The sequence below is a fragment of the Glossina fuscipes genome, unplaced genomic scaffold (assembly GCF_014805625.2).
Source record: "Glossina fuscipes isolate IAEA_lab_2018 unplaced genomic scaffold, Yale_Gfus_2 62, whole genome shotgun sequence".
Classification (NCBI taxonomy): Eukaryota; Metazoa; Arthropoda; class Insecta; order Diptera; family Glossinidae; genus Glossina; species Glossina fuscipes.
Genome location: NW_023998434.1, coordinates 1,000,351 through 1,072,216, shown reverse-complemented (window position 1 = coordinate 1,072,216; position 71,866 = coordinate 1,000,351). Strand labels below are relative to the sequence as shown.

The window sequence follows — 71,866 nt, the reverse complement described above, 5'->3', positions numbered from 1 at the left end:
TAAACTAGGATTAAAAATTTCAGAAAATAATAATTTATTTTTCTCCTAAATGCAGGCAATTAAAAATTTTTATACGCTGTTCCTTAAAAGGGGGCAATAGTTTTCATACATACTTTACGCTATAAATCGAAAAATTTTTAACATTTATTACTTCGCAACTATAGCATATCTAGCGAAATACATAATTTATACAGTAAAAGTTCCTTATTCGCGCTTCCTTCATTCGCGGTTTACTTATTTGCGGGTTAAAAAAATGCGGTACAATTCCTCTATTCGCGGCTATAAATTTCTTTATTCGCGGATTCTAATAAATACATACATAAGAATAAAAGGATTCTAATAGGTATCCAACCAAAATTCCATATTCGCGATCTCTTCGGGAACTTTTACTGTATAATAAATGCAAATAAATGCCGCCATACATTAATTATTAAATATAATGTTTTTCTATTTATTGCAGGTAATGTTGGTAAACAAATCAAAGGAGGCTATCTATTGCGTTATAAAAGTGAGTGAAAGATAACCCAAAATCTTTAGTGTATTTTAATAAGTGAAAGAATTTAATGAAAACATCTTGTTCTTATGCCTAGCACAGTACGATGGGGGGGGATATATTCATTTTGTCATAATATTTGCTTTAGAGTTCCTACAAAATATCCATATTCTGGATCAGCATGAAATTCTGAATTGGTAAAGCCATGTCTGTCCGTGTTTATGCGTTATCCTCACTCTGCTGGTCACAAAAATTAAAACTTTGATCTTCAATGTGATACGAGGGCATTGCAAGTATTTGCACGCAGGTTACTATTGAAAATGGGCCAAATTGTTCAGCGCACAAGTCCGCAATGGAGTGTAAAGTGAATACAACATCTGTTTTCTAAGCAAAAATTTGTAGGCTTTTGCTGATGCAAATTATGAAAGATAGAAGATTGAAATTTTTCCCATTTACTTTACGAAACACTCTACTCTTTACGCCCATATCCATATAAAATTATAAGTAATTAAATTTTCTTTTTTTCACTCTTTTGAGATCTTATGCTTATTGATTATATAAGAAAAACAAAAAAGAATGTGCATAACTATATAATATGTTGCTTAAATGAAGATCTATTATCTGCCTAAAAATAGGTTGTTTCTAAAATAAATGTGCTGGACACCAGGACTTACCTATACCAGTGATACGTCCATAAAATAAAAGGACTTGGAGGGTAGAAGGCAGGTGTATTCATTCTGAATGACATGATCGATACATGTTTTCTTAAAAATGCCGCTCATATGGATGTCATATATAAGAGAGAGAGAGTCCGAGAGTTAGGCGAGAAGTGTTAATTCTAAATTGATTATGGTTGGCGTCACAATACCTTGTAATGAACTAAAAGGTGATAGATAATTTTTTAATCTTATTCACCCTTTATGACAATAAATAAATATATGGGGAGTCAAAGATTTTAGTGGGTTTACGAGATTCGGTCCGAGCTGAACATAACTTTCTTAATTCTCGTTTTATTTCTTTTTTAAGTAAATGTTGAACTTTTTTGCTTTCGCTATCAGTTACTTGAAAAATATTAGATTTAATGGATAAGTGTTGCATTAACTTTTGATGATTGTTGTTTAAAAATGAAAGCAACCAACATTTTTATATAAATTATGCAAAACAAGCTAAATCAGCATTCTGTGCAATTCATACTGTTTTGACGCAGCAAGTTACTGATGATGGGGCATGGGGCAAAACAGAAATATCTTTCGAAAAATGATGAAAAAAAAAAAAAAAAACAAATACATAAGCAAAAGCAAAAGAAAATATGAAATTCTCAACAACATGATTGCACACTTGACTGGAAGACAGTCAAGCAGTCGGTGTTTGTGAATGTGCCGTCTAATGCGTTTCATTTTCAAGTCTCATGAATAACTATAAGGCCCAGTGGGTAAGCTTAGACAGAAGAAGCGAGCATGAAGGATAGAATAAAACTTTTACAAAATAATGAACACGATTATAATATGTTGAGAGTCATCATAATGAAAACTAAAGCGTTGACGTCGGATGTCGCAAGCGACAGCGTACGACCACAACAGGCAACTGTTAATATTTGTCTTAATGTTGATAATGTTGATAGAAATGGTAGCAGGGACAATGGCGATGATGATAATTACGATGATGATAATGATGATGATTACGATGATGTATTTTAACACTTGTCACATTAAAATTTCATAAATTATTCGAATTTTTTGACAGAATTCTCTTGCTTTAGTGTTGTTGCCGTTTTTTTTTTCTCTTTTTAAACGATTTTAAATCCTTATTTTTCTCGTACGATGATTTAAGTAATTAGTTGAAAATTAACTTAAGCGTTAATTTACTTTGAATTCGTTCTTTTCGTTTCTTTCTTTTCAATTAGAACAATTGTTGTGGAAGAAATGGACTGAAGAATGGGTGGTTTTGTATGACGATTCAACTATGGCTTGGTTTACGGTAAATTAAATGTTTTCCCCATGTCACGCTATAATGAAATAAAATATATGAAATATTTTTTAGGAACCTGGCCGATCATCGCCAGCTGGTAAAATTCTTGTTAAAGAGGCGCCAGAAATGTTGGCCATAGCTCATTGGACTGGGCAAATACCGCGTAGACCACCTCTACCCGAAGGTTGCAGTGTTTCGCAATTGATTGCTTTGGGTTCGCGTCGAAAACGTTCGAAAGTATATTGGATGCTAGCAAAATCCGAACAGGAAGTCAGGTCAGTCTCTAAGCCTTCATATATAGTGCATATAAACTACGCATATATTACATAGACATATGTACATATATACATATATATATATATATATATATATATATATATATATTCTATTGTGTAAGATTTCATTCATGTAAAATGTTTAAAACAACGGAAACATTTTTCTCCTTTTTATTATAAAATTGTTTTGTTCGTTAAGTGAATGGATTGATGCTATTACGAAAACCGTAAGTATATAATATACATATATATACATACATACATACATACATATATACCATGCTTAAGCTTGCGAATGTATTCTTCTCTCTCTAAGGAGAAATACAGTAGCGCTTTATAAGCAGAATGATAGAAATTCCGAAGAGAAAAAGTAAAATTAAAAGAAAAGGAAAAAAGGAAAAAAGGAAAAAAAAGAAGAAAGCAATGAAATTGTGTAAAAATGAAAATGAAAAAACAATCTAATTATCTTGACTACTTATCATTGTTGTTGTTCATGTTGTTGTTGTTGTTGTTGTTTTATTATTATTATTGTATTGTTTTTCTTTTATTCTTAATACTTTCCGCAGTTGCCACCACCGCCACAAATTGAATTGGTTGTAGATAAGCCACATCTAATGAATGTTTTACGTAGACCTTTGGTACGCATAAGACGTAAGTGGGAAAAATTGACTTTTTCTTTTTGTTTTTTTTTTTGTTGCTTTTCCTTTTTCTCTCTCTTTTTAATTTTTTCCGTTTCATTTTTCAATTGCAACTAAATAATAGTTACCGAACACAACAAAAAAAGGTCGTTGAAAGTCAATTCAGAAAAAATAAATAAAAAAATAATAACAAAATTTACTTACTACAAGCACTGTTTGCGATATGAACTCAAAAGAGTCCTCTCCAATTACTTTTTATATGATCAGCAAAATTGTCAAGTTTTTTACATTCACAACAAAGGTCATCATAAATACTTTATTGCCCAATACTATATTTATATTGATAAGCATGAACGACAGAATCGGTTTTAAATGTCTGCATGTTAAATGAAATCATGCTTAACGTGATGTTTAAAAAGCAGCAAACTAGTTATCCCTTACGTCGTCTTAAGCATAAAAATCGATTTAGTGGATTTGCTTATGTTTTAACGAAGAATTCTGAAAATGTATATTTTAGTTGCCGTACCCTGCCCAAATTGTAACGAATTACAATCTAAAGTGTCTACTGTATAGGTGAGATGGGGAAATACGAAACCAAAATTTGCCCATATATGGCTATAAGTGCGGCCAAATTGCGTCATTGGCGCCAGTTTTGTTGTTGTCATTTAATAAAAGTTTTACAACTTCTAACATTACATATATATATATACGACAGCAGACAACGCAATAGCGTTAACGGTATAGAGTCGCGTGCGCAAAAAAGTAACATCCGTTGAAAACACTTCGTCTTTGGTCGAACGGTCTTGTCATCATCCTATGATTACTTTATCTTTTTTTTTAAAAGAATTTCCATTCATAAAATAAATTTACTTTGAGAGTCCGAGACGCATGATTTCCATCGACCACAAGACTGAATCGTTACAGTAAGCAGGCGATAGTCTATAAAGTCCGATACCAAATACTATTACAACAGTTGATCACTTTGAACGATTTGTTGTTGAAAAACCCAGGAAAGGCAAAATAAAAAGACAAGTGCATGCAATCCATGCGTATTACAAAACCGATTCCTTGCACGCTGAAAGCACTAACATAGGAAAAGCTAATCCATACGGCTTAGTCGACAGATTCGTAACACCACTGTAACACTCCCAAAAAAAAAAAAAGAAGACATTTTTGAAAATTTCTTCGGTATGGAAGAAAAGTCAATAATAGCATTCGACGATGCTATCGAGCGTATATTTAAATACTGAGCAAAAAAATGATGTTTGAAAAAGTATTAAAAATTAAAATATTTCAATACCTGAGTTATACCGATTCATGGTGTGACTGGTGCAAATTTATATCTAGAAAAAAAAAGGAAAAAAAAAAAAACAAATAACATTAGAATTATTTGTGTGATAGACAATCGTAGCATAAGTTATTAGTGTTTGTGTGATAGGTTAACATTTGAGTGAAACGATTTAATTTTCGAGAAAAACCAAAAAAAAAATTTTATTTAAGAGTTTCAAGTGTTGAAAAAAAATCGAACGAAAATAACTAAATAAAAAAAATTCTGGAAATCGTTTTATAGAATGCTCTGAAGCGTCGTGTTTTGAGAAAGTTTTAAAATTTTTTTATTAATATTTTTATTATGTTAAATTTTTTGTTATATTTTTTTCTTTTTCTTACATCTGGATCGAAAACTCGCCCTTTTTTGTTTAAATACTCTGCCCGATTCTCTTTCCTCGATGAGTTTTCACTAAGAGTTCATTTTTTTTTGTTTTTTTTTTTTTTTTTTTTTTGGGTCTTTTAAAGACAGAATTGCACCTTTTTGCGCCTCACGTGTGCCGAAACGAAAAAAAAAAATTCAATTTTTAGAGGCGAATAGCAAAATTTCACTTTCTTATTATGAAGTAATGAAAGCTTTCAAATTGCTCTCGTCTTCATCTAGCTACTATCAATTATCACCTTTAACAAAGCTACACATATGCATATATTTATTTAGGAATAATTTCATATAAATGCAAATTATTTATTTACACACAACAACGAATCGATAGTAAATTCTATTAATCACATTTGTAATATCAATTTATTAAATTTATTGATTTTGAAAAGTTTTACGATTCAGATACGAGTTTAATTTAATTTTAAACAAAACTGATAAAAAAGTTGTTTTATTATTTATTATTGGTTATCAAGGCTGTTAATTTTATAAATTTTTACAGCGGCAACGTCGACGGAGGTCAAGCAAAGGAAAGCTTTGGCAAATAGTAAAATATCAGTTAGTCAAAGGACATTTTATAATCAGAATCCTTTAATTAAAAGTGACGCTGCCGTAGCAATATTGAGTAAAAAACCGGATTCGAAAGCTTCATTGGCCTGCCCATTGCCATGGGGTCATGGTTGGGGTTGGGCTACTTTACCGAACGGTGTATGGAGTGGAGGTAAATTATAAAAAAAAAAAATATAAATAGAGTATGTCACTCTTCTTTAATTCTTTCATTATACGACAACAGGCTTAACTTGGTCACAATGTGAGGATACTTTTACATTGCATGCACTGCCAACAACGCACTGCACCAATTTAATAGATACGACATGCAGTGGCGCCATTTATCATACCGATATTGGAGGGTTCGATTTTCATTCTACCGGCGTTGAGGATTTAGGCGGTGAGGACTTTGACTATGCCATGGATTGCGGTGATTTTATATTTTAAGTAAATTAAGGGAAACAATTTTTTTATTTTATTTAATTTTATTCTTTTATTTTTTATTTTTTTCAAAAACAAAACAAAACAAAAGAAACGAAAGAAAGAAAAGAAAAAACAAGGAAGAAGAAAAAACTAACCCCACCCTAAAAATGCAGGCGTTTTTTTCTGCAGAAATTTGAAAAAGAAAAACAAAAAAAAAAAAAACAAACAAATGAGGAAAAAGAGAAAAACGCTAAGCTTGCCTTTTGCGCCAGATCAGATTATAACTTGAAACCTCAAGTTGCGTTTAATTTTTAAGTGAAAGAAACTCTTGAAAGCGAAGTAATAAAAAGAATAAAAACAACATTTAAAAAAAAAAACTTCAGACAATAGTTGTAGTAGTGGTTTAAACGACATATAAAACAAAAGCTAACACAAACCCAAGAATTAGAACTAAAAAAACCTTTTAACAAAAAAAGAAAAAAAAAACAAAATAATTAAATAAATAAATAATAATAAATAAAACACCTCAAAAATGAAAAAATTAAGAAAAAAGAAAAAAACCAGCAGTAAAATAACGTAATTACGGGTATTTGTTGTAATAGTATTTATAATTGAGAAAAATTTAAAAAAAAAAAAATTAAAGCAAAATAGTTCGTCTCCTAAAAGCATTTCATAATAAAACATGTTAAGAAATATAAAAAATAAAAAAAATAATTTAAAAAAAAAGGGACAGACATGTTTGAAGCAAACACTAACCGCGCAAAATGTTTATAGGAATATGAGAAAAGATATGAATATAATAATTGAATTAATCAATAAATAAGTAAAAAGCCTTTCCAGTATAATTCCGAGCGATTTTATGCTTGATTGCGACAGTTGGTCGTTCCGTCCATGGGATACGCGCAAAAAATACCTTAAAACCAATAGATATTCTTGATTAATGAAAGATCATAAGCCGATCCAATTATGGCCGTTTCTCTACTCGCTTCTCTGTCGTGCGGAATGCCAGGTGACGCAAAAAATTCAAAAAGCTAAACACAATCCCCAATAAGTCCATAAGATGATATAGAAGACGAATCGATGTTGTTCTTAGTATATAAAATAAAAATTTCATTGATGGCCGTAGATCATGTTTTAAAATGGATTTTATCCGCAAGCAGACAAATATAATCTACTATCACTATCACTCAATTATTGATCTGATATGTAATGGATATATTTACGAGATTTCTTTAAAAATCATAAACCCGTGCGGTATATACCCATATAAAGCCAGATATTTACCGCCTATCCGTCGTGCGTCTGTTGTTGGTCACCAATAATCACAAGAGCTGAAGTATAGCAATACTGGACTGACTTTAAATAAATAAGAGGAACTGTTTTGTTCTCAACACCTCCCCTAAGAGTAATAAAAATAACAGATCACATTATTATACAAAAAAAAAAAGAACAAAAATGAATAAATAAATGTACAATAAAATGTTTGCTAAAAATTCGTTTAAAAGCGAAAAAAAACAGAAATGAATATGAAAATTAAAAGAAAGTAGTCTGCCATCAGGTAGGGGCCCCCCCCCCCCCCCTCCCTCCCTCACCATTTTCAAATTACCAAGTAACAACTGTACGCCAAAAGTCAACCATAGAAAAAAAATTAACATTTTTATATAAAAATATATATATAAAAATATAACAAGAAATTTAATTTTCCTAGTTAAATTTTTTATAAAAAAAAAAATCGTAGACGAAAAAAAAAAAGAAAACAAAAATAAAGAACATATAAGTTTTGATATAAAATAATTTTTAGAAATATTTTCGTTAAATTTTTTTTTTTTTTTTTTTTTTGTAGATTTTATACAATCAGATATAATATATTTTTGTCGTCTAAATTTTCAATAGCGCGTAAATAATGATGTAAATATATATGTATATATATATATATGTATATGTATATGTATACATATACCTATACCTATACCTATATATCATATATATATATCTATATATATCATATACCTATATATATATATATATATATATATATATGTTTATATATATATATGTATATGTATACAGGTAAATATATAGATATATAAATATATTCTTTTTGTACAATTTTTACTAAAACGAAATTCACAAATATTTTATACACAAAACAACCGAACGAATGATCTTTTAGAACATGCTGGATATGTTCATAAATTGCAAACAAAATATTTATAATAGTAATAAATATTAATTTTAATTAAAGTTTATATAGCAAAAAATTAAAACCAACTCCGAACAATATGCATTTCCTCAATTTCAAGCACATAGCATATTTGCCTAGAAGTGTTGCAACATAAATTAATTGTTTTTTTTCTTTTTGTTTTTTGCCATTCAAAAATATCAATTCGTTCATTGCAAAATTTTTAAAAACTCAATTACTCGATACAGCACACGAAACAGCACTTTTATTTATAAATAAACACACAAAAAAAAAAAAAAATGAAAATATGAAAAAAAATTAAACATTTAAAAATTTTCATATATATGCGCTTCGTTAATAAACATATTCACTGCGTTTAAAATTTTTTGCTATAAAGATCGGGCCATACCAAGTTTCAACGGTTTAGTTCAGTTTCAAATCGTTTGATTTTAATAGCAAATGAGCCTCGAATTAGGTAATGATTATTTTGAAACTAATTTACCTAAAAGTAGGCAATCAATCAATGCTTTAAATTTATTTCAAAATTGCACGACATGCAGTCGCAAAAATTTTCATTCACTATCTAATTATATCGAAATTGCTCTGAAATTGATCATCAATAAATGTCTGTCGGGTTTTTTTTTTTTTTTGCACCCACCACTGTAAGATGGAGGTACATTCACTTTTTTTTTTCGATAATACCAAAGACCCTATGAAGTATATATATTCTTGATCAGTGTGAAATTCTGAGTTGATTTAGCCATATTTGTGCGTCTGGGCAGTGTGTTTTGTTGGCCTACTCCAGGTCGCAAAAATGAAGATCTTAACTTCAAATTTGATAGAAACATTGGTAGTTTATGCACATAGGTTGGTATTGAAAATGAGCCAAATTGGTTAGCGCAGAAGCGGGCAGTGACGCGTAAACTGAACTCAATTCAGTTTTTTCGAACAAAAAGTTTTGGATTTTTACTCGTTAGAAGGCTGACGCTTTGCACATTTGCTTTGCGAGACACTCTAGTCGCTAGGTCCAAAAAGTAAACCAATCGGCCATGTCCACACAAAGTTACATGTAATTAAATTTAATTTTTTTCTTCTGTGAGGTTTAATGCTTAAGGCAAACAAGAAAAAAAGTTTAAAACTATTTTGTACACTCCTCCATCCGTTTAAGAACGGGTTAATTCTAAAGTGAATATTAATTTTTCCTTAATAATACCAGCGATATGGGAATCAAATAAAAGGACCTGGAGAGTAGAATGTGAAAAGTATAGCGAAGGATATGCGAGATTCGGCCCCCGCCGACTACAACTTTCTTACTTGATTTTAAGATAGAGCCCAGATTTATTTACTTACCCCGCAGCGTACATCTTATCATTCGTAACATATATCATTCGTTTTTCAATTCATATTTTTATCCAATTTGAGAATATTTCATAGGCGACCTTGTAATCTACAAGGTATGTCAACAAACTAACATGCTATACATAATGTATTATGTTTTATTATAGATGCCTTTACAAGTTTTTTTCTTTTGAAAAACTGCGGACTTCAAGTGAAAGTTAATATCAGAGACAAGTTAGCTGATGTTGCGTATTCCGCGAAGTGAAAAGCTTTTTTCCCTAAGGCAATTATTAGATTATGAATGTCTTCTAAAGCCGCGTGCCAATAAACGAACATTTGCTACGTTTGTCTCTGCTCTACACTAAAAAGCATAAAAAAAGTGAATAAAAATTTTATTTTATTTTTTATTATGACTAACCATGTAACACAATGAAGGCCAGAAAGAAATGGGACACAATTTAAGAGAAATAAAACAATTACAACAATTTTTCTGATAACTATGAAGCGAGTGTATGCTGCGCCTATGCGAATTTTCGCATCTAATCTGAGCTAAGGTAATAAGGAATAATTGGAGACTAAATTAGTTTTTTGAGAAGTAAGTAAGTGAATGTGTAAGTTAATGTTTCCAATATACTCAGCAAACAGGTGGACATAAAAATCGAAAGTGTAGCAATTTGATGGCACATGCTTAGGCGTACTCTCGAATAAAAAAGGCAAAACAACTATCGTTGTCGTCCTTTTTTTTTTCTTTTTGGTGTAATTCTACGAAATTTTAGTTCTCCATTAAAATTTCCTTTAAGTTTTGCCAGTTGCCCTCTATTTACTATGATAATAAAAAAATTAATATCTTGCTTGGTATAATTTTCCTTTCAAAGAATACGTGTTCCGTTCCTTTTATTTTATGGGCTTAAGCCGACTTAAAAGGCGATAGAAAGGAATAATAATATTATTATTATTATTATTATTATAAATTTAGCCAGAGAATAAATTCTAAGACTAAAGTCTTAAAGCACTAGCATTTAAGGCTTTCGGTTTTATTAAAAACTCTACCGCACTTGAGATTTGAAACCACGACCATTGAGTTGCTCGTCGAGACTCTTGCTACTTGGCCACTCAGGCGGAAGAATAATATTAAAAACGACTTTTCTTTGCAACTGGAAAACATCGATAGCATGAGTACTAAGGCGCGACTATCATGTCAGAATTTGCGGTACTTGGTACTTGGTTGTAGATATTAGAATCTATTTAGGGATTGCATTTGCACCCATTACTTTCTACTTCTTTCTCTTTCAACTGGACTTTCTGGCCGCTCCAATGTTACACGTATAGGCGAAGTCAACTGAAAAGTTTTAAGTCAGGTCCATCTTTTCAAAACAGAAAAATTTTTTGAATTGATATAAGCATATATCTCTATGTCTGATGTCTTTCCAGATATTATTATGTTCAAACTACAGATCTCACACAATTTTCGAGGCATTGTGATGGAATGTGGCATATCGACCTGTGGCCATTTATACATTCTTTCCCACTACAACGATCAGTTCTGAAAGTGTGTCGTCCCGACTCAAAAAAAAAAAAAAAACTAAGAGAAATAAATAATATTTTCATGTTCGTCATCAGAGCAACTTACAAAGTGAGATCTTTTGCGTTAACCACGCGCACTCAAGGATAGGCAAGATTTTTTAAAATATAGATTTTTTATTTATTTCTTCTATTATTTTTAATTCATGTACGGAAATTTTGAAAAACCATGCATGTCGAATATGATTATCATTCAAGATTAATTTCGCCAATTTTTTGTTTTTTTTTCTTTGCAATTTTCATATAACAAAAATTTCTGTTTTATTTTTTTGTTTTTTATTTAATTTTTGCTAAATTTTACGGTTTCATGGAAATTCACAATAAAAGTTAAAAAAATAAATTAAGTATAAATATGTAAGAAATAAAAGCGCCCATAAAAAACAAACAATTCCGTAGAATTGAGTTTTTAACAAAAACAGACAAAAAATAAATTAAAAAAAATTTAAAAAAAGAAGAAGAGAATAACTAAATAAAATAATTGTTTTGTATTGATGTTCAATAGTCATAACTTTACGTTTAGCGAGAAACAAAAAAAAAAAAAAAAAGAAAAAGAAAAAAACCGCAAAGACAAACTGCTTAAGGAAACGAAAGAAATAAAAAATAGAAATACAAATGTTAAAAGCTAGAATATTTTGGATTCTTTTGCGTAGATAAGCAAAACACAAAAATATTTGTGTACATTTTTGTAGACTAACAAGACTTAAGCAATTGTCACGAAGACGTTAAAACGCAACACTCGAGGAAAAAATAATAATAATTCCAGAAAAAAATAAATAAATAAAAATTATTACTTAAAAAAATTTTTAATTAGAGCAGTAAATGTTGGGCTTAAGAAACGTTATTTAAATTGAAGTAAAACAAAATTTCAATGTGAGTGTGAAACAAATACGAAAACAATGTAAAACAAAATAATAATTAAATGCTAAAACAACATTAGACGTAGGCCCCACAAAATAGAATTAAAAAAAAAAAAAAAAAAAAATATTTAAAAATTTAGAATAAAAAAAATATTTTATATGTTTTCACGGAAAATGTAGAAAATCAGATAAAAACCAAAGACAAAATAATAAATTAACAAATTAATAAAAATAAATATTTCAGAAAAAATTAAAAAAAAAAAATTGTAAACAAAGGCAGAAGAAAACCTCAATTTAAGACGAAATAAAAAACAAGCACAACAAAAAGCTAAATGCCACAAAATATACTATGATGACGCAAGCAACCTCCGACAATCACTGTCTTAGAAAAGTTCTAATATCCCTTTTTTTTTTTTGCTGCTCGTTTATATTTATTTTCTATTTGTTTTGTTTTGGTTTTCAATTTTATTTCTATCCACCATCACAGGACGAACACATACTAGAGCTGTTTTTCCCCTTCCAAAAGTCAGCGACATTCAGTAGAGATCTCAAGAAAGCACAAAGTCTGACGTAGCCGTGAGTGTCCTTACATATATCCGTCTATCCGTCCTGCTGTCTGTCATATTTTATTAAAAAGATAGAGAGCAAAAGAAGAAGAAGAATAATTTTGGTGTAAATAAGGTGAATCTTGACTGTCGCCTACAGGTCATGCTTGACAATAAGTGCGATTAGCTGGACCCTGCCGTATTATCTTGTGTTTAGGACATATCCGGCACTGGAACGAAAAATTCAAGTTCGTGTCCTGATGCTGTTATTGGTCATATCTTAAAATATGCGAAATGGGAATCATTTTTGTGCTCCGATTGACACTTCCGCACGTACACTACACTATGTAGCAGCAGGTGTATCAACTTTTATATTTATTGCGAACAATCGCCGTTATTCACATTGTGCGGAAAAATTTCATTGTGAAAATATTTGCCTATGGTATGCGATGGTGGATATTTAAACGATACGCCCCAAGGCGATCTGAGAATTTCTTATTTATTAATTTATTAATTTGCTTATATTAATTTTATATACCTACATAAACATATACAAATTGGTCTTATTTTTTTTTTTTAATAAAATTCGAGTACTCTAAGGCGTAGGGACCAACTACTGTGGAATGGTATAATTTGAATTAATAAATAAAATCTTGATTAAAACAACAACAACAACAACAACCACAACAACTACAAAGATCAATTATTAACCACGCCTATTATTGTAATTTTAAAACCCTGCCTTTGTAAAATGTGTTCAATGTTGGTCGAAAACAACAACACCACCAACAACAACAACAAATAAACAAACAAACAAACAAAAAAACAAAATTAAAAATGAGACAAAAAAATGTAAGAAAATCAATCAATTATCGTCATTTGCTAACAATAAAGGCACAACGTATTCGAATTATTATTATATTCACCACCATTTGGAATGGAATTAGAACTGTTCAGCCCGTAATTATGGAAGACTTCCAGTCAATTTGATTATTGTCTTGTTTTGTTGTTTCGAATCGATATAGAAAAGGGAAACGAAACAATTATTTATCTATCAAGACCGTTTAAGGATTTGGGTCGAAATGAGTCTTGCTCCGGACAAGTTTGTTAGATTGAATTCTCTTCTTCAATATTTCAATAAGAAAACATAAAAAACGAACATTAAAACTTGGAAACTTTAGGTGACATTAATCCACGCTTAAATAGTAAGAATGGTCTTGATTGACTAACCGATATGCCCACAGAATAATTTATATTATAATTTGCGATTGTGGTGGTGGTGGATATTAAAGGTTCGCTCTTTAAGGCGAATACAATATTTTTACCGATTTAAACCGATTACTCTTATCTTTTCTTTTTTTTTTTTAAATAATTTAAAAAATTTATTAATTTAAGCGATTTACAGTAAAATAATCTGATGAAATCAGGTAACAAGTGCCAAGTGCCCAAGTAAAATTGAAAAAAATTTCCGAATCAAGGGAAATGGGGAAAAGAATTGTTATCGATTAAGGCCGACAATCGTATACCTTGTGTCATTTTACCCAAAAAATTATTCATTGCTTTTTGTGATAATGCGCAGAAAATTACCCTTTGCTTCCCTGCGTAGTAGCCATGAACACTCTCATATTGGAAAGCGAAGGAGAACATCATCCAAATTTTTAAAAAGATTTTATTATTATTGTTTATCTAATTGAATATATGGCTGCATGGCTATGTCGTACAAAGGCTTACTTTTCCGGATCACCCTTCTATATGATGGCAACTAAGAAGATTCAAACGTCCTGCGCTCATTTTCTATGCAAATTGCTGTTGTGAACCAAATTTGTCGCTTACGTTCGGCAAATAATTCAGGATACCAGCATGGCAGATGAGTCCATAATTTGTCCTACAATAACCGCCGTAGATCCGTGCCAAAGCGCGATCAGAATCAATTCTAGTAACGAGAAAACTCTATGCCGCAGCTATATGAGAAAATGCTTATAAACTATCCGTAATTCTTTAAATGAATATAATTTCATACCTAAGTATAAAAAAAAACCGGTACTTTTTTGACAGCCCCTATAATACTCCAAACGATAAATATTCAATTTTATTACCGAATTTTAGGGAATTTAAAGGATCAGAGTCTTGCAAGTGTTATCAAAGAATAATAAGATTCTTTTACCCTTTGCAAACGTACCTACGTCCTACATCAACTCGTACCTCGGCCTAACATTGGAGTTAAAATTATTTATTAACGGATCTATAGGCAAAGCAATAGATTAGCAGTTAGTTTCGAAAGACTTTTGCGATTTCGATTAAAAACTTTTGATTGCGTATACCATTATAAGTTAAAATGTCGTCTTAGAAACTTGCAAGCACATGAGCGAAAACGGTAAACATGAACTTATACAAATATAAAAAGGTGACTAACCCCAGTAAAAAACTGTCCGCTTTCATCAGCAGAACATCATTGCGTTAGAGAGAAATCGTGCATCTATTTACTATTGAAGCAGATGAAAGAAGATCCGTCATATATGGCAGTCCATTAAGGTTAGGTTTATTTAGTTAACATGTATGTGTTAAAAAGTCAAACCGCCATTCACTGTTGGCGATACCATGATTCACAGGGCGCATGATAACTACGATTTTCCTTTGATTCTTTGATAAAAAAAGTCTTTAAATTACTTTAAAATTTTTCATGACCAGATAACGTGTGGCTTGATTGACAATTGAAAGCCTTCAATAGCATTTATATATTAATGTTTGATATTATTTTTCCGGAAATTAATATTAAAAATTAATTGATTTTTAATTTTTATCCATTGAAGTGAACTCGAAGAGTCGACATATATTGCATGAAAAGACAGGTAGGACAGACGGACAAACACACGCCTTTGCGGAGTAATTATCATTACAAGCGAGATGATCCTTTACCAAAGGATAGCAAAGAAAAAAATAAAAAATAAATAATTAAATAAATAAATAAAGAAAAGTAAAATTTCGTAAATACATAAAACGTAGTTAAATGTAATTCGTAAACGTAATACGTTTTTAATATTAGATTTAATTAGTGATTAAAATGAAATCTAAAACGGAAAATATGTTTAGTTCTTTTTTTTTTTTTATTATTAAAAAACGAAATTTATATAAAAACGATAATTGCTACACACACACACACACAAACACAAGTACGTGTATATGTAAAAACCGAAAATATCACTTGAGATAAACCGCAAAAATAACAAAACCAAAAATTGAAAACTAAAAACACATACACGCAAAGGCATTGCAATGTAAAAATATATATGTAAAAATAAAAATCATAATAATAATAATAATACGAAATAAATAAATAAAACGAAAAAAGTTAACAAGCCATACAACAATCATAATGTAATTAAATGAGAGAACACCAGAAATCAAGTATACTTAGTGGTTGGCTTGAGGATCATGAAAGAATATATAAAAACATATATATTTATTTTTATTTATTTATTTTTTTTTTTTTTTGAATGTGTAAATGATCTGAAATATTATAATTGCGGTTTACAGCACATACATACACACACTTATACACACATTATGCACATAGCATTCATACTACTTTTGTTATAACTAATAGAAGAAAAGAAAGAGAAAGAGAGAGAGCGAGAGAGAGAGAGAGAGAGAGAGAGAGCGAGAGATATGTATATAAAATATAAGAATAAAAATCTTAAAATTCATTAAATAAGTTATAAAAGCAAATAAATGCAAGAAAATAAGATAAACCAAACCAAACCAAACCAAAGCAAAGCAAACCAAAGCAAACCAAACTAAACCAAACAATAATAATAATGTATTTTTGTGAGTTAATTACATATTATCATCATCGATATGTGTGTATGTATATGATTGTTAATAATGTATTTTATATATGTGTATGTACACCACCTTAGAAACTCTCAGTGAAATGTATTGTGTAACATGTAGATGTTAATAACAAAACAAACAAACAAACAAACAAAAAAAAAAAAAACAGAAAACAAAAAACCAAATAAACAAAAAGTTATAAAGAGTAAAGAAACAACAAAAAAAAAAAAAATACGCTTAAATGATTAAAAAGACAAAGAAAAACAAAACCATAACTAAAATAAAAAAAAAAGGCAAAACAAAAATTTGTGAAATGGTATATGAAACGAAAAGCTAGCCAAAGCAGAATCTTATAATAGAAGAAATTATACATATATACTTAAGTATATATGTATAAAACTTAAGAAGCTTATTCACTTTAGGACGAAGCTTTGATACCCACCGCTTAAAGTTTACAACTGAACCTAAGTTAAACGTATAGCGTATCTTGTAGGGCTGCGTAGACGTGAAATTGACTTACAAAGGCTTGCCGAAGAATCCCAACACAAACTGTTGATTACTTTAATAGCCCTTCTCTCTGCCTCTTCATCGATCCCATTAACCACTTGTGACTGTGTTGAAGAGACAGGAAGAAAGAGAATATGAGGGAGAGAGAGAGAAAGAGAGAAAGAGAGAGAGAGAGAGAATCAACTCAATATACCAATGGACAATTTGCAAAATTCTTGACATTTCTAAATTAAATCACACATAAAACAGTATATAGATATGAAGGGCAAGGAGAAGAGACTTTTGCGTTTTTCAGTCCTGAGTCTTGCAAACACCTTCGATCAATGAAATCATGGTGCAATGAATGAATGATATCCTAGCTTTTTCTTATATACGCTGAGAGCATCTCCCCTATAAGCGCTTGTCAGAAAGGGTTGTAAGGAACAAAGGAGGCAAAAAGCAAGTAGTATTTATGAACGTTCATGTTGAAGGTGGAAGCATTTGGAAAGTCAGCAATTGCTATAGGGAATTGTTTGATTTGTTACTGTTGCATTAATGTTAAATGGGCAAACCATCCATGTAACATGTTCGCAAAACCTATAGCCTGTAGAGTTACTTGCTATTGCTCGGCTATAGTTTTAGCTTTTTTTTAATTTCCATCCTTCAATTTTTCGACAACGTTTATAATTGGTCTGGTACAGATTGCTTTTAATCTTTGCATTGTCGTTTTACTAGCTCTATTAGTACTGTATTTACATTTGCCCCCAATCCCAGATTTTTTAATATTAAAGCAGAATACTGATATACTCGGTAAAACTTCGTAAAACTCATTATATGCAAAAGTTATTCTATAAATCGACTTGCATTTTTAGAAATTTCGAAAGGAAAAATTTCATGAATAATCATAGTTTGCCCAATGCACGTAGTCGCTCCCAATCAACAATTGTTTGAGCAAAATCGAACCCATAATATATTTGAACAGGAATCTGAATGGAAAGTCCGGACTGAAAAAATGTTCAAATTTGCAAGAGATTCAATTTTATCGACCATTAACAAGATAAGCTAATTAGCGTTGGGTATTCAAGATTTCATCTAAAGCGAATATATTTTTCCTATTTTTTTTCTACTCTATTCTTTTGTTATTGTATTTTACTTTTCCATCCGCAAGCGTGAAAAACAACAATGTAACCACACAATAATTGTCTTAGAAATGTCTGAGAGATATTATGTTAAATTGAGAAAAATATTTTTCTATTTACATAAAAAATTTGAAAGAACTTAAAATGCGAAAATTAATTTACAAAAAAAGTAAAAATAAAAAAAAAAATCAATAACAAAAATGATAAAATAATAATAGATGCTAAATGTTTGTGAAACGAATTAACAAAAAAAAATATTGTTTTTTTTTTTTCATTATCTGATAGTGTAACGATTTTCAATCAACTCTTTTCCCTTTCCTTATTTCAAGCACTCACAAAAATCAATGAACAACTTCTTTGAGGAACTCTGTCTACTAAATACCTTAGTTGCTGTCGTGTATAAACTAACTTTTCTTCAGCGACTTTATTTTTATGGCGGCGACCAAAAAATGTACGAATGTGATCGAAAGTCATTGCCATACGAAGTCACTACTTTGCATCGTTTTGCATCATAGAATACGACCAACCAATGTTATATACCCATATAACGGTCCTTGCAAAGCCTGTTCTTTATAGGAATTGATTTCAAAAATCCTTCGTTCCTGTCGAAATGTTCGACAATTATTTAATATGACAAAAATATTTTTTTCGCTAATTTTTTTGAATTTTTTTATAACCATACGACGGCGTTTTCAAAATTTTTTGATTATTTTAGAAATCCGATGCCCGAAGTCGGTGTGCCAAATTCCATTAATATATCCTGAAAATTATGACTAGTCATGGCAGACCTGGCACATAGAAACTAGCGGACAGGCTTACTTACAATTCAGAAAATTATTCCGATTTCAGTGTTAGAATAAGGAATGAATCTGGCGGAAGCATGCTCGGATGCTGCATACCTGCGGAAAAACTTTATTTGCTCTTTTTACCAGTGGTGCAGGATATAAAAACTAGCATTCAAGAATTATTCTCCTTAAAGCCAATCTTAAATCTTTACTTAACCTAAGGTAAATAAGGTAATAAAAACGCTGGGATTTTGCTCATGTGCAGAAAAAAAAACAAAAGGAAATACAAGTTTACAACTATAGCTGTGTTGATCTTAGCCGCAGTATATTTGATTTATGGGGGCTTTACAATACCTGTTAACATACTATGACATGGTCGTTTAATCATTTAAAATCGTAATAAACAAGTACTTTTATCGAAGGATGAAGAGTGAGAGTTTTTTATTTTTATATTCCATTTATATTATATACCACTTGTGGTATAGAGTATATTAAACTAGAGTGAACGTATGCGCACCGACATGCTTAAGATAGACTCACCTTTTATTATACAGATCGATTCAGAGTCGGGTTCTGAATTTATCTAAGCTTGTCTGTCCCTCCGTCCGTCTGAGATCTGTCCATGTAAATTTAATTTCCGGCTATAGGTCACAATTTTTGAGATATTCTGATGAAATTTGGGAGAGTGATCAGTTCTGACCAAAAGACGGTCGCTCCACTCAACGCCCTACTCTAAAATGTCATTGTATGGAAAAAAATTTGCAATTTTAAAATTTCTCGTCAAAAGTGGGTAAGTAGTAGTAGTAGTATTTCGACATTCTAAATTGGTACGAAAACTCTGCACCGGCGGTGAAAATTTTTGAACCCCCCTCTCATATAATAAAAACTAAAGTTTGTACGACAAAAAGGTATAATTTTCAATGCTTCATGACGAAAATTATATCATAATAGTTATTTAACTTAGAAAAATTATTTGTAGTAAATATGGTTTATCTCGACCTATTTTTTGGATCCTACCCTAATAAGGATTTTCTTGAAAATTGATCCTTTGTGGAGTAGCAAAGTCTAAGTTTTAATTGGTGCCGATGAAAATTGACCCACAATAATAATTTCATACACAAAACGAGCGAATACTACGCGAAGTGATAGAGGGTGTTTAATGGTCGGTGTTGGCCGACTATAATGATCTTATTGGTTTAAAAACAATTCAAGATTCATTATACGCAAGAAGCTACATATCTGTGCACCATAGCTCTTCACTTCTCTTAAAATCATCTTGTAAGCGTAAAAGTGGATTCGACAAATTCAATATTCAATGGCAGATTATCGTAACCAAACTTTTAAAGTTTAGCTTTTCTTTAATTTCTTCAATTTTTCAATACCTCTCTGTTCGCAATTCTAGATCGATTGCAAGTTTTTTTTCGAAATTTTCTCTTGGACTTTCGCTTAAGAACACGTATACTCAGAGTTGAGATTCAGATTTCTATATAAATTTTTGCATCTTTAATGATCGTCGATAGCCTCATATAATAGACAGACTGGATATGGCTAAATTGTCTCGGATTCCTAACCTAATCGAGATTATATCCACTATCTTTATGTGAAAGATGTGACAAAAAGAAATTCAAAGCTCAAGTAATGGATCCTAATCGATCTTAACTTAAATCATGGCATTTATTAATAAATTTTATTTTTTTTTTTAATTTTTAAATTTTCTTCTTTACGTCTGCACGATCTATTCCGGTTCCGAGCTCGTGCGTAATAGTGAACCAATTAAAGAGAAAGGACTGTTTATCTGTGTAAGGTAAAGTTAATAATTATTAATCGTATGAAAATTATTGCTTTGCAGTCATATTAATGATTGAAAATAAATCTAAATCTATACGATATACGAGTACACTGAGTACCGGATGACATTCTCTTTTACAAAATGAGCAAACTATACTCAAGTTTGAGTTAAGTTAAAGTCTCTTAAAATGAAAACTTTATGTGCGTATGCTTTTTTTTTTCGCGAGCTGTTGCTGATGTGTTCTGTTTGTGTTGCTGCTGGCCGTTAATGTTAGTTAGCTGGTCCGTTTGTTTGTTTAGTCAGTTTATAGAGAAACTTGCAAGAAAACGGCTGTTTGGAAAAAAAAAGACAAAAAAAAAAAAGCAGAAAAACAGAAATTCGTGCCAAAACATTGTTGTTGTTGTTGCGCATAATAAAATTTAATATAAAAAAATAAATAAATGGAAATCATTTGAAAACCGGTGGTAGGTACGTACAGCTGTTAATGTGAGTAATTCTTAAAGCAAATAAAAATAAGAATTATTTACATATGCGTCAACTTGGTTGAGGTTCAATAGTGAATATAAAAAAAAAAGAATTTTTTCTTTTATATCTTGTAATAAAAAAGTTAATGGTTGAAAGCGAGACGAATGAAAAGTGAAAGAAAGATTAAAAAAAAATGTAAATTCCAAGTCATTAAACCTGTAAAACAAAACTATTTTTTTATTATTATTATTATTTTTTTTTTGTTACTTAGATAAGTAAACGCATTAAATTATTTACGCGTTTTCATTTAATATAACGAAATTTCCCTATAGGGTTATGGACTAGCCTTACTTGAAATGTTTGCCCTTATCTTCGTGTTGTTCTAACAAGTCATCAGACATGCAATTATATCCACTGGCGCTGTTTGTGTGTGTGTGTCCGTGTGTGTGTGTGTATATATATATTTAAGAATACATGCGAAAATTTGTCGACTTTTGTGTCGATTTCTTTGTGTCTTCGTTGTCTTTTGTTTTTAACTGTCGAGAATTGAAGCAATGGAATGGAATGCACTTCATTTGACACACTCCATATAATTTTATAAAATCAGGCAGACCCCGTTTGTAAATTTGTGCTGCTTTTCTTCTTATTTCTGTTTTCTCCAACAAACATTACATTAGCACTTGACTATTAGCAAAGATCTATAAGCTAAACAAATAAATGCATTCACATCATGATTTTTACTCACGCATCTGTACACATAAGACATGCATTCAGACATTCCAATTAAACGATCGAGTATATAAAATTAGATTAGATTTAAAAGGGAAAATGCATTTTTGTTCTCTCAATCAATTCAAAATTATTATATACTTCAATACTGAATAAACGAATGTATCCCGTACTGTAATATATCACTCAATAAGTTTGTAGGATAACGTAAAGATGTAGAATAAGTACTATATGGTTTTTTTAGATAGTACCTAACCATGATGACATCCTGACAATTAGTATACAAGTTACAAATAGTCGTCTGAAAATTGGTACTATCTGCCATTCATATGGATCCGTCAAGCTATTTAGTGATACACGCTGAAAAGAAATCATCTTAAGATGGCTAATATGTGTGTATGTAATTTTCTTTCCTAGTAGAAATAGTCATGAATATAATCGCTTTGGGGCGAATCTTAGTGGATAACTAGCTTAGGAATCCATAAACCTACAATAGCAACGTAGTCTAATCTATAACAAATAAGAGAAGGACCGGGATTTTGCTTTTGTAGAGGGCACCAGAGAGTGTTTCCGACAATTATTTCTGAAGGCCATCTCACTATAAAACTGTGGATCTCTCCCAAAATGATCTAAGCGGAAAATGCCAGAATGGAATCGTTTCTCATGTCCGGTTACTGTTCTGTCCCTACTGCTCGTAGGGACGCAAATTCCAGGGTAAAACTTTTCTCAGAGACAATTCGCATACAACGCTTGCGCTGACAACGTGCACCAAAGCGAATTCCTCAAGAAGAATGGATGAGTAATATAATTGCATCCGTCTCCAGATTTGCAAAGCTACGTTTTTATGTAGTACAATAAACAAACGAACCTATTTTTGACAAGTCAAACTTTAAGTGGGCTTTCATCTATTGTAACTATGTCAATGGATCCTTTTAGCAGCGATATTATGGGCAGTATCTCGTCAGCATAACCACTTATGTTGGTTTCAAATCTATATCGGTATTGGTTGCGAACACTTTCAAAGTAATACATGAGTTGTTGAAAGTAAGACGAGGCTTTTGTTAATCATAAGGATCTATAAAAGTGTTCTCCATTGAACCAGATATTACCTGAAACACTCTACGCCCACCACTAATGTTATCATCAAAGTGTTTTTTATTAATGCTTAAATTGTGTCTTTTTTCGGGTCATCAAAAGACGCAGCTGTTGGGGGAGTACACCTACTTCTTTTTTTACACGATGGCTACATTCCCAAAAATTTCGTTTAAAGAAAGATATTGGCTGAAAGGGAACATAGTAAATTGATTCCGATCCTAAAAAAGCGAGTGACAACAATCATAATTACAAAATTCGTGTTAGAGTTCACTTAAGAATTTGTTTCGCGTTTACACACTTTGATTTCAATATCAAACGCTCATCTCGACTTGAGTATAAGTCAAAGCTGACCATTTATGGTTAATATGCTTTTATCGATATCTGGAGTAATTGAATTAATTTATGCTTTAAAACCTCTTTATTTAAGTAGCTCTACGGCAATATCAGAATAAAAGTTATGTCCGTTCTAATGTATTTCGAAAGGTAACTGTACAGAGCCAAGTTTCTTCAAAAGTTCTGGGATATATTTCGACAGGTTTCTGATATCGTAAATCGCATGTCTGCTACGAGCAAATAAAGAAAGACTATACAAAACAAGCAAGAAAGTTATATTCGACTGAAACCGAATCTCACATACCCACCAATGTTAAAGTCTTTGGCGCCCCATGCTGTGAACGCCAAGTGCCATGCTAAGTGAACGAGATAAAATTTATCTTTCATCTTTGACTTCCCTAAATGACACTGCTGAGAAATATTACTCGACCACGCCGTGACGTCCATCATAACCAATTTAGTATGGGCTCACTTAACTATTCGGATTCCAAACTTCAAACCCTTTTATTTGATACCCATATTAACGGTATTTTTAAGAAAACATGTATTCACCATGTCGTCACGTCCACTATAATTAACTTAGAATTAACACACTTACCTTGTCGTCTTTTACTCTCCAAGTTCTTTTATTTGATACCCATATCGCTGTTATTATTTAGAATTAATCCACCAGGTCGCGGTGTCTCCTATATCCATTTTTGAATTAACCCATCTTTAGGCAGACAATATATCTTCATTTGGGGAATGTACAAAATAGTTTTAAATATTCTGTCTTCTTTGCCTTATGATAAATAAGCATAAAGACTCAATGAAAGTGAAAAAAAATTTAATTTAATTACTCGTAACTTTGTGCGGACAAGGCCGATTGCTTTCATTTTTGAACCTAGAGAGTAAAGTGTCTTGCAAAGCAAATGTGGAAAATTTCAGCTTTCTAACTTTAATAATTTCCGAATAACCCATAAATTTTTGTTAAGAAGAACAGAGTTGCATTCTACACATTCTACACACTACTCCGGGCCTTTGCTCTGAGTAATTAGCCCGATTTTCAATACCAACCTGCGTGCAAAAACTTTCAATATTTCTACCAAATCTGAAGCCGATAGCTTCATTTTTGCTACCAGGAGAGAGTCAAAAACACACACCACACGGAAGAACAGATGGACAGACATGGATTAATCAATTTCACGCTAATCAAGAATACGTATACTCTGAAGTTCCGTTTTTGGAAAAAAAGGAAGATGAGTATACCCCCATCCGTTAGGGGTCGGCACAGAAATTAGTCTTTAAGGAGAGAAAATGTATACCAAGCATCGCTTGGCAATAAATCAAGTTCGAGCGAATCTATTGAGGTTGTTTTTTTTCTGCCGGTTCTTACATAGGGCTTGTTGACGCTGGTCTCCATTACGACGCATAATAATTTCTCTCAGAAAAATATTACGAAAAAGAAAAAATGATTTAGAAATAAACATAAACGCAACGAAGTGACTCACATCACTTAAAAGCGTTGCTTAATTATTTTAAAGTTCATTTTCAAAACCTTTTCGTAAATTCATAAAAGCAAAAACCTTTTATTAATTAACATAATTAAATGAAAATTAAATTTTTGATTTTCCTACTTTTGTACATAACGTGGCGTAGGGTAATGAAAGGTTGTTTTTTAAATAGCTTTTAACTATTGTTATATACATATATGTGTAAATGTATGTATATATTTTATTTGACAAATTTTTGATTTATCTTTCATAAAAATCTTTCATTATTGAATACTTTCAAATTTACATAAATTGATTTCTATCAAATTTGTTTTTTTCACTCGATTATTTTGCGAAAAGAGAGCAAATGACAAAAAATTGTTTTTTAAATTAAATGAAAAAATATGAAAAAAAATTCGCCGTGTCTATCAATAAATCGATACATGTTTTTTTTTTTTAATTTCATATAAAGCAATGTAAGTATGGCATAAGAGTGTGTTTGTGTTAGCGTCTTTTTTTCTTTCGTTTTTTTTTTTTTTTTTTTTTTTTTTAGGTATATATATATATATATGTATATATATATATATATATATATAGCTGTGTGTGCGCGTATTTGTATACATTCGCATGTATATGTGTTCAGTATTTTACGTTGGCCTTATATAGAAAAGATCAATGCCATCTCACAGGTCTCTCTGTTATGGTCTCTCGCCAATGACAACTTCTCCAAATTAGTAAAATAAATCGGCCCACACTAATCTAGCACAAGAGCTTTGGCGTGTATATATATCTATATATATGCAACACCAACAGCAAATCGTATATTGCTAAGAAAACTTAATTGGGAATTATAATCGCCTCCACAACTTTTTCTTATTCGCTTGCAATAATAAGTTACTTGATAGGTTTATATGAGCATTTGTGTGTGTGTGTGTGTGTGTGCAAATAATTAAAATTAAACTGAGGCTTTACTTTCCCAAGGACACTATTATTTTATATATTCTAAGGAAATGAAAAAAAATGATAGTTACTTTCCTTGGTTAATCACTCGAGTCACATTTGGAGGTCTTTTTCTTTTCCATCTTTTTAATGCATGTCTCTTCGACACGTTACTACCCACCAGGATGAAAGAAGGTTTAAAATTTTTCTCAATTTTTTTTTTTTAGCGGAATTGACATCGCATCCAAATTTTCTGAATAGATTTTATATTCCAAGTCGAGTTATGATCACATACATACGATTTTTTTTTCCTTTAGAGGTCACCAAGCGAACAAACGAATTCTCTAGTATTGCAACTCTTTATATACGACGTGATTATGTTCTTCAACAAGATTCTAACTAAGATTCGTTTGCTAGACCGCGAACAACTTGGATTGTATTTCAACAAGTGAAATGTTTCTTCAATAATTTATTTACGAAATTTCAGGACACAGATTTGAACTTCAGTTAGACCTCGCTTCCCAACAAACGTGGACTTAGAAGCGAATATATTTTCTTTATTGCGGGCGTGTCAAATAGTTTACCAACAAGCTTAATCAGATTTAAAAATAGCTTTATATGTATGTATGTATGGTTTATGTTAGTAGGGGGTAGATCGATTACACCTCTAGGACGGCAGATGTATGCAAGGTCCAGAAGACCTAACTTGGATGCACGTTTTATTATACCGATTAAGCTTGTCCGTCCATCTGTCCGTGTTGCTTTCTTACTTTCATACTCCAGGCTTCACAGGATATTTTGATACACTGGCATCTTTTCGGATCGGACCATCGATCGCTTCTTATACATCGCCTCATTTTAACAATATGCCTAACTGATGTGTGATGGTATCGCGTATTTAACGTTAGTCTTCTTAGTTGTTTTCATATGCATGTCTTCTATATCTGTGACCGTATGTTATCATAATAATAATAATAATCATAAAATTTTGATTCTTAATTGGTGAAAGTGTTGTTGGTCTCCGCATTTGGGTTCTTGTTTGATATCAATTTGCATTTTTTTGATTTTTATTTCTTTTATTTATTCATACATTTTTCCTTTCTTTTCTTTTATTTCTAGGAGTGGAAACTATTATTAACTACTATTAACTCTTTAACTATTAACTATTGGCAATAAAGAGCCAGAGAATACTACGTAAAGAAGAAGAAGAAGATTTTATCTTCGAACTAACATCATAAAATTAACTGCAACTAAAATATAAACAATAAAACATTTCTGACTGGGGGGGTCAAATGCACTTTATGTAAATAGACAGAGAGAAAGAGAGATAGAGAGAGAGGGAGTGCGGTCAAAACTGCGAGAACAGAGAAATTTAATGAAAAAATACATTACAATATTTTGTGTTTGTGTTTGAGTGCGTAAGCCTATGTGCTGTAGAGTGGAACGTAAAGCAAGTTTTGTTATGTTCCGTAAATATCCAAAATATCGTTAAAGAAAAAAAAAAAAAAAACTGATTCTGATTCATCATCAAGAGTTAACGACAACGCCTGTTGTTGTCATGAGTAGAGAAGACAATAAGAAAAATAATTTCAATTTTTCTTAAACACGAACAAGCAAAGCAAGACGTGTCTGTCTGTCTTGATCTTGAAATTCGTTTTAAAAATAATTTTACAAACTATCTTTCGATTGCTTGCATGTAAAAAGCTTTTGCTTTTGCTTTTGCTCCACACGAAACCCCCGCACACACATCTTAACTTTTATTATTATTTATCTTTTCTTTCATCTTTGTTTTTTTTTTTTTTTTTTTTTTTTTTTTTTTTTAACTTAAATGAATTAAAGCAAAACAAAATTTTACATACTACCGCTACCTACATTAAAACGCTATTGTTAGATTGGTTATGCGCGCATGTGTGTGTGTGTGTGTGTGTGTGTGTATGTGTGTGATTATACACGACACAATATTACAAAATATTTTTCTTCTCATTATTATTAAAAATTTATTTACTTATTATTAGTAATTTGTGAACATAAGTGTGTATATACATGTGTATAGTATATAGTTTGTGGCTTTGTCATTATAAATCAGTAAGAGGTTGTATTACCAAAGCTTCGATTGCTGTAATTCGACGAATAAACAATTGATAGACAACATTGTATACACATTTACAAATTTGGCGATGGCGTCACAAGGTGTCGCAGCCAATTCAAAGTTGGCACAAATGCAGGTGAGTGTGCGCTTTTTTTTTTTTTTTTTTTTTTTGCTTTTTATTTTAAACAACAGTTAACGTATTTCTCTATAAAATCTATTAATATTGCATTTGCATATGCAATCAACTAAAGCACGATTATACACCATAAACAAGGTTGTTTGAACTAAGAACAACTAATATTGAATATTATCTATGAACACTATATGCATTGCCTAGATCCTAGATCAAGATCGTGGATCCAATATTATTCACACTTTTGGAAATGCAGTTTATAATCGGACAGGACGCAAACGCAAAGCCTTTCGGCTTAGTACGCCATGTTTGATCTGCTCCTCGAGAAATTATGCCTTTGAAGTTGCCCTTGAATTTAGAAAATACCCCAAGAGATTTCGTCTAAAATATGGTCTGATTACAGCCTTGTGGCATTCCTCTTGCGATTGCTGGAAAACTCAACAGTACTCCAGCGAACTTTACTATCACTTGATTCACAAAAATCATTTTCGATCCATATAAAAATTCTTTTCCCTACGAGGAACTCTCTTTAATCAATTTTATAACTGACACCGTTTCTTTCTTTCATAATTAAATTTTCTACCTAATCGATGATGATTTTTTGAAACATTCTACACTAGATCTCTATTCAGATATTAAATCACAGATATGAAAGTATGTTGTACATCCATTCCATATTATATGGAGAGATAAAGGATATATTGTATTTGAAAAATATTGCCTACTCGATGCCTAGGGAATGCCCGGTCAATTGGTAAATGTGACTAAATTAAACTCTAATGGACTTTAGATTTGAACTATGCGATTTTTCGGACGCGATGACGCTGACATGATGATATAAAGATTCTAATAAATCCACTTATACCACTCTTCTCTCTTCTCTCTTATTAGCTATGCAAATTTATATTGGGAAAATGATGAAAATCTTAAAGGATTTTCCCTTGGACCTTGCGTTCATAAATAAGAAACTCTTAGGAGATTTTATTCATTGTCACCATTAAACAAATTTTTGTGAAAACTGCACTTACACCATTTTCAACACACTTTCAACAACACATTGTTCTTAGGTTTAAGGCTCTTTCTTTTACAATCAGTATAAATGCCTGATATTTCTTTCAAATGAAAAACCAAACACCTTTTAGACGAGATTTTGAAAAGCGCTTTAACTCAACTTTTTTTCTTAAAATTCCTTCTTTTTTTTTTTAATACGTAACTAACAATATCGTATCATATCTTCACTCTCTACTTTTGCATTTGATTTAGTAAAAACAGATACAAAAGCAAGTAAAGTAAAGTATAGTGGGCCACGACCCATCCTTAAATGCCCTATAGCGTACAGTTATTCATATACAAAAGTTTTGTAATAACAACCGTATCTGGCAAGTGACCATAAAACTGGTACGACCCGGTACACCACTCTCAATGGTGTTCGTCGTTGAGTCAAAGTCATGTCACTTTTCCCAATTTTGACGGGAATATTTCAAAAATTACGAATTGCAGATTAAGCATGAGAAAACCAGACAGAAAGATGGCCGGACGGACAAACTTAAATCGAATCAGAATAAATTGTGGTGGATCTATCGCGAATTCTTCTAAGTGACGCATACATCAGCACAAAGTTAATATATTCTTGTACCGCAATCGAAATTATTCTCTCCTTCATTTTAGAAGCGGTATAACAAACCGTTTAATTTACTTAACAAACAAATGGTCTTTTAGTTAATTGTTGTTGCAACGCACTAATAGCCATGGTAACATTTTGCATGATACTTAAAGGTGAATGGTTAAGAATATCAAAGGAAGTAAAACGTGAATGAATGCTGAAAAGGATTTTTATTCATTGCAGTAAAGCAATAATAACAGTACTTTGTTTTTTTTTTTTTTGTTTTTTTTGAATAAGTTACAAGTGAAGTAAAAATTCTTAAAACAAAAAAAAAAAAAAAGAAAAGAAAAAGTAATGAGAAATAGACAAAAACGGAAAATTTAAAAAGACAAATTTAAAAGAATTGAATAAATAATAAGTAGCAGCAGAAAAGAAAAGGCAGGAAAAGCAACATTTTATGCACCTGAACTCTTTTTGCGAAGGTTAATTCTTAAAGCATATCTAAACACCAGTTAGTTAAAGAAATGTATTTTTTTTTTTTTTGCATTTCTAAAAAAGTGTGACTAGCTTAAAAAAGCAGTAAATGTCATTATTCATGGCTTTTGCTCAGACAGTGCAATGATATGCGAGTGTATATAGAAATCCACGCATGCATGCACACTGTATAAAAAATATTTATTCATGCATTAACCTTTCAAGCAATGCAATGTTAAGGCAGAAATGTCAAGTGATGGTGCAACGTTAACGACTAAAATTATCCTTTCTTTTTTCTTTTCCCACCCATCATCGAAGGATAAGAGGTATATTCATTTTGTCATAACGTTTGCAACGCCCAGAAGGAAGCATCAAAAGTATAAATGTTCCTGATCAGCATCAAGTTCTATATTGTTTTAAGCATGTCCGTCTGGGTGTCTGTCCGCGTGTATAATGTGTATTGTAAACATTTTCCTAGCAGCAAACAAGAAGCTATCGGCTACATTTTTGACAGAAATATAAGAAATTCTTGCACGCAAGTCGGTATTGAACATGGACCAAAGCAGTCGAAGAGCGCTCAGACAGCGCCACGTAAACTGAGAACACCTTTATTTCTCAAAAGGAATGAAACATTGTTTTTTTTTTTATAAACCACAGCAAATAACTGTACAAAAACTTGATGCCGTAGTATTCGTGAACCAAAAGTGGGAAAAAATAGGCTACGCCTACCCAATGTTACAGTATATCAAATTTTAATTGTGTTTTCAATTTGTTTGTAACGGACGGAAACAGTCTCCAAAAACCCCACGAAGTACTCAAATTCTTGGCCAGTTTCATATTTGGAATACACCTAAGCATATCCGCCTATTCGTCTGTCCATCCGTCTGGTTGCGCAACTTTGTAGTATTAGTGGTAAACGTTCTCCCGTTAGCGGAATTGAAGATGTTGCCTAAAAATTTGCAAAAGACTTTGGAACTGAGCTAAACTTTTTAAAGGACATGCCTACGACGTCTACATGCCTATGCGACAAAAAGTTTTATTTTGAAAATGGAAGAAATCAGCTGCGCCCATGAAAATTTTTTCCTTTTACTTCTTCGGTCTTTTCTAGGATAATGGTGAGGGGCATAAAAAATTCGGTCTCGACCGAATTTGACTTTCTTACCTGTTTAATCTTTGAACCGGTAAAAAAAATGTACTTGCGTTAATAAACTTAGCAGATACACAAGTGAATATGTCAGGCTGAGAGATGGACAAACATGAATGCAATGCATTTTCATGCAGATATGCAGTCACGTCGACAGAATTATAGAATTTGAGCCGAATTTGTTGACACCCGATTAGTTAAGCTATCGTTGAGCAGAAAATGGAGCGAAGCTTTTTTTCATCCATCAGCAGGAATGACACGAAACTTATTCTCCATCGAAACAATAACTGTAGAATACTAACGAATAGTTTTAGAATCCCTTTTGATTATACAGCGATAAAGGCTTGCACCAAACTCTTTGCGCTGGTGCATTATAAGCTTCAACACTTGGCATGAAACTGTGGAGCTGTGTAAGAGCTGTCTGTCTCTTTTTAAACAATTTTCCGGCTTGTTTTGCGGACTGTAATGACGAACTTCAAAGCTGCTTTTCACTTTAGATTTCCGTTTCTTGCACAGGGAACATGTTCGAATACTTAAATGACCAGTGATCTTGATTAAACGCATCTCACATTTCCATTCAGTCAATGTAATACAAGTTTTATTTTATGCAGTAACAAACATCTTAACAGATGGAATTGGGGGACTTGTCGAGATATCAATTAAACAAACTTAACAAAAATGGCTTGCCTTTGAGCTGCCAAACATAACCTCTCCAGAGACATCCTTGCAAATGTCATCTGCTAAAGCTCGCAAATATTGGACTTACTTGACTTACTTCCAAAGTTCTACATCAAAAATCATTGCACTTGATCTTACCTAAACGAGTTTTAGACGAGTTATCAATCTAAAGTGCTACATACATATATACATATATATATATATATATATATATATATATATATATGCTTATATGATTGAATATAAAGTTAAAAGAATGTCCAACATTCGCCCAGAGACAAGTTTTAACATTCATTTTCATAGACTTTATTTCAGTTTGTCATGGCAAACCCAAAACGAATCGGACGAGATGTTCCCCTTTGTAAAATGAGAACGCACCTGCAATTTAAAATGATAATCTTTTAATACCATATGCAAGGGTAGTTTGCTACCAGTGTTAAGGTGACGAACTAATCCTAGACATATAGACACACACATATCGAGACATATGTATAAACGGCAAACATGCCAGCTTGCCGAGCACAAAACATGCTTGAGATTTCACGAGTTTTGCAATTATGCCCTCTCTCGTTCTCCTTTGTCCTCCGAAGATTATATATGTTGGCATTTGTGTTTTACATTCTTTTGATATTTTATTTTGTAAATGCAAACTATTCAAGTTTTTTTTTTTCACTTTCCGTTACGCCAACTTTATAATGCATTAATGATAATTTATGGTCATCATAATCGTAATCGTCTCGATAAACAATTAAAGCAATTAAAAACATGCATTATGAGAAAAGTCCCTCGGGTGCTTATAATACGATAGAAGTGTAAATTTTGAAGGGAGTGGGGCAGCGTTGTTGAATTGTAAACCCGTGTTTGAGTGACTATGGGCTCGTGTTATGAGTAAAGAAATGAAATGGAAAAAGGATAATGCTCGTTGTAAAATGCATTGCTTGGTCCTAGAAATCATACCATCGTAAAACATTAAATTCTAGGCGGAATTTTTTCACTCAACAACATACGATGACAGATATAATAAATAAACATTCCATTGGACTTAAAAATAAATAAATAGCCGACCAACCATGTAAAAGTATGCATATGTAAATGAATGCACATAACCTGGACTAATGGCGTTTGATTGTCGTGAAGTCTGCTATATTGTACTCTAATTGTTGGCGACAGTAATAGTGAATATACATATATACATATATACATATATATATATATATATATATATATATAGCAAATTGTATGTGCGTGCATAAACTATAAGTTGGAATATATTGTATCTGTAAGTATGTATCCATGCATGCATGCATGCATGCATGTTTGCATATGCATTATCTACTTGTCTCTCTATCTGTTCAAGAATCACAGTCGCTTTTTCCTATTTTTTTAGTTATTTTTATTTTTTGTTGTTGTTTAGTATAAAACTTCGCATAGACGCGTTAAGGATATTTTGCTTATAATGCAAAATTAAAAAAAAAAAAAAAAAAAAATTTTTTTAACTTTTATAATAACAATAGGCCTCTAAATTATAAAACCTGACCAAAACTACTATGCAAAATAATAATAATATTGCAAATGATTCGAACACAATTCCAAAAGATAATTTTTCAGTAGAGAAACTCAACGAATCGTGGGCTGGCCGACGTCTTATTCAAGCTCTGAGTCATTTGCCGCCCATTAATTTTAGTTCTTCGCTTAATGTTAGTTTTCGTTTTTTTTTTTTTTTTTTTTTTTTTTTTAAATTATTATTATTATTGCTATTGTTCTTGTTAGTTTATATATAAACAAATAGTAAAAAAAAAATAAATATCGATTCTTATTGTTGTCGTTGTGGTTGTTGTTGTTGCTGGTTTCGCTGATTAAATTCAATTTGAATGAACGTTAGGCGTTGGTGTTAGTTAACCAGCAACCAGTAAACGCATGCATATATATAGTTCAAGAACTTTATGCTTTATTTCAATTGATTTTGTGTAATAGACTGGTGTGCATTTCTTTTTTCTTTTTTTTTTTTATATCATATTATAGATGACATTTCAGAGGAAGCAATTATTAGAACGCGAACAAAAGAAAATTGCTTTAACATCGGGTGACGGGCCCGCTGAAAGAACCTTGACTAAGGGACCTATTGGTAACGGCAAGGTAAGTATCCTTTAACAATTCTCTTTTAGAACATTCGAGAACGTTCGCACAAAACATTTCGAATACCCGGCGTCAGTTTTTACACTCTGTTAATTGTCCCTCTGAACTGTGAACAGGGATTCTTTTGAAAGGCACCTCTTACACAAAACTTATAAATCCGGAGAGTAGCACGGAAAGGTTTATTATTCAACGGTGTACAAGAAAAAAAAAAAAAAAGGAGAACAGTCGGTTCGGAAACCTTTGAACAAAACTGGACAAATATTTCGTTCCGTTAAAGCGACAATTTTTCAAAAATTTCCATATCAAGTTCGGAACTTAAATCACTACCCGTGTACGAGCGTTGAATTGAGACCTTCGGCGACTCTCTTAAAAGCATTTTTGAAGATAATCTATGCTATAAGATGCTTTTGTCGTTTTACTTAAAGAAACTTTTCAAAACGCTTTATATTCCAACATGTAGGTACGTCAAATGTTCGATGATCGTCGACGTGGCGCCGGTATTGATCGCAGTCATCCATTGAAGCCAATTACGACAACGACAACAACTACTCGAAACGTGGACACTAATAATAGTAGTAGCAGTAGTACATCATCGGCCATGAAATCAATCCAAAATGGAAAGCGTACATTTAACAGTATCAGAAGGAAGTCACTGAACAATTCTAATAATAACAATAATAATCTGAATAGCAGCTGCACCAGTAGTTCATCTCCCAATCAATTGAAGAAGAAAAGCATAGCAATGACCAAATCGTATGGTGCCCTTACAAATAGCAGTGCGTTTGCAATGCAAGATTTCGACGACATGGATAATTTGGAAAACGAAACATTCCCGAAAGAATTCAGCTCGATGAGCTTGAATAATAATCGTGTTGGTCAGAATAGTCAAGCATTAGGAGGAGATCGTAATAATAATAATAATAATAATAGTTTAGAACGTAATGCCTTGAATGGTGCGAGTGGTGGTGCCGGCATTCATAAACGTGTCGCTGCTGGTAATATTAAATTGAAGCCATTGACTAAAAAATTAACCAATACAGCACCATCAGCAACGACGAAAACAATAATGCGAACGCCAATTACCAGCAGTGGCAATCGCGCAACATCTACTCCTTCACGACTGTCACCTCTTAACTCACCGAAATCCTATATACCTAGTAGCAGTGGCACGAGCAATAAAGCATTTTTGGTGAGTGATCCTATAATGGTAATGTCAACTCTCTCTTTCTCTCTCTCTCTCTCTCTCTCTCTCTCTCTCATTCACAAACAACTTAATTTTCTGTCGAACACTCTATGAAAATTTTGTTAGAAAAAAAAAAAAACTATGTTTTAATTAAAATGTTTTTGGCGTAGTCGTGAAATTTTTGAATTTGTTGAAAAAAAGAACAACAAATTTTAATTATGTTGTTTTGTTAAATCATTTTTCATTTTTTCTTTTAATTTGGCTTTCACCTTTCGATTATTATCTCTAAAATCCTCCTTCCCGTTTTTTGTAATAGGCGACACCACCCACGAGGACCACTCACGGAACCGGAACTGGAGGACGAAATACCGCGAGCAGTAGTATGGTATGTGATGGATTTAATTGTTTGTCATTTTGTTCTTACCATTGGCACGACTTTGCAGGCAGATCCCGTTGAAGAAAAACCCTCAGCGTATGAACGCATGGGTACGTGCCGTTACTGTCAGCGGCATTTTAAAGAGGATCGCTTGGATAAACATGAGGACGTTTGCAAAAAGATGATTAACAGCAAACGTAAAATATTCAATGCCACCGTTCATCGCGTTAAGGGTACCGAGGCTGAGGTATATCTGAAAAAGGCTGAGAAGGCGCCTAGGTATGGCAGTGCTGCAGCCGCTCATAATATGAAAATGGAACCGAACGCGGCGGTCAAAAAAAGCAATTGGCGTAAAAAGCATGAAGAATTCATATCCGCTATACGAGAAGCGAAAAAGGTTCAGGCTTATCTAGCTAAGGGTGGCAAATTAAGTGATCTGCCTCCACCGCCACCCTCCGAGAATCCAGACTACATACAATGTCCACACTGTTCGAGGCGTTTCAATGAAGCGGCCGCAGAACGTCATATACCAAAGTGTGCTACAATGATGCATAATAAGCCACGGCCAGGTGCCCAAGCCGCTCAAAGAAGGCGTTAAAATCAACTGTTGCAAAAGGAAGTTACGCTTCTTTTTTTTTTAACAATAATTGCATCTATCCTCCCATTCTCTTTTTCCTTCCCATTTTATCACTTTCTTAATAATTAATTTATCTTAAATTTTGTCTTGACATTACAGTCATTTATTTTTATATCTACATATTATTACCTTTATTTTTTGTTCCATAGCTGATATTTTAATTTTTAATCCAGAATGAGTTCTCTATTTCCATATATGTGATAAATTTGATATTGTGAATCCTTTCTTTCGAGTTTTTGAAGTTTGGAATAAAATTTGTAAGATATGTCTGGTGTGAGTGCCTAAATATTTTTATCTTTTGTGGATTCTGCTAGTTCATCTTCGCGCTGTTTAGCTTTTAATAAGCGTTCAATTAATGCTTTAACGGCCTTAGCTGCCGTATTTATTTCTAGACCTTCTAGGACGTAAGCCAAATTGTCGAGACTAGCATCATCGTCATCAACAAACCAATTGACTAACATTGCTACGCAACCACCGTCACGATCAGGATGCTCAGTATCAAAGTATAGTAGCTCGTCGGCCGTATAACCGAGTTTCTTACCTAATTTCTTCCAATCGTCTCCTATTAATGGAGCCAGCTCTTCGACTTGCTCTTTGTTGGCAGTAAGTGGTTTAGAATGAGGATTGTTGTCCTCATCTGGTTTTTCCAAATCATTGTGTTCATCTTCATCCTCCAATTCTCCCTCTTCGTTTGGCTCGCCTTCCTGTTCCTGCAAAGCTACCGTTTCTTGTTCACTAGTTTCTGCAGAATTCATAATACTTTCAGTATTGTTGCCATTACTAGTTAAGGCACCTGGGATCTGTTTAGCGGCGTCCAAACGTTCTTTGGCTAATCGTTTACGAACCGCATCTAAATAGTCTGAGATTTTGTAAGATGGAGAATTAACAAAAGTAAAAAAGTGAGGAGATTGGCGGGCCAAAAGACGTAATGCCCGCCATTCGAACGATGTATCATTTTTATCGCGCGAGCTTTCCAAATACGTTTCTACTTGGGGCAAAAAGTTGCGTTCCTCACTTTTACAAGCCTGCAAATTATCTGGAGAATAATTCCATAAGCGAGTAAGAACATCACTGCCATAAAGGAAAAAAGAAGTGAGCGCTATAAACCCAAGCAATACGTTTAACAACCACTCACTTTCCTAGGAAAAATTTACCCTGACGTGTAGCGTCACGTAAACAATCGCCTAAGGGCTTTCGTTCTCTTTTAGCCGGTGGCGGTTCGCTGATCACAGATTCGTCCGGTTTTTTAAACTCTTTACAGCCTTCATTTTTCCAATTATTCCACATTTCTTCCCTGGTCAACATATGTTTGACAGTACGTGCGAAACGTTTGCCATTCGGTGGAGTTTCTTCCAATAATTGATACACTTTTGTTTCAGTCTCTTTAATAAACTCGGATTGCGCTGGTGTTAAAGTATTTGATTCTCTAAAAAGATTACGCATTAAATAATACGTCCAAGTAATTGAGAAACTTATATGTACGCTTTAAATTTAACCGTGATTTGTAAGTACTGGAAAAGTATGAGAAACTGCACCAACACTGCTCTGCGAAAATTTGCATCGGAAAGTTGTAAGGCAAGGAGTTTAGGATTTGTTAAAAATTTGGCAAAGAAATTTTCTGCCTGGCGGACGGATTGCTCAATTTCTTTCTTAATCAGGGTATCTGATATATTTAAATCAATATCCATTTTATCGCTTGCTTCTTCATTCACTAGATCCTCATTGTTTGTGGAACCGGGACGAGGATCTTCCAATTTAAAACTACCAAAAGATTCCAAGACAGTGGTAGCATGCTAGACAACGAAGTTGCACTATTATCCCTTAATTAACTTAAATAAAAATTGCACCTACCGTTTGAAACATTTTCCATGATGCTTTGCTATAGCATTGATTCGGATTTCGAAAGAAATCCTGAAGCGACCAAAATTTGCAATATAAATTATAATCAATCCTGATGGGTATATCCTCAATATCTTCCAAAGTATCATCTAAATCTTTGCCATTTACTCCGTATTCCGTAACATTATCCAAATTGAATTCGGATACGATATTCAGGCCTGATCTCTCCGAAAATGGGAAGAATTTTGATAGGAACAATAAAATTCGACCACAGAATACGGTATTTTGAGCGCGCGAGAGACGTCGTAGTAAATCGTTGCACATACGTAATATGTTATTTTTACAAGAGGAAAAAAATACTTCTTCCTTCCACACCTCAACCATTTCCTCTACATAGTTAAATATACGCTCACATTTATCCAAAGTAACTGTTTCGAATATATCTCCTAGGAGAACGACCGGTATAGTGACTGAAACTATTTCAGCACGTACAGCATCTACGGAAAGCTTCACCAAAGCTCCAACTTTCTCTAAGTCGGTGCTTAGTTTAAACAACAACATTTCACGGAAGGCTTGATCCATAGGTGACTTTTTATCATGATCAGAATTAGCTGTAAAGCTATCATAAGACTTTCGTAAGATTTGAACATCTTGACAATTGAATCCCTCTTCCAACGATTTCTATAATGAACGCAAGTTTGTTATGATAAAAATGTTTATGTGTACGATAACGTACCGCAAATGCAGCCTGTAGACCGGAAAAATCCACAGGTTTTTCTATTATTTTATTCATTTTTTGAGATAGAACTTAGCTTCGTTAACAAATATTCGCTTAAAAAAGATTAAATAACTATTAATAAAATTTCCGCGAAATCTCACACGGAAAAAATCCGGCAAGAAAATAATTGACTATGAAATGATATCAGTATTATAAACATTATTTAATATTAAGTGTTGGAAAGTGAAAATCTAATGGCAAATATCGTAAATATATAAACGATATTTGTATTTCAGTGGCTTTTAAAGAAAATATATAACAATTTAAGTTGAAACCTATTATTAGTGTTTTAAAGTAATTTGCGCTAAATTAAGTTTAAATGGTACATTTTTTATAAAATGAATCAAACGGATATAAAGCATTCTTTACGGAAGTTGGAGTTTCCATTATGCGTTAAGGAGGTTCTCCCAAGAATAGGTAAGTGAAAAATAATTGATGAGGAGAATCAATTTTCCAACTACCATTTATTTACTTGCAGAAAGTATGATTATCAACCGCAGTAAACCTAATTTTATTATGCAATTGATCTCAGAATTTGTGTTTTTGGAAAGGAGCAAAGATGTCGATGTACGCCGAGGACAATCCCAATCATCTCAATCACCGCAGCAATACAATAATATGCATATGAATAAAATTCAAGAGTTTCAATTGATATTAGTATTGATAGAATTTTTTTCACAACCTGGCCCTGATGCAACAAGAAATGCAGTATTTCTATCTTTATTTGGCACAAATTTAACACCACAACGTTCTAAGACGTTAAGCAAACTCATTAGTACGGCTGTATCAGGATCAGTGGCGCCCTTGTTATCGTCAGCTGGTACTTGGATGCAGCAAGTAGGCTGCACGACGACGCCCAGTTTGGAAATGGCGCAAAGCTTGGTTAGCGATTTCATTATATTCTCGCGAAAGACTCCCGAACAGTTAAAACAATTGCCCTTAGTGGCTCCGCATTTTGCAGCTAATTTGATGACGGCCGTGGCCGATTTGTATTTAAATGACCAAAGGGGCAGTTTAGTAGCACCGCCCGATGCTTTGCTCGATGTATTTTGTGAATGGATCTCTGAAAATCCATCACTCTGCTTGGCGTCGCAGCAAGCGCTAGCTTTACCATCGGGCGCTATAGCAATGCCGGTTGTCACTCCTTTAGCGGGTTTGATTAGATGGTCAGTGTTGTCACCTTTAGTATCGAATCGTATTACCTATAGCAATTTACATCTCGCTTTATTGCAAACTCTCTTAGAGATTGTACACACTGGACCACCAACTGCTTTGAATGCGCAACATTTAGCAGCGATAGTAGGTCCACTAAAACAACAGGCTGCACGGCTTGTCGCTGAAAATATAAAACCTTCAGAGGATAGTAATTATCAGAAGTGCATGGAACGCCTTTCCCAAGCGGTGCAAGTGGGCCTAAGCGCCAACTGCGTTTTTGGTAATATTCCGCAGCTGATATGTGCTTTGGAATCGTTGCCTTCTCATAATCTAATGAAAATTGTTATTACAGCTAATAAAAACCGATAAAATATTTTATAGTGATATGTATTTATTTTTTTTTTTGATATTAACTAAAACGGTTTAAATCTTCTGGTTTGTTTGATCATTTCAATTTTCTTTTTGTCTTCCTCGAATTTCTTTCGCAGTTCAAGAATATTTTTCATTTTCGATTCTCTTATTTGAAATGTATAGAAGTTGGTTAATTCTTTTTTCTTTTTCCCTTTTTCTATTTTCTGTTCCAATTTATTAAGAACTGATTCTTTTTGCTCAAAACCAGAATCGCGGCCTTGTTTCCCAACAGTTATCCATCCATCAGCATCGGCAGCGGAATTTTTTGCAGCTTCAAGCGCTAAACGCTCTCGTTCATCATAGGCAGCCATATATTCGTCAATATGCTTTTGCGTCTTCTCAATATCGAGGATTGTTTCTTGATATTGAGTATGCCAGAGTTGCATGCCTGACTCTATGAAGGATTCGTTCGTAGTATCGCTAAATAAATTGATGGCCGATGCTTCTAAAGCCCGCCCCAAGCTAGCGCTTTTCTTAAACACAACGTAAGCTACTTTGAATTTGAAAGGTGGCTTCACATTGCTAAATTCTGTAAGATTTTCATGCCACTTTTCAGTTTCATCACGTCCTGGTTTTTCTGCAAATAATACAAACTCAACGGGACCATATTGTTGAAAAAATTTTTCTAAACTTTGCGTCGTAACGTAAGGCGGTATATTTAATATAAATAGTGTGCGTCCTTTAGGTTTGTTGGGATCAATCAAACGTATGAAATGTTCTTTCATGAAAACACTGTGACAATGCTCGGACTCGGCTGATACCCGCAAAGGAATAACTGTAATAAATGTTTGAGGATATTTTTGTTTTAATAAATGCTATATTCTCGTTTTATACCTTTGTAGCCTTCGATTTCGGTCATTATAGCTTTTTTTTCTTAGAGGTGGGGTTTACAGTAGACTAAAGAAATGTGGTTTATATGTCCAAATTAACGAAATGGGATTAGGGGTTTTTGCAAAAGTAATAACAATTTTCAAAGAATAGACACCGCACGTGTTAATGAACGATTGTTTATAAACTTTTCTTCTTCTTCACTCAATCAATGTACGGTATGATATTAACGTAATAAGGACTTTTTAGGCAAAGCATGGAAGGAAACTCTAATTTACGATAGGTACAAAATATTCAACCCGAAAAGAAGGACTTACTCTATCTACCCCAAATAATCTCAGACCATCTGCTATAAAAAAATACATATATAAGTTAACAATTACTTATATGCTATAGATGCTCTGATATAGCTTTCGTTCAGCACAATCCTTTTTCGAGAAAGTTCATATTGCACGGCAAGATTCCTTCTTGCTTTATGAAACTTATAGTAATTTGCATAGATAGAGAAAATGATCAATAGGTTATTGTAACATAGTTCTCATTACTGACGGGAAGTCCACTCTTTAAACAATCTCTAAAAAAGAAGAACATGTTCTGCGGGTTGCTAACATCTTTAAAAATATTATATTTGCTTCGGTAACGCAACGGCCACTGCTCCTAGATGCTTCCAAATTTGGAGTCGCAACTGTAATCAAACAGGTGGTACCAAGCCATTAGCCTTTCTTCTCACAACGAAAACGTTGATGGCCTAGCCAAGGAAGCAATACTGAGAGAAAGAGAGCTCTTTCAATATGATTGATACTCATCAAAAACTCTATTTATGAGCAATGATATAATGAATTTCAAATTACAGCCACTGGCAAAAATAATCGTGAAATAAATGTGAAATAAAACTTCTAAATTGCTTTCTAACGGATTACATATATCACAAAGCTTAAAGAGGATCGCTTACCAGAATCTGCTGAGCACTTCTCCCTTAAATGCCAAAACTATATAATAGTATCAGAAATTGTTTCACCTCCTCGTCCTTTCGTTTTTAAAAAAAATTTTCTCAGCAAGAAATAGACGAAAAACTGACTTCTTTTATTAAATAAATAAATTAAATAAAAAGGTATTGAAAAGTTATGTACTATTCGGTTCAAAAATTACTCATCTTCCATCAGTTACATTTAGTATCTTTATTTCAGTGATGAATTTAGAATAATTTTCAAGTTTTTATCACATGGCAACACTACACAATATTTAATTGTATGTTAAAGCATTTGTTCCGTATTTTGCCAGGAAATATTTATTTTACTTTTGTTTACAAATAACTGCGAAACGGAAAAGTGTAAACAAAAAGATAAAGAAGTTTGCAACCGGCAATAATGTACTACGGCATGTAATGTACGTATCTACAAAAGAAAACTCGAAGTGGCAAATTTGATATTATATTAATGGGAGAGATCTACAATTGTAGAGTGCTGCATTTTTGACCGTTTAAGGAAAATGTACAAATTTCTTCAAATATCTTCACAAGCATCAATTTGCGAGCAATTAAGAAAAAAAGTGCAATAAATTATTGCATTTTACCTAGTGTTGCAAAGCGCCGTTATTTCTTTTTCGAGTAAAAAAAGTTATTGTTTACAAAAACGAGTGTGTTTATGACTTAATAACTGACGTATTAATAACTCATCTTGTTAAGTCCATAATGTATGTAACATTCAATAGGAGATTTGAGGATTATAATCAAACATATACGCTTACTCTCAGATGCTGGCAATTTTTACACAAATACATTTTCAATTATTGAGAATTATAAACAAACATATACGCTTACTTTCGGATGCTGGCAATTTTTAGACAAATACATTATCAATTATTGAGAATTGTAGTAGAAATATTGGAATTTTTCGCACACATGTTACATCCGATTACATATTAGTCTTTTCACTTTTTTGAGGTTTCACTCTTATTTATCATAAGGCAAACAATACAGAATGTTTAAAACTATTTTGTAAATTCCTTAAAAGAAGATATATTATCTGATCCTGAAACGCCTCTAAATTCCGCTTTAGCCTTCGCAATATAATTAATAGCGGAATTCCTATATTAAATCAAGTAGAATTCCGAACTCTATTTCTTTTTTCACAGTATTCATACAATCTTTCGGTTGCAGGTCGTTGTTGTGGCCCAATCCACTGGTGTACTTTGTTCTATAAGATTTCGTTTATTTTATTTTGATTCTTATTTCTTATTTCCTGTCTTCTAAATGAATAAATATGTATAAAATACATTTGAAGAAAACAAAACATAACTTGCTTTATTTTCTTATTAATTTCTAGAAATTTCCATTACATTCGTTATGGTAAATACATGCATAGTACTAACATGTCGCTACAGCAGCGTTAAGTATGGTCCAAAGAGGTCTCTTCTTAAAATCCCGGAAAACAAAGTTGACGATTGGTTGCGTATATTAAACTTAAGTTATTTGAATAGAAAGCTTTATCATATATGTACACACCATTTTGTACCGAAATATATAAAGAGATGTAATAGCCGTTGCAAATTTACCAAAAACGCTATTCCAACCCTTCACTTGGGTACGCGTGAAACTGAATCGAATATGTTATCATCAATAGCAGAATCCAGTCTTCAAATTTGTCCGAATAGGTTAACGCCAAATGGTTTAATAGAAATGGAAATAGCAAAACCAGCAAGTACCGGTTGCGATATCTCATCAATTTCTGAATACATAACGATGAATATTGTGAAGGAAGAACCTCAAGTAAATTTTCTAACGGAACATGAACCAATGACTTCTATAAAGGAAGAGCATGCAAAAAATTTCTTAACGGAACACGAGCCAATCACTTTTATAAAGGAAGAATACCAAGAAAACATCCTAACAGAAGACGAACCAATCACTTCTATAAAGGAAGAATACGAAGAAAATCTCTTAAAGGCAGACGAGCCAATCGCTCTCATAAAAGAAGAATCCCAAGAATTTTTCCTAACGAAGAACGAATTAATCACTTCTATGAAGAAAAAACACCAAGAAAACCACGTAACAGAAGACGAGTCGATCGCTTCTACACAGGAAGAAAGTCGAAAAAACGTTTTAAAGAAAGACAGGCCAATCGCCTTTGTAAAAGAAGAATCCCAGAAATACTTCCTAACGGAAGAGGAATCAATCCCTTTTATAAAGGAAGACCACCAAGACGTATTCTCTGAAAAAATAATTTTAGCAAAACGAAGCAAATTTCCAAAGAACGAAAGTGAAATTCTGAGAAATGAATACGAAGTTCTGAAAGAAGAAAACGAATTTCTGAGAAATGAAAACAAATCTCTGAAAGAAGAAAACGAATTTTTGAAAAGAAAATTACTAGCGTACGAAAACTAGTCAACTAGCGAACAGTTCTTACAGGCGAACTGGTTTTCTTGAAATGTGACACTTTTACGGTGATCGATTAATGCGAGGATGTTTGAACTAAGCATGATTCTAGTTTGAATGGCACATCTGCTGAATATTTTAAGAATGGATAAAGGAAAGTTTTTTAAAACTATTGTTAGCAGAAAATTGAATAATACCAGTACTCAGTATATATTGCTGGGCAGTGGAAAAAGATGCTAACATACTGTTTTGCGACTCACTATTTAGAAAAACGTATCGAATCTTGCCGTGAAATGGCAGGATGTAAAGCGAAAAGCTCTGTAGAGGTCGAAAGTTACCAGCAATGTTTGACCATTAAACTGATGTGATGAAAATCTTCAATCAGACAGGAGAGGATACAAGAGGTGAAGCTTTACAAAAATGATTAAAGACGTAAACTGGCTTCTTCTGGGAAGGTAAGTGAAAGGATGAAAACGCCGTGAAAATTGAATTAAATTTACTAAAACTAATTTGAAATAATTTTTTCAATTCGTTATACTCTCCAGGCAAAAAAATCAATCTTGCAAACATGAAATAGGACAATAAAGCTACACAGATTTGCAGCTCGGTGAAGAAGATCTCAATGTATTTCCCGCCAATCAGTGTCAGATCGAATTGAAATATGATAATTTGAATGTGGATCCACATAATAAGGTGATTCAAGAGCGCGGTAAGTGAAAAAATAAAGGTGTTTTGCATGAATGCCCGATGTAATGAAAAAATAAATGAATAAAAACTGCGAGTATTTTAAATTAAACTTTATTCCATCCCTAAATATATAGGAGTTTTGAAGTCTTGTAAAGAAAGGGAAATTATTAAAGTATTTTTTAAGGGAAAATGTTGCAGACATTTTCGTTGAGAAGCATCTTACAATCTTACTCCTTATGGTAAATAAAAGAAATTTAATTTTTTAAATTATTCCTAGTTAATTAAAAGTCATGTCTTTGTTGGATTTAAATAGAGCTCTGATAATTTTCGATTGACTTATGAGAAGCTGCAGCTTGGTTATTACCAAAGTCGTTTAAAAAAATCGTCATTATGAAAAGTTCTTGGAATTCCTGGAACTATTAAAACAACAAACAGACCTCTCTGTCATATTTCATTTAATTACATTCCGGGAGATGTATTTTACACACGTCATGAAAATTCGTAAGACAAATGGTAGTATTGGTTGAACTGGCTTTTTTCATCGATCATTGAGGTAAGAAAAGTGCTTTTGATATAATTATGAATGTTAAATGGAAGTCTTTCTAGATTTCGTTGTGAACGCGTTGCTTTTATCGAAAGAGGCCGAAATATATGAAAAACTTGTTTGGGCAATTACAAGAAGTCGATTTGTAATTTAAATAGTCGAATTTTGCGAAATTTGATCTTTATAAAAAAAACAAAAGTATTAAGATTGAAAATTTGTATATTAAAAATTAAAAGTATTCTTTATATTTGTCATAGAAATAAAAAAAAAAGAAAATTAAAAAATTAATCTTTAAACATTATAAAAAAGTCTTTGTAATATTAGTTTCATCTTGTCAGTAGACAGCCTAAAAAATTGCCATAAAAGGAAAAATTAAAATCATACCTTCGCTTCATTTAAGAAAGGAAAAGGGAAGGGATCACTTGTGCTGACAAAGTTTTAGAGAAAAATGTAAAGAAATTGTTGGTGCATTAAATATTATTGACTTATTCATCGTGCGCTGACATGAGCCCTCAAAATTGCATCCTCGACGTTCATCTTTGCCGTTGTTCCCACCAAGCACATTGAAAGGATTACGGCGACGCTGCTCCATCGTATCTTAATGGGTTCAACGTAGCCGCGGTCACAGCTCCGCAGTTCCCATAAGCTGGACACATTATTCTATACGATAGCACTGCTACCTTTACTTTCCTGTCACGATTTGTTCTGGAACGATTTCGAAACTCTCGTCAATAATGTGTTCTCAAATTTGTATCGAGGATGTAAGAAAACTTCAATATTCAAATCTTTATGAGCTGCATAATAATAACGACAGATATAATGACAGCTCGTTAGGTCTTATGTTGACAGATTTCGATTTGTTCTTTAGGCTTCTTTGCAAACAGTATAGAGCGAGTGAACTTTTAAACTGGCTCAAAGAAAGAAAGAATAATCATATGCACTGAAGCTCAAATTGGAAAGCTCGTTAAATCCTTTGACTTTTGCGATCCGCGAAGGTTGACTAGTGAAAAAACCGAAATCTGTTAATTAATTTTAAGAATGGATAAGATAAAATCTATTAAAAATTATGAAACATAGATTAATTTCTTAGGGAGTAATTCCAAATCGAAAACATCAAGTTTGCTTATCTTTCAATTAATGTTTTTTTTTTTTTGCTTAATCAAATCAAAAATCAAATAGGGGTAAGAAAAACGAAATACACACGTATTATGAAATTATATACTCCACTCCTTTCATAATTTTTCTTTTAAAAGAGCGTTTAAAAGTATATTTAAAAAAACTCGTACTTTTTTTTCTTTTTAAGACAAGTGCTTTGGTTAAGGTCTAATAAATAAAATCCACGACAAAATTTGGTATTCCTTTAGATACAAGTTAGTAAACAAAATATTAAATTGTAACGTAAACTGCCTTTCGATTCTACAAAGTCTGATAAAATTCTCGATTATAAAATTTCTTAATTTATTTTATTTTACAATTTAGCTTAGAATTAAACCGTCATAATTTTTAAACAGCGCCCTCGCTAAATTCCCTGTTGAAAGGCAAGGCACAGAGTCGCTTATAATAAATAAAAAAATTGCCAAAAATGGTTGAGTGCCCAACTAACTTATTCTGTTAAAATTCATTGCAAAATGGGGACACAATAAAAAAGGTTACCATATTTGAGAATTTCCCGTCTTGCCATTTGTCAACAAAAGAAGAGAAAAAGAAGTAGAAAAACTACGTAGTGAAATGTAATTTGTCAAAAAGGAAAAAACAAAAGTATATTTTGGGGATGATTCTAATAAAATATTCAAAAATATTGTGGAGTTAAATTCGTAAATACTTTCAAATTACATTTTAATCTTAATTTTTTGCGCGATCTGATGTTTTTGAAGTGACATGAAAACAAAATAATTCAGTATCTGATATTAATTCCACATTTTGCATTTGTTTAAGTTTCAAATTTATGTATATAAGAGAATCTTAGTGTATGCGGATACAACACATAAACTGCATTAAATCAATAAAGCCAAAGTTATTATTGCATTTATTGCTTTTCAAGCCGATAGCATTTCACCGGAAGCCAAGGAGCATTTTGCATTTAATCTTTGCCACCATTTCTTCTTTTGGGAAAAAACCTACAATTATGAATACTGTGCCAAATCATGGTTTTATTGAAGTGCATCCTATCCATCATCATCAGCATCAGCCGCACTGTAAGCAACAATGTTTCGTTTTCACTGAAATAGCTGACATAGTCGAATTGCCTCCGCCAGAGATTACAAAAATCGCCAGTGAAAAGATGCAAAATGGTGGCTTAACATCCTACACGAAAGATCCTTGTGGCGGCGGTAGTTCGGGAGGCTTGGATTCGCCTACCGATTCCCAGGCCAGTAAGTCACGTTGTCGTCGCATTTTGGTCGTAATGGGTATCATGGTCCTGTGCATAGCAATGGCTGCCGGAATCCCATTAGCGTTACAATTACGGCAATCTTCTCTACTGGAAGCTCGTTTGGCCTTTATACGTCGGCTATTAACAGAAGCTCCGCTTATTGAAAGTTCATGGAGTCCAGCTCGAAATATGAATTATAGCAACAGCATGCAAGAAATGCGTCAAAAATACGTGGGCGCAGTCTTATGGCCGATCGTGGTGCCCTGTGCAGCTCAATACTTAGATGCTGTGCAATTGGCTTTGGAGGGTGTCGATGAGGCCAAGCGCATTACAGCCGCCACCGAAGCCATGCATATTGTAGAGTCGGCCGACGAAATGGAGCAAACGCACATTAGAGGTGAGGTGGCTGTTCTAATGGGTATAGGAGGCGGTCACGCCTTGGGCACTAGTTTGGCAGTCCTCCGTTCAATGCATTTGTTGGGTGCCCGATTTGCCTCGATCACAAGCTTAGATTGTACCACGCCGTGGGCAGCTTCGACCCGAAATGTCGATTATTTAATCGAAGGAAATGCCACAAATTCCATTAATGATTTTGGCAAAGTATTTGGTTTCCAATAAGAATTTGATTGCATTTACTCTTCAACCATTTAAATCTCTCTCTTACAGATAATGTTATTTGAAATGAATCGCATTGGAATGTTAATAGAAATTTCTCATTTATCCGAACCTGCAATGGTTGCCACATTGAGAACCGCCAAAGCCCCTGTATTGCTAATTAATTCAGCTCCACAATCATTTTGCAATAGTACAAATGTTGCTCCGATACCTGATCATGTTTTAGGGTTCGTAATGAGATTAATTTGGCGAATGTGTTCGTTTAATGAAATAACAAAACCCTTCAATTTTTCAGTTTATTACCCGAAAACGGTGGTGTCATTATGTTAAATCTTGAACGTTGTGGCGATCGTTTATTAAATGTTCGTGAAGCAATCAAAGCGATTAACTATGTACGCAAAGTGGCCGGTGTCGATCATATTGGTTTGTCGGGAGCACCAAAAAGTTATGCATTTCTTTTGGCCGAATTAGCCCGTGATCGCGTTTGGGGCAATGCTGCTATCAAGAAACTGATCGGAGGCAATGTGGTGCGCATATTACGAGAAGCGGAAACACTTAAAAATCGTTTACCTTTGTACGAGGAATGGATACCGCATGAATTAATTGAAAGTAACTCTTATTGTCGTTATCCTGAATCGTAAACTTAATTCCCAACATTTACTGAGAAAACTTGCATAAATTATTAATCAGATAAATAATGTGATTAACTTTATGGCATATAAAAACTATTTTTTCTTTTCCATTTTTACAAATTTATGTTATATAATATTCCCTTAAAAAGTTTAATACGAATTTTATGACACAATTGAAAAAGGGATAAGCGATAAACGATTTCTTTTTCACTAAGTTTTTGAAATTCATGCAACAATAAAATAAAAAAGAGAATTAATTATCTAACAAGAATGCATCTTGTGCGTGGTTAGAGGTACGCGAACAATAGTAGCAGTCAACTTTCAGGTTTTCTTCATCGTTAAGAGATTCTAGAATGGAATGTTAAATGAAATGCAATGAAGAACAAATGTTAGCATCTATCTATCTACCTATCTATCTACGTTACGATAATGGAGTAAAGTTACTAACTGCGTTGAACCAATGTTTGATCTTGTTTATCTCTGAAATGCTGAACGTGTGAATTAAATTTGTATTCATTGCTCGCAATGTGTTCAATTTTAATTATCGGGCTTAAAAAAGCATTCAAGCCTGATTATGTTTCCTTATATAGGAAATTGATTTCTGCTCCCGACGACACGTCTTCGTCTCCTTTCAATGAAATAATCAATCAAAGAGAAACAATCGGCAAACGAATTTATTTAATAGGCGCCGGAAAAATGGCTACAATTCAGTAATTTTTTCTCATCTCAAAACTGAGCAATCTTAGACAATCCCAGATCAGATTGTGTCATTTGTAAAGCAGAAACATTCTGTAATATATGTAAGCATCGGGAGAGTGATTTAAGATTTAAAAGCGGTCAGTCCAATGCAATGGTTTGAAGTGAATATGCTAAAGCAATTGTTGCTACATCTTAAAATGCTTCGTGGTGGAGAAATATGTATATAAAAAATTCTTCTTTCCATTAAATATGAATTTTTCTAATTGGGAATGTCCCTCATCAAATTTCATCCTCAATAATGCGGTTCTTTCGAGTACAATCAAACTTAAGGTGTGAAATAAAAGCTTAGAATAATCAAGAAATCGGCCCCTATGAATGGTACCGAGGCTTCAAAGAGATATGCGTTTAATCGTGTACGATATGGAGAAAAGAGAAAGCGTTAAGGATTGATAGCAGCTTAGTGGTTGCTCACTATATCGACGATTAAGGTGCGCTCTTTGGTACAGAGATTCTCTCAGAGGCGTTCCTGAACCCACGTGAGTCTTAAAGAATCGAAGAATTTGAGCAATTTAGCCAGAGAAATGAAATGAAAGGCTAAAGTTGAAAGCTGGCGGTTTTCAAAAAAAAAAAAAGAAAAAAAGGAAAAAGTATTCATTTCAATGAAAAAAAATTTAACTGAGATTCGAACCCGCGAACACTCAGTTTGATAGTCGCAATTATTTATCCACTCGGTAACATTTTTTTATACCTCGGTATCAACGTAGGGCATATGCTTTGAATGTCGTGAATTTCAAGGCATTTAGGCTTTCTAGGACAATATTTGCAGAAACCGCAGTTGAAGACGGAACATGTATTTAAGTGCGCTATATATCAGTAGATAATACGGCGGGATATGAAACAATCAATCTAAAGGTCTCAGATACATCAGATGAATGATTACAAAATTGAAAACTAGTATTAGATGAATTAAATCTTAAATAATCAAAATTATAGTTTATGTGATCCGCTTGAAGCTATTAAATCGAGTTTGGTTTCTTGTGATTTGTTTGCTCCTCAAAATTCAGACTGAATGGTATTTGTAATTTAATTGATATCATAAAGTTGCTTCAACTAGAGAAGTGACTTATGATTGTTGCTTGACAATGCCTAAACGAGTATTCCGATTAAGTAACATATAATAAAATTTTGTCACTTTAAATGCAGATTTACGTTGAAGAGAATGAGATAAACTAAGAAGGAATGAGTGTTTTTTTCTATTGGTTCGCTTGTAAGCTGCTGCTGCTGCTGCTGTTTAATATTCAGAGGTTGTAACAATAAAATTGATTATACAAAATATTTAGTTTATAACGTAAAGCCTAGGTGTGTATGCGTCCATGTATGACAAAGTTAGTCGTCTGTGACACTTTGTGTAAAATTTATATCCGGCCAGTAACACCTTAAGTTGAATGTTTTGAATTTCCGTTTCAATTCAGGCAAGAGATAGAGCAAAAAAGCCGGAAAGAGCAGATACACTCACGCATTTATAAATTGTATAGATATGGACACATATGCATGCTTGTGCAAATGTGTGCGCGTAAGGTGTTCCTTTAATTTCATCGGCATTAATCAACAATTTATTATATTAACGCAACATAATTAATGTGTCAAATACATGACTAACCAACGAACCAACCAACATGTTCAATATGCTTCATGTTCACACGCGTACACCTGCATACATCCGTATGCATGCATGCAGGCTGGATGTATGTATGCATGTACAAGTTTAGGGTTAAATACTGCAATAGCTACAAATTCCTGAATGCTTGCACACATATGCATGCATGCATGCATGCATGTTATACCCAAAGATACTAGAAAGTTTTACCATAGATGACATAATATGTTGAGAATACCTGCAGGGATATAAAGACATTTTACATTTACATATAACTATGCATATGGGATATACAGACACACACACACACACACACACACACACACACACACACAAACACACAAACGTATACATAAAAGGAAACGGATACATAAGCCTATGACCTATGAAAACTCCAACATTTTCATCTAAATATTATTATTTACATACAGCGAACATTAAGTTCAACATATTTATTTGTACAAAACTTCAATAACTACTACTACTTAGTAAGAAATCCATAATTCTACTGGCTGCTGCTTAAGTGTCAGTGCAGTAAGATATTTGGTTATTAAAAGAGATGAGGTGACCGATTCTCTTCGGTAGATGAATGAATTCACTACGTATTGTTTGCGTTATATGTTATTTGCTTGAAATTGCATTTGCGGTCAAACTAAGGCGAAACACGTGCTTAAATATACCCCATGTATGTATGTATGTATTCTTAATTGTTTGCATATAAGTGTGTGTGTGTGTGTGTGTGTGTGTGCGTATATGAGATCGTGTTATATTTTGGTTTAGGTAACTAATACCCAAATAGCAAATTTTGGTTTATGTATTTTATATGTAAAATGGCAGTGAAACGCCTCATGTGGTTGAAAATTATCTTGGATTCAAGCAGATATTATTGATTCAGCAGCAACGTAATGCAGTAACAATGCAATGCCAAAAGCATCCATCCATATTGTAGTCCCTATCGAGTTATTCATTATTTGTGCTGATTTCCTGAGAAATATCACTTAAAGGCTTAAGTAATAAATTTTAAATTGTTTGAATTTCACGATTCGAAAGCAAGTATAGGATGGAAAGTGAAAAGGACATATATATATATATATATATATACATGTATAACTTCTTGGTATAAGGTATAGAGGTAGGAATCTAGAAGTACATGTGCTAAATTAATTTGAGAAGGTAGACAGACATAGATAAATTGAAAATTCATGCCATTCATTGACTTTGTCGAAAAAATACTGAAAGTAAGACAAATTCGATCGTTGTTCCTTGCAATGCAATGATTAAATCTTAAATTAAAGGTAAAGCGTCTGCAACCGCATAATTGATAGGCAATCGTTAGAAACTCTAAGGAAAAAAAAAAAGAAGCAAACAATCGGTTCTCTTGATCTCCTATAACATTCGATAGAATTGAGTTTATTTAGTAAATGATGGGCGCCAAAGGTACGCTTTAGGCCAGATAGAATGTTCTCTTACTTATTTTACATTTTAATAAATTTACTTCACTGCTTTTCATAACGAAGTTCTTAAGCTTAGTTCCAGCCTTTCCAAGCTGATTTATTATCTATCGTATAGAATACGCGTTAACCGTTTTACTGTCATTTTTTAAACTAATCAAGTAAGACAATTATATTGGATCGTGATGGAATCTTTTTTAACCATACCTGTTATCTAACTAACTAAAAGAGCGAAATTTTCATGCTTTATATTTGAAGTGGGCGCTGCGGACTTTTTCCATTTTCAAAATAAAAATTTGCGTCATATAGATGAGTGGGACATGTAGGCGTATCCTTTGAAAAGTTTAGGTCATTTCCAAATTCCTTTGTAAATTTGCAGGCGATACCTTCCTTCTCTAAGACTTCAACGCGTAGATCACTTTGATCAGCTTGCTTGAAAACTTTTTGTCCTGAAAATGGCCAGATTTGTCCATAAAACTTGAGGAACGCGTTTGCCAATAAATATGTATTAATAATATTTTTGAAAGATAATACACTTAAACTACTTTGTGCGGAGCCTATGCGCCATCGATTCCAGGGTTGCAATTTCGGTTATTTCGAATGACACCTTTCGACACCAAGCTGGGTTGACGGAAATGTCGCTAAAGTTCATTAAACGAATGTTCGCAATGAAGCTCAAAAATATAGATAGTACAGCCTCTGAACAGGTCCAAAGAAGGTGTTTGCCACATCTTGAATCAAGACTTAGGCATGAGAGACATGAGAGTTGTTTGCACCATTTGTGGAACGGTGCGGAACTAATATCCCGAATCACAAGTCGGCGATGAAAGTGCATGAATGGATTCCGATTTACTGTGCCACCTATCACATCACATTTTGTCGAGCTAATCCCCAGCGACCGTTATTTTTCGACAAGTCTCAGAAGAATGCGTTAAGTAAAAGTATTTGTATCAAATGACGACACCAGCATAGAAATAGTTACGTATTTTGAGGAGCTTGCCTAGGGAAAGTATTAATATATTAAGGATGGATCTTAATCAATTGCAATTTAGTCGAATTTTGCACAGAGAAGAAGAAATTTTTTTTTATCTTACTTAAGTCGGAAAATTTTCAAATATGACACTTGCATATCGTGAAGTGCCAGAGATCAAATTTGAGATTAGGCCTTGTTTGGCAATGATTACAACTATAAACTGTTATAACGGATTGCAAAGGCGTGGCATATGAACTAACAAACTCATCGGTAAAATGAAAGGAACTGTATTTTACAAATCGTGCTAGATATTAAATTCAAACAGCAGATGCGTGTGAAAATGCTTCTAACATGGCGTTGCAGTCACCATACATTAATTTGATGTGATGGGCATGAAATTAATTCCTCCAATAAGTCGCTTTTATGAGCTTACTTTTGCGAATCAAGTCTTTGGAATATAAAAGTTCACTAACAATTCAATGGTCGTGGATTCGAATCTCAAATGCGATAAAGATTTTAATAAAGCCGGCTACGGATTCTCGGCTACGGTTCAATAAATATTCGGTTTTTTCTTTAATTTAATTTAAGTACATATTTTAGGAAAAAAGTTGAATCAATGACCTCAGATGTTATGAAAAAGTTTTCTTTGATCTATGCATATATCATTAAATTTTTATATCTCTTGTATAAAAACAAATGTCATTGCATAAAATCTTTATTCAATTAATAGCAAAATATAATCAGATTATATTTTAGTTTTAAAATTTGCTGTCAACAAACCATATGCAAGCACAAGTATGCAGATAGACAGAGACAGGCATTTATAGGATTGAAAAAAAAAAAAAAAAAAAAAAAAAAAAAGAGATAAATAATTTAAATAAATAATCGTGAAAGATAATGACAATAATCATAATAAATGGACAAAATCGTTCATTACTCTCTCTTACTTTGCCGGAATATTATTTAAATGCATTAATTATACGTTTAATTAAAATAATTTACCATTCATGCGATGCTAAGCATGTTTACGCGTAAAATATTCGTCAATAATTTCCGCAACTGACATATACATATGCATCGTTTCCAACATGAAATCCGTATTATTTTTTAAAAGCGCTGCCTTTCAAATGTCGCCCGCCTAAGGTTTATGTCATCGTTTCGTTTATTTGCTAACGCGAGTTGTCATGGTCCCAATGTTGAAGTTACTTTTGTGGTTTGCGAAACGATAAGAAAGCCATACTTCGTTGTCTCGTGGTGGAGAAGAAATACCGTTCAATACCGTGGCCCGAGAAGTGTTAGATAGATATTTTTTTTTTTTTGTGGTTCGCCGATTTTTTGCGAATAGTGATTGTGTAGGCGTAGAGGCCCAGAAGCACTGGCTTCAGCAGAAAGCGCAAAAAAATAATCTCCGCTAATCCTAGAGCGAAGCGTAAGCAAGAAGAAGAGTATTCAATATTTTCGAAAAGGGATACCTCTGGGCTATTCCTCATAGGTTACCGATTCTCACCCTTGACCAAATTACCCTGACTTAAGGTCAGAATTGTTGCCCCAAACATTACATTCTCTCGAGATCTCGCTACCTAGCTCGCTATTATTGTGTTGGAAAATCTGTAAAAGAGGCTCCAGCGAAAAAGTTTTAGTTCGAGGGATGAAATAATTAGGGAAAGTGAAACCTATTGTTGGTTGAAAAAGCGATCAAAGTCATTGTTAAAGGCGATAATTATAATATATAAACTGGACTTTTTTGTACAAAAAAAAAAGCAGATATCTTTTTACTTAGTCCCGGTAATTATTGACCAATGTATTAAAATAGTATTAAATAAAAGCATTAACGTTGCTTTTATTGGATATTTTTGTTTTTCATTTTTCAAGATAAGTCCGATAATAATTTCGTATAACTGAAACCTGTTAATTGTTATGAAATTGATTTAAAAATTGATTTTAGCCTGCTACTGATATAATGCAAATTATGAAAAATACTATATACACTAACACGCAAAATTAATGCAATTTTTTTTTTTTTTCATTAAATTAATTTGTTCGTCTTTGACGTGAACTTTATTAAAAAGTAACGAGAATTTTGAGATTTGCGTTGTCTACAATGCAAAATAGAATTGATTTTCTTCGGTGTGCCTAACAATTTGCGGACTGTTCTGATATTTAAAGCAATCAGCGAGTTCTTGCAAAAAATTAGAGGAGATTGCTTGAACATATTTTCATATTTCAGTATTAGCATTAAAAAGTCGAGAAGATGCTTAAGATGGATGTGATGTGTAAGTATCCTAGTGTACCTACTACTGACGAAATTGTTAAGATCCCTTCTTATTAATTGTCCTTCTTTTTGTTGCATAATTCACGGAAGAAGTATTGAAGAAGAAAGACATATATCATCGGGATCATGTCAAACGATCTTTTCGATGTCACCAAGTCTTGTCTGTGATTTTGTATTTTCATGAAACATTTCGAATTCATTCAATCCATGTCATAGTAGTTTCAAGGCTTTTGTCAGCTGCTCACAAATGAATGTGACTGGTTATAGCAAGATCCCCGTCCGTAATAAGCACATGTTATTGAATTTTAAGCTTCCCCTGTGTACTTATTCAAAGAGTTAAACTCATTCCTCCATAATATCTACGCAGAGTGCCCTCTCTCTCTCTCTTTCTATTCCAGTGAATTTCTTGGCACATCTCTCACTTGGAACGAATTCTATTTGTTGTTGCTCTACATTATAATGAGCTCCTCTCCGCGTTTAAGTAAATCCATATCTTGATGCGAAGCGACTGATCCTATTCAAATTTTCTGCAATTGCACAATTTGCACAAGCTTCTCCTTCAGCTTCAAAAGGTTAAATTTAAGAGAAATTTCGAGAAACTATCACTTTCAAGAAGAATTTTATTTATAACTGAACACTAAGGGATTCGTTTCTTGATCTAGGTCTGCTATTTGTTGACTACATATTATTAAACGTTGCTCTAGAAAACTTGATGAAAACTTCGATGGATTTTTTAATTTAAAATTCGCTTCTTTGACTTGAGCTATTTGCGTATAACGTTATCGTTAAGCTTGTAATTTTAAGTTAATTCATCTTTATTGCAATTGAATTTTCTACATATGTCAAAAAAAAAACACAAAGTGCCGGCAACCTGTCCTACTTGACATTGATCCTTGTAACTTTCACTTATCTCTCAGATTGAAAAGAACTCTCAAAAGGCTTAACATTGCATCAATTAAAGATAATATTTAAGGCTGCACTCAAGATAGAGCGTCAAGAGGCGTTTCAAAAAGCCGGAAACAGTGCATTGGGGTGCGATGGGGCTTGCTTTTATAAAAATTAGGGTACAATTACTTTAGCCTTCGCTAAAAGCAAATAATCGAACAACTTCATAAAGTACCTGCAGAGTGTTACAACAATAGCTCATGTGCTAAGGGTATGCCTTCAAGATGGATGAATGAATGAATGGATTTTTGAAAGAAAGTTCAACGAAAAGCGACTTCAACGAATTTTTGTTATTCCGCAAAGAAAGGCCTTGGCAAGTCATTATTGACAAAGATCTACTGTTTATTTTAAGTTTTGAAACTGACTTTGAAATGTCTGTATATATGCCCTACGTGTTTCCGCTATAGACCAGAAAAAATTGCTAGACCAATTTGCATAGAATTTTTTGCAAAATGCTCCACATTGTCCTAAGGATATTCAAAGCTATTAAATTCTTCAATCCGGAAGATGGAAAAGCATTGAACAATGTTTTCAACACACTGCCAAACATCAAAACGACAAAATATTGACTGTCGCATAAATGCGACAAAGAGTAAATGAAACATAATCAATTCCATATCCCACAGTCACGTGCTGCGGAATTATCATAATAACACAAAGCGCAAGAAAACGGGACAAATCTGAGAGAATTAAGACAGTCCTGGTTAGCTATTATGCAAGCGTAACGATTAAAGCATTTAGTAAATCAAACTTGATCGTGTCGCATTTCATTGTAATTCAGAAATTGAATATTATTTGCCTCCAGTTGTGGACCTTGAAAATATGTATAAAACATTGCAATGCCTTGTAATTCACGAATGTAGCAACTGAGCGTGGCCCGTTAGCTATCAAGCTATTCTTTAATGCTTTAGAAATTCAATTCTGCTTAGATCCATTATAGGACAGAAGGACATATGTAACTTTTCAAAGAAACTGAATGTTATATAAGATTCATTGCAGGCCGTACGTAATGAAACAATAAAAGAATCAATTTAACTATGATCGGGTCAAAAATCTTGTCTAGAATATGAAATCTTTTTTCTTTTTTTTTGGAATATCGCTAAAGATTTGGTATAACAGTCGTGTAATTCACTTAATGGTTTCCAGACACCAGAACGTCGAGGCAAATCACTTCTTTAACGATGTTATTGCACGAGCGTTACTGTGGACTGGAAACGCTTTTAGTTTTTTATGAGATATGTTGAATTGCTTTGGCTAATCACGTGTGTATCGCTTTTTTCAACAACAACAACAACATTAAGAGTACTTGTGTAACTGCGTTCATTAGTAAAACTATTTCGCCTATAATGCGAAAGAATGTTTATACCAAAAAGCCGATCACTGAACGAAAGCACAGAGAGGTGACGATATAACGCTTTATGTAAAATATTTTACTTAGGGATTTTCTTAACTAAGAGTTCACCAGCAAAGTCTAACTTTGTCAGTGAAATTTATTTCTTACCATGATTTCGCTTACATTATGAATGTAATATTGCAAAAGAATGAAGTTAAGAGTATTAGTAATAGATTCTTCGTTGTAAAGAATGCAATAAATCAAATTAAAGGAAAAATTTACTTACCTTCGCAAGAGAATTGATTTCGTTAACAACTGTAGTACAAATCTGCAAATATAAATAACATAATTACAGCTTATTATAGAGAGCAGACATTTGTTGTTGTTATTGTTATTGGTATTGTTGAATATAAACTTGAAAAAAAAAAAAAATTCTGATAAACATGATGTAAATTGCTTATGGTATTTTGTTTTTTTTTTTTTTTTTTTTTAATAATCACAATAAAAAATTGTATCATATTAAATGAAATGCAATTAAATTCTAGTTATAATATGATTGAAATTCAATGTAAAAAAATAAATATAACATGAATTGTATTTAAAATTTATGGAAAAAATTTAATTAGTAAGTTTAAATTTATTTGTAAAAAAAAAATAAAAATAAAAAATAAAAATATAAAAAAAGATTTGTTTTTGGTTCTTAACTTTGGCAAACGAGCAAACCTATTACAGATTTGTAAATAAATATAAGTAATTTTTGTATAAAAATGTTACTTTTACATATTCATACATTTTTATACACTTATACATTTATACGTGCTCGCCTGTATGCATAAGTAAGTAAAATTATTTCTCTAACAATTTTTTATTTAATTTTGTTATTTATTTTATTTTATTTTATTTTTTTTTTGTTTGCAGGTAAATCCTTTTAAAAGTGTCCTGCAGAAAAATACTCTCAGACAACAGAATGTGTAAATGTTAAACTCGTTTATATATATATATATATTTATGTATATGACCTATAACAAGTAGCTTACAAAATATTTAACATGAAACATTTATACATATGCACAATGTTCATCTATGAATAGTATGAATATAATTTATTATATGAAAAAGTTGCTCACTTGCAGAGATAGACAAGTTTTTGTTTTTATTTCTTTACTTATAATCCCTTCCAAAGTATAGTAGTATAGTGTATAGATTACAAATTGTTTTATAGTAGTTGTTATTGACATTTTTTTTTTTTATTTCTTTTTTTTTGCTTTAGGGATTATCAGGGACTCATAATGTTAGCATGAAAATTGTTGTTGTTATCAAATACTTAAACAATGGCAATGAAAAATTTTTTCTTTTCTACCACACCTAGAAGGTATATTAAGTTTTCGATATATTAGTAGCGCATAGAAGTATGCAACATTGAGCGGCCAGAATAACTTTAGCAGAAATTTCATAGCTGATCTCTAAAGGAGTATGGAGCGATCACTAGCCGCGCCAGACTACAAAGCCTTTTATACATTCCTTTTATGCATCATAGGCCTCTCTTGCTCAGATCTTGCTAAGATCGTAAGACCTATTAAGCCGGTTCACGCAAATCTTCCGCGCTGTGCTTGCTTTCTGAATATTAACACATCAGCCAATAATTCCCAGGAGTAAGTTTTCCTTCGTTGCATTTGACTTTGCTCATCTCAAAATAGTTTCATACAGAAGAAGATATGTGTGTAGTGATGTAGCGCAGTAGTATAGTAGATTTTTTTTTTCCTGGTGCGTGTAGCATCACGAAAGTCATTGGCAGCGCGTTACCAATTAGCAGCCCAGGTAAAACCACCTTGGAATTACTACGTATAGGCGACTTCTAGCATTGAATAGTCGTTAGTATTTTGTATTATACCCACCACTGAAGGTTGGGGGGTGTAACACTTGAAGGTAAGCTGAAGGACTGTCCGTCTATCCATTCGTGTGGTGTGTATTATTGGCACTCTCCTGGTTGCAAAAATAAAGATATCGATCTCAAGTTTGATAAAATCATTGAAAGTTTTTGCACGTAGGCTTGTATTGAAAATGGGCCAAATTGGTCGGAGCAGAAGCCCGCAGTGGAGAATAAACTGAACGCAACTCGCTCTTTTTTTAAAAATTTCTGCTTATTTATCATAAGAAAAATGTTTAAAACTATTTTGTCCATTCCTCAAAAGAAGATATATTATCTGCCTAATAATGGGTTGATTCCAAAAATGAATATGATAGTCACCCCGATCTGATAGATTAATTTTTTCTTAATAATATCAGCGATATGATTATCAAATAAAAGGGCTTAAAGAGTAATCGGCGCCAAGCTATGTGTGTTAATTCTAAATTATTTATTGTGGACGTCCCAGCGTGGTAGATAAATTTTTCTTAACAATTTCTTTCACTGAAGTAAAAGGTGATAGATCAATTTTCTCGCTTTCACCTGTTTATGACCTCAAATAAAAGCTCGCGGTCGTCAAATGCGAGATTCGTCCCCCGTTGTATATAACTTTCTTAATTATTTTTATTATATTTTTCTTTTCATTATTATTAAGAAAAATTTTCTTCAACTTTTCTAAAATTGAACTTAAGTTTAACTGCAACGCTTAGCGCTGTACTTATGTAGACATGTCCAGAACATAGGAATTATAAGCATATGGTTTGATTGTTTCCTTGATTTTGCAAAACTCTTTCAACCATAATTAAATATAAATTATAAATATTTGCCATATCCAGTCAGAATACTGCTTCTTGCTCTAACTAAATCTTTGACTTAAATTAATTAAACTCAAGGAAGATGTGTGTTCAATAACAGCTTGCAACAAATATCGAATTAATTAAATCATTTGATCATTTGATTAAAGCTATTTATCTTTGCTTTTATCGCCTTCTTCTTTTTCTTATTCTTCTTCTTCTCGTTCTTCTTCTTATCCATCTCTCTAAAAATTATCTGCTCATATTCTATTGAATCGTACGGTTGTTCTAAGTTGAAGTTGAGTAGTTTTGCGAAATTTTAACTTAACTTATAAGTTATATATGACCATTTTTAGCTATGAACCTTTCAAAGAATATACATTTTCCAAGTAATTTATTAAATTTCATTACATCACGATCGATGGGCATTAATTTATTCGATTGCGACAATTGGTAATTAGTGTTATAAAAGTTAATATGTGGGCGGTTATATTTATTATGGCGTAAGTATTTAAAGATTATTAAGTGTATAAAACTATATATGTATATACACTTGAAATTCTCTTCTTCTTCTTTTTTTTTTACTGTTTGCTTATTTATAGTAAAATAAAAATATTTTATGTAACAAAGCCCAGCGGCAGTGCAGTGAAATGGCAACAGCAAGTATTAATAACAATCAGCAAAGCGGCTTGCTAACACATACCCAAACATACACATACAGAGACACACACACACACACACACACACACACACACACATACACGCACGCATACAACCATCCACAAAATACACGCTTAAGTAAAGTGAAAAGTTGCTCTCTTCTTATTTAACGGATTTTATATGCGATTCACTATAACAGTAAAACTCTTCAATTTATTTAATGAGACTAATTACATAATGATAATGTTAACGTATTTAAATGTTTGTAAATGTACATGTGCATGTATATATTGTTATATATATATATATATATATATATATATATACATACAAATACGCGAGCGTATGTGTGTGTGTGTGTGTGTGTGTGTGTGTGTGTGTGTGTGTGTGTGTGTGTGTGTATAGCATTTGTTGTAACAGTACTTATAGTTCGTTTTATGGTAATGGTGGTTGACTATTATTTCCTTTTTTACTTTTCTGTAGAAATACAAATACATGTGCACTTATCTGAATGCATGTAAATAGTCTCTCGCTACAGTAAGCAATGATTGTGACACTATTTAAAATAAGGTAAAATGCTAGCCTAATAGACATGCTTACCATGTTAAGGTTGTGTTGCACTTATAATGTATAGAGTAGAAAATATATATATATATATATATATGGACTTGACGTATATTATTGTATTGTTTTCTTTTTTTTTTTTTTTTTTTGTATAATTATGCGTGTGTACATATAAATGCAATATTTTAACTGTTTTAATTAAAGTTTCTTAATCATTAAATAAAGAGAGCAATATAACTACCTCCCTCTCTCTTAATCCTTCTCTATCTCACTCTTTCATCATCATTTTAACTATCTTTATGTTTCTGTTTCTTTCACTCTATCATCATTATCCTTGGTAAAGGTTATGCAAGCATTCATGCCTATGTGTGCATAACATTTATATATATACATATATATACATATATATATATATATATAGATGTTGGCAAATGTTTGATGGTGTGTATAATTACTGACCAAAAGTTTGAAAAATTAATTTAAAATGTTATGCTATGCATAAAAAAAATTTACAAAAACGACGACAACAAGTACCACAAAAAAAGACCAAAAAAAAAAAAAAAATAAATAAAATATAAAACGGAGAAAAGTAAATTTATATTTTATGCGATCATGGTCGTTTATCTTGATTGCTTGCCAAGTATTTATTTCACTTTTTTTCTTGCATGTGTGCTAGTGTTTATTCCATTTACATTTGACTGACTTTCCTGCATAAACCTGTATGTACTTGGGTTGTTTGTGGCGTTTTTGCATTTAAATTTAAATACACAATGTGTGTGCGTGTGTTTGTGTGTGTGTGTGTGTGTTTGTGTGTGTGTGTGTGTGTGTGTATATCGTATAGATTTGCATTATATAGTGTAATTAATTATTTCTTTATAACAGACATACAAACAAATACATAAACCCCATAGCTATGCACACATGCCTGCATACAATTTATACGTACATACGTATATATAGATTTATAAAAAAAAAACACACGATAACATAATTATCGTTGACTTGTTTTACAACATTTCGTATTAAATAAATTTCTTTTCATATAATTCATTTACTTGACAAATAACTGTTGACACAGTTACACATTAAGTATACTTATATGCAAGCATATGCATACATACACAAACACACACAAAAACAAAGACAGACAAATATCTACATGTGCCTGACGGTTGCATTTATTCGTGAAACCTCAAATGAAACAAACGGGTGCACGTGTTTTCCCTTTGGCTTCTTCTTATACAAATTAAATGATTTATGTTTTATTAATTCAGGTGGAAATTATATCAAATCCGCTTTAAATAATTTCTGTATGTCAAGCTTATGTAATTTCTGTAATTAATGAATTTAGATAATTTTTTTGTTCTTCTTAATAATCGCTGAAGCGAAATAAAAACAAAATATGTTTATTATATCGATTGTCACGGATTGTTATTGTTTAGAAGGCATTGAAAATCTGATACAAGACACTGAATGGATTTATTCTTGTTCGTCCGTCCGTCCGTCTGTCTGCGACCTGATTCATTTAATGTTTGGCGCGGATGGAATTTTTGTGATAATAAAACTTGGCAGAAAAAAATTGTAGGCGAGGCTGGCAATAGAACGTGATTCCTCAAGCTACCACTAGTACAGCATAGCAAAATAACTGGAAATGTTAGAACAATAAAATTTTTGGTCATCTACGTACAGACATATAGTAGATTTTTTTCATATGAACAACTACTCAAGGAATGTCGCCTACAAGTGGGAGCAATATGTTGATGCGGAAGGATTATAGCGAAGAGAAAGGAAAGAGCGAGGGATTAATATTTGTGTACATTGAACTTAAAATTGGAAATATTCGGAATGATAGGAAAGAGCGCCACTGGTAGAGGAAGAGGCATGACTAGTGTGTCATGAGCTGTGCCGCCTGCTATAGGGCTCGTGTGTGGTGCGCTAAGAAAGGCTTTCAGTGATGTTAACATTAAAAACTTAATAGCTTGTCGATCTATAGCATAGACAGTATAAACAGGAGACGTCTTTAATGCCTTCTTAAATGTTTAGGGGAAAAAGTGTTCTTGATCAGCTTCTGGACTGAATAACTGTTTAATAACACCCCCTTGTAATGGTAGATGTGGTGACTCACCCTTTTGCCACGGCGCACTACTACCTTATCTCATCATCAAAGTACGTTAACATTCTATCAATACAATAACCAATTGCCGCTATGACTGTCATATATAGTCGAGACCCGATGTGGACTGTCTTACTTTTTTTTACTTATTATTAGCAGTTACTTTTCATTCAAGACAATAATTATTGTTTATTGGTTTCTATAAATGTCTTAATACCCATTGCTCTACTATGATGTAAGTAAAAACGATAGTCTATATTGTTTTACCCCTGAGGATATCACTTGAAAAGCACAATGCACGTAAACACACATAACCAATATGTTATACACAAAAGACATCTCACCGTATATAGTAGTTGCAGTTTATAAAGAAACCCATTAATACTATATAGTAAATGAAGATATAACATAAGCAACACGTCTTGTTTATTCCTTAGACAATAGGGAAATAAACACACAAATAAACAATAAAATGAAAAAAAGAGATAGATATATAAATGATTTGATCGATGTAGATATAAAATGAAAAAAAAATAAATAAAATAAGTAAATGTTCGTATAACACACAAATTTGTGGTATATATATATATATGCATATGTGTATGTGAAATTAATACAAAATACAACGATTCCTCTAGCGTGCAATGATTTCAATTTTTATTTTTCTTTCTCTCAGTTTCTTCATTTTTCTTTTGTGCACACATATTCCCTCTATAGCTTTCCTCACATACATTTTTGTCAACACATTGAAGTGTATTGTGGTAATTACTATCGCAATTTATTTATTTGTTTTTTTTTTTTTCTCTTTTTTCTCTTTTTTTTTTTTTTTCTTTTGATTATAGAAAACATTGAGATTTTATCACATCAATTAAGATTAAAACAAATATGTTTACAATTTCATAGTTCAATGGGATAAAAAAAAAAAAAAAAAAAAAAAACGGGAACCGATATAGAAATAGTGATAAGAAAAAATTATGCAGAAGAGTACAGTTGTAAATAATAAAGACACATACACACACACACATGTAACGTGTAATTGATTTTTAAGTTTATTTTACATCATTCGTTCATTCGTTCATTCGTTCAATCATTTTTATTGAAATTTTCTCATTTATTAGTGCTTTGTCTTGTCATTAATCCAAAACTGGAAAACATTACTTTCCTGAACTGTACAAAGTGCCTTGAACAGATAAACGGATAAATTGATCATAAGGAACACGATACACATTCTAGTTGAATATTTTCACAACACGTGAGCGATAAGCCAGCAAAGGCGTAACCCGTACTAACTGGGTACACATTCACTAAGTTGCGACCACATGCTATCTCTTTCTCCATTTCCAAGTCTGCCTTCCCGTCATTTCATACATTTCGCTGTTGCCGAAAGCCGAGCAAATAAGAGTCACGCTCCCAGTGATTTAAATCTTGGTACGGTAAACCAGACTTGGTCGTAGCTATAGTGAGCGATAAGCCGGTAAAATTGTAACCCTTACCAACTAGGTACACATTCACTAAGTTGCGACCAGTTGCTATCTCTTTCTCTATTCCCACTTCTATCTTCCTGGGTACACATTGACTAAATTGCGACCACTTTCTTTCTCTCCGCTTTTGTCTTACTGTCGTCATGTTACGCATAAAAAGGACGTTCACAGGATTAGGCATATTGCACTTGAATGTTTACTTTGTTTTGTGATTGTTAAAGTTTAGGCGGTAACCATCAGTTAATTAAAAGTCTCATTAACTGCTGGAAAATCAAATACGTTTACTCAGACTGATTGATTACAATGAAAAGGCCAGCAACTGTGAGTGCAATGAAAATTTAAAAAATTACAGAAAACTAATCAAATTAAATCTTAAACGAGCTGAATTTATGTTGAAAACTAGATTAATAGCATAATGTGAAGGAACAGTGATTTTTTTCTTAAGAGCCGTCACTTCGAGGATGTTCTCTTTCAAGGATTTTTTCTATTTTTATTTTATTATACATATATATACATATATGGGGACATTAAAGTCTATCTCACCAAGGAGTGTGGGTGAACCGATTATACCATTTATTATACTTCATCAAGAATAAATCTCTATTTCTCCAGCGACGATAAGGCTAAAAGAACAATCTATTTTCATAAAGGGGCAACGAAACAAGCGGCTCCCGTCTTAAATTCCTAAGGGAAAACAGCAAGAATTGCTTTTGAAAGGATTCTATTCAATCTACATAACATCTATCGGAAGGGGAACATACCACAGAGGCTTATTCAAGTATTTGTCTGACTAAAGTCATGTATAGCCTTTTTGCAATGTAAGGATCCTTAAGGTCTTCAGCTCATCTTTTAATGAAACGTAGCGCCGATCTAGCTTTACTTAAAGAGAGTTCAAAAAGCAATTTGCGTAAAGATGGCTCTAATACTAGCTGGAGGGCACATATATGTTTGAAGTTTTGCTTTTTTTTTTGTAGCCTGGACATCTAGAAACAATAAACACATATGTAGTGCCAATATATCTTACAAATGCATATACATATATATAATATTTTTTATCATAATCATACAAGAATTTCAGTTTCGTATGTATGTATGCGACTACGATGATGGTTAGAAGAATAGAAGTGACGGAAAGAGGAATAAGGACCTGGGACTATAGGTGCGGCACACTTAAAGTATGGCAGGGAATCTACCTCGCGCATATCCATTTGATGGTCGCGTTTATTTTGACAAATAAATAAACAGTGAAAAAGCATTTGAAAAAGAACTTTGAGAAAGAAAAGAAATGAACATGGAAGATAAACAAAGCGTAGAAGAAGACTTATTAAATTGATTGAAATATATTTTGTATATTTTCTGCGAAGGAATTGCGTATTCAATATAGACACCTGTAATGGTCGATCGCACATTGTTTACTTTTTATTTGTTTTTAGACACTTGTGCTCTTTCATTTGTTAAGTTAAGCGAAAGATGTCTTAGTATAAAGTTTACAAATCACTTGAAAACATTCCTAAGAATTTCATTCCTATACGTGAAATGTATTAGTCTTGTAAAGCTGAACCCACAGGTGGGGTAGTCTCTGGGATTTTAAAAGTAAAAGTTGACACCTATTACTACAAGTCATTTAATAGAAACATTTTTTAAAGGGTAACAGTTGACGTCTACTGCTACCATTCTGTTAACAGAGACAATGATCGAAGGGTAACAGTTGACACCTTTTATTCGCTTAACAGAAACAATAATATTTTTTGTTTTTTCAATTACATTAATCCAACATTCATTTCTCTTCTCTTCTCTTCTCTTCTCTTCTCTTCTCTTCTCTTCTCTTCTCTTCTCTTCTCTTATTTCGATTATGCAAAATAAATGATATCTGGTTTGGTTTGGATTACTCTTAAAGGAAGTAATTTTAAAGAGGAAAAAAGAACTGAGTGCTAATGTTACATAATGGTTGGGTATGGAAAATTTTTCTTTTCTTGCCAACAGTGTCATCCTTCGCTTAAGGTAATCTAACATGGACTCTATCTGCACCAAGAAGTTGTAAAATTTCTGATGAGCACGCCAGTACAACAATACACCGACATACAAAGGACATTATTAATGGTCTTGGCGGAAGAACTGTAACTACTGAATGTCATGTAAAGATAAATGCGAATTATTTTTGAATAAAGTTGAAGTTTTTTTATCCCAATTAATCACTGGATGCTTTTTTTTTTGCAAATTTTAAGACCGCAGCAATGTTTTCGTTGCACGTTCCATTGCTCGTCAAAGTGTAGGGCGATTAATTTCTAACTTCTACAGTAAAAGCATTAATAATGCTTTTGATAGCCTATCACTTCTATTGGAATTCATGTTTGATTTACACAAGTCTATCGGTCCATTGAATATCTTACATCCCAATTACAATTCAACTATGAATCATTAATTATTAAAAGCCAAAGGATAAACATCGGGTAATCAGGAAGTGTTTTGCATTTTGAAAAGAAAAAAATATGACACCTAACCCAACTGAGAAATAAGTCAAGTAACTCTTGCTTTTTGCATATCTCAATTTACATTCATGCGTGCGTCTTATGTCTTATTTACTTTTATATGATTTGAATTTTATTTCTCTTATGGCGCATAAGTTTTACCGCTAACTTTGTCAATTAGAATGATTCATCAGAATGATTTTCATTATAATTTTTGCCGAATTTTCAAAGCTTTATTTAATAAAGATTATGAATTACAAATGAAACCGTGCGTAAATGATCATCGAGTAATGAGCTTTTATGTGCTTCCTGAAGAGAAAATTTTATTTTCTTTGCCAGAGTAATGTGTGTGCAATCGCACTCATGCACAGGTAATCAAAGTCTTAGTTAAGTTTTTGAAAAATCTTTTAAACGAATTCAAGTGATGAGGTTCAAAGAAGAAGAAAGGGATAAAATTCACTTTTTTTTTTTTTACCAGACTACGTGAAATGGCTGGCGTTTGATTCGATTTATAAATATTCGGTTGCGTACCGCATAACACGCTATTGCGACTCCTTGTTGTTTAATCACATTAATCATACTGTTTGCCTTTCGATCAAGAATCTTCCCCAGCCAAATCCAAATGTCCTCATATTTAAGACGAAGGTATAGAGACATAGCTGCTTCTTTTTATTCTTCCTCACATTCTGGCCAGGCCTTTCTGATCTCATCATCCTACTCACATGAGGGCATGGCTTGAGTGGCCATCATTCATTTTTATTACCCATTAGCCAGTGCAAATACTACTACAGGAATTTTGAGATGTCGTCAGACTTTTTATTACATAACATATGGTTTACATTCACTTACAACATTTCGACTGACACTTGAAATATTGAGAGAACGTTTTAAAGTAGAAAACTTTTTGCAGAAGTTTTTACCTAGAACAGCTATCATACCCATCTGGTCATCGTTCTCATTAACTTTTTTTAAATTTTACAAAATTTCAATAAATCATTTTAAGTGAAGGTCGATAGTCAAGCCGTACGACTAAGAAGAATAAAAGCAAATTCCTTGTAGGGGCAGCATTAAAGGTTGTAACTCAATCAATTTATTAAAATATCTATAAAATATTAATTCAAGAGCTGGCAGGCGAGGGATGATTGTTACTCTATGTAATAACGTCGGCTCTTCTTTACTTATCAGGGCAGTATTTGGTAAATTTCGAAGAGAAGGAGATGAAAAATTCCAGATGTTTGTTACACACCATGTACGCCGTCTTGATTATGTGCCTGACAAATTTTTATTTCGTTTATTTGACTAAATTGACATTTTTTATGAGCAGTATTGTGCAGTATTGTGCAGTATTTTCACTCAATTTATACCGTTTTGATCACATTCTTATTAACTCTTACGTATGATTAAATTAATAATACGATGGCAAGTTAAAATTTTGCGCCCCATCTCTAATGACAGATAGAACTAATCATCATTTTATTTATGCTTTCAGCAAAGGAAAAAAAAAAACAAAAAAGGAATAAAGAAAAACAACTAAGTATGAAAATAAAGAACTCATATGTAAGGACCCTAATGAATTTTAGCATTTGTTGGCTTAGCATTTTTAATCACCATTTTTGCATAAAAGAACAAACTAAGCAACCAGCCAAACAACCAGTCAACCATTCAACCATTCAGCCAACCAAGCAGCTAACTAACTGTGCCGCTAGTTTCAATAGCAATAGACCTGTGCATCATGTACGGTTAGTTATCTGTGTTTGTTTTTGCCTCAACATAGTCTTGCCCTGCTTAGCCCTTAGCTGAAAAAAAAAATTTTTTTTTTTTTTTTTTTTTTTTTTTTTTGCTGTGTAATTGTTCCGTCCTATAAAAATGATGCGGTCGCAACAATTTCCCTTCGCTATTGCTATAGTAATGACTTGAAAAAAAGAAAAAAAAAAAAGAAAAAAAAAATGCAGAACGGTTTGAGTTTAGTAGCACTTGTGTGATTTCATGTGAACAACAAGTACTTGTTTACTTGCGCCCAGGTGAGCATTGTTGCAACACAGAAAATCCTGTGTATGTCGAGTATTTTACAGTGTCGCTTTACTTTCGATTGCTGTTGTTATTGTGTTTGTTGTTGCATTTTCATAGAAAAACAAAAAAATTAAATTAAAAAAAAAAAATAGAGAAAACTTTTTCTTTCCCAACGAAAAGAAGAATGAAATGAAATGTTGGAAAGGGGAAGGAAGGGGGGCGCGGGGGTGCGTGTGTGTGTGTGTGTGTGTGTGTGTGTGTGTGTATGTTTGCTGATAAACATCTGGAATGTATGCAGTGTTGCAGAGTCAGCAGCTTATGCACGATATATGTGTGTATATGCGTGTGCGCTTGAAGCCGTGGTTCTTTGGTTCATAAAGCATGAAATATTAAGCAGGGCCATATTGCATGCTGAGCACAATCTCGCACAAATCTTTCGTTTCCACGTTACTCGCGTATTCATAAAATTTTGTTCGGGATGTTCGTTCATTTTTTCGTTTCATATTTTTTTTATTTTTTTTTTTCTTTTTTCTCTCTGTTTTGTGTGAGTTCTTGTGAAGGACAACTTTTAATTGAGGTAAAATAAGCCGTGCTTGCTTTTTAGTTGTGTCTATCCATTTTGGTATGTTGTTGTTGCATTCTTCTCTTCTCTTTTTTTTTTTTTTTTTTTTTGCTTTCTTGTTGCAATTACAGTTACCTGTAATTTAGTGGCAACGTAACGCTTTCTCATTTAGTCTATATATGCATGTCATATGGTGGTATTGGTGACCATGAGACCAAGTAACTTAACATTAACTATGTATATGTGTTTGTGTGTTTGTGTGTTTGTGTATGCGTGTTTGTGTGTGTGTGTGTGTGTGTATGTGTGTTGTGTGAGTATTGGCCAACAACTTGTTTAAGCCGTTATGACTTTATTAATTTTTTTCTTCGCAGACCTCCTGTTCTGCTACAGTTTTTGAACACAAATCCTACTACAACTACTTTTTTTTCTCCTTTTTTTTTTGTATTTCCCTCCGATTTTACTATGTTTTCACTAAAATTCATACTGAGTTTAGAATGGACTGAATGAGAGATGGCCTGCGGTATTTATGGTTTAAGATTTCCGCTTGTTTTTCATTATTGAGTTTTTAACGTGTGGTGTTCAGTTTAGTTTTATTTATTTTTTTGTTTTTCTTTTTTGTTTTGTGTTTGTTTTTTCTGTTTTTTTTTTTTTTTTTTTTTTTCTTTTCATTTCATG

At 32.6% G+C, this 71,866-nt stretch overlaps 7 protein-coding genes across 13 annotated transcripts in view; 5 read left to right on the top strand and 2 right to left on the bottom strand.

Annotated features, from left to right (window-relative positions):
* LOC119638058 overlaps positions 1–6,101 on the top strand; it is a 16,012-nt gene extending 9,911 nt beyond the window's left edge. The window contains exons 2-8 of the mRNA XM_038034653.1: positions 461–508; positions 2,397–2,470; positions 2,534–2,736; positions 2,936–2,963; positions 3,303–3,387; positions 5,582–5,800; positions 5,873–6,101. Of these exons, the coding sequence (XP_037890581.1) occupies positions 461–508; positions 2,397–2,470; positions 2,534–2,736; positions 2,936–2,963; positions 3,303–3,387; positions 5,582–5,800; positions 5,873–6,075 (860 nt within the window). The 3' untranslated portion in view covers positions 6,076–6,101. The remainder of the gene's footprint in view (positions 1–460; positions 509–2,396; positions 2,471–2,533; positions 2,737–2,935; positions 2,964–3,302; positions 3,388–5,581; positions 5,801–5,872) is intronic.
* Positions 6,102–20,812: 14,711 nt separating this feature from the next.
* LOC119638031 (bromodomain-containing protein DDB_G0270170) lies at positions 20,813–36,358 on the top strand. Of its 6 annotated transcripts, XM_038034601.1 has the most exons (7): positions 20,814–21,052; positions 26,737–26,811; positions 27,633–27,842; positions 33,761–33,874; positions 34,335–35,063; positions 35,374–35,442; positions 35,501–36,358. In XM_038034601.1, exons 3-7 carry the CDS (start codon positions 27,795–27,797, stop codon positions 36,029–36,031), a joined length of 1,491 nt encoding a protein of 496 aa, XP_037890529.1. In that variant the 5' UTR covers positions 20,814–21,052; positions 26,737–26,811; positions 27,633–27,794; the 3' UTR covers positions 36,032–36,358. The 6 variants fall into 6 exon arrangements, with proteins under 6 accessions (XP_037890531.1, XP_037890529.1, XP_037890527.1 ...); XM_038034599.1 differs by lacking the exon at positions 26,737–26,811 and having other exon boundaries at positions 20,994–21,048; XM_038034602.1 differs by lacking the exons at positions 20,814–21,052; positions 26,737–26,811 and adding an exon at positions 26,818–27,035.
* On the bottom strand, positions 36,076–38,819 carry LOC119638029 (THO complex subunit 1). The gene is made up of 5 exons (XM_038034595.1): positions 38,646–38,819; positions 37,922–38,590; positions 37,553–37,863; positions 37,206–37,496; positions 36,076–37,141 (listed from the first exon to the last, which is right to left on the bottom strand). Exons 1-5 carry the CDS (start codon positions 38,700–38,702, stop codon positions 36,352–36,354), a joined length of 2,118 nt encoding a protein of 705 aa, XP_037890523.1. The 5' UTR covers positions 38,703–38,819; the 3' UTR covers positions 36,076–36,351.
* Positions 38,820–38,939: 120 nt separating this feature from the next.
* Positions 38,940–40,215, top strand: LOC119638032 (uncharacterized protein C7orf26). Of its 2 annotated transcripts, XM_038034605.1 has the most exons (3): positions 38,940–39,104; positions 39,166–39,168; positions 39,220–40,215. In XM_038034605.1, the coding sequence occupies exons 1-3, from the start codon at positions 39,026–39,028 to the stop codon at positions 40,209–40,211; spliced, it is 1,074 nt and encodes a 357-aa protein (XP_037890533.1). In that variant the 5' UTR covers positions 38,940–39,025; the 3' UTR covers positions 40,212–40,215. The 2 variants fall into 2 exon arrangements, with proteins under 2 accessions (XP_037890533.1, XP_037890532.1); XM_038034604.1 differs by having other exon boundaries at positions 39,166–40,215.
* On the bottom strand, positions 40,214–41,260 carry LOC119638033 (ribosomal RNA-processing protein 7 homolog A). The gene is made up of 2 exons (XM_038034606.1): positions 41,088–41,260; positions 40,214–41,028 (listed from the first exon to the last, which is right to left on the bottom strand). Exons 1-2 carry the CDS (start codon positions 41,110–41,112, stop codon positions 40,256–40,258), a joined length of 798 nt encoding a protein of 265 aa, XP_037890534.1. The 5' UTR covers positions 41,113–41,260; the 3' UTR covers positions 40,214–40,255.
* Positions 41,261–42,381: 1,121 nt separating this feature from the next.
* On the top strand, positions 42,382–44,822 carry LOC119638038. Its single transcript, XM_038034622.1, has 3 exons — positions 42,382–42,467; positions 43,406–44,338; positions 44,722–44,822. The coding sequence occupies exons 2-3, from the start codon at positions 43,426–43,428 to the stop codon at positions 44,820–44,822; spliced, it is 1,014 nt and encodes a 337-aa protein (XP_037890550.1). The 5' UTR covers positions 42,382–42,467; positions 43,406–43,425.
* A 2,625-nt stretch (positions 44,823–47,447) lies between these two features.
* On the top strand, positions 47,448–49,438 carry LOC119638030 (dipeptidase 3). Its single transcript, XM_038034596.1, has 3 exons — positions 47,448–48,656; positions 48,723–48,898; positions 48,967–49,438. Exons 1-3 carry the CDS (start codon positions 47,655–47,657, stop codon positions 49,310–49,312), a joined length of 1,524 nt encoding a protein of 507 aa, XP_037890524.1. The 5' UTR covers positions 47,448–47,654; the 3' UTR covers positions 49,313–49,438.
* Positions 49,439–71,866: the final 22,428 nt, after the last annotated feature.

Coding starts and splice junctions, on each gene's coding strand:
- LOC119638031 (XM_038034601.1), top strand. CDS start 27,795: ATGGCGTCACAAGGTGTCGCAGCCAATTCAAAGTTGGCACAAATGCAG. Junction 27,843..33,760: donor CAAAGTTGGCACAAATGCAG/GTGAGTGTGCGC, acceptor ATCATATTATAG/ATGACATTTCAGAGGAAGCA. Junction 35,443..35,500: donor ATACCGCGAGCAGTAGTATG/GTATGTGATGGA, acceptor ACGACTTTGCAG/GCAGATCCCGTTGAAGAAAA.
- LOC119638029 (XM_038034595.1), bottom strand. CDS start 38,702: ATGAATAAAATAATAGAAAAACCTGTGGATTTTTCCGGTCTACAGGCT. Junction 37,864..37,921: donor CATGGAAAATGTTTCAAACG/GTAGGTGCAATT, acceptor TTCGTTGTCTAG/CATGCTACCACTGTCTTGGA. Junction 37,142..37,205: donor GGTAAATTTTTCCTAGGAAA/GTGAGTGGTTGT, acceptor CCTTTATGGCAG/TGATGTTCTTACTCGCTTAT.
- LOC119638032 (XM_038034604.1), top strand. CDS start 39,026: ATGAATCAAACGGATATAAAGCATTCTTTACGGAAGTTGGAGTTTCCA. Junction 39,105..39,165: donor GGAGGTTCTCCCAAGAATAG/GTAAGTGAAAAA, acceptor ATTTACTTGCAG/AAAGTATGATTATCAACCGC.
- LOC119638033 (XM_038034606.1), bottom strand. CDS start 41,112: ATGACCGAAATCGAAGGCTACAAAG. Junction 41,029..41,087: donor CGAAATCGAAGGCTACAAAG/GTATAAAACGAG, acceptor CATTTATTACAG/TTATTCCTTTGCGGGTATCA.
- LOC119638038 (XM_038034622.1), top strand. CDS start 43,426: ATGGTAAATACATGCATAGTACTAACATGTCGCTACAGCAGCGTTAAG. Junction 44,339..44,721: donor CAAATTTCCAAAGAACGAAA/GTGAAATTCTGA, acceptor CTCACTATTTAG/AAAAACGTATCGAATCTTGC.
- LOC119638030 (XM_038034596.1), top strand. CDS start 47,655: ATGCGGATACAACACATAAACTGCATTAAATCAATAAAGCCAAAGTTA. Junction 48,657..48,722: donor CCATTAATGATTTTGGCAAA/GTATTTGGTTTC, acceptor TCTCTCTTACAG/ATAATGTTATTTGAAATGAA. Junction 48,899..48,966: donor ATACCTGATCATGTTTTAGG/GTTCGTAATGAG, acceptor TCAATTTTTCAG/TTTATTACCCGAAAACGGTG.